Genomic DNA, 70,426 nt, shown 5'->3' on the forward strand with positions numbered 1-70,426 from the left:
ACATTGGCCAAATGGGACAGTCTCTATGTAAAAGAATAAATGGACACAAATCAGATATCAGGAATGGTAACATACAAAAGCCAGTAGGAGAACACTTCAATCTCCCTGGACATTCAATAACAGATTTAAATGGGAGTGGACCACATCCACCCTGATTGAACTGGCCTTGTCAGCACTGGTTCTCCACTTGTAAGGTAACTCCCTTCTCTTCATGGGCCAGTATATTTATGCCTGTATCTGTAATTTTCACTCCATGCATCTGAAGAAGTGGGTTTTTACCCACAAAAGCTTATGCCCAAATAAATCTGTTAGTCTTTAATTTGCCACCAGACTCCTCCTTTTGTTATTAAGGGCTGACTTCCAATGGAAACCATTCCCACAGTGCAGGCATTTATAGGCTCTCTCATCTGTGTGGATTCTTTGATGGCTATTAAGGTTTCTGCTATTAATGAAGCTTTTCCCACATGCTAAGCATTTATAAAGCCTCTCTCCTGTGTGGCTTGCCTGATGTGTAACAAGGCCTGATCTTGCTGTGTAACTTTTTCCACAGTCCAAGCACTTATGGGGTCTCTCTCCAGTGCAGATTCTCTGATGTGCAATAAGGGCTGGCTTCCATTGAAACATTTCCTGCACTTGAGGCATTGATAGGGTTTCTCTCCCGTGTGGCTTCTCTCATGGTTATTAAGGTCTGAGCAGTTATTGAAGCTTTCCCCATGGTCCAAGCATTGGAGGGGTTTCTCTCAACTATGAATTGTCTGATGTGTAACAAGGTATGATCTTAGAATGAATCCTTTCCCACATTCGAGGCATTGATAGGGTTTCTCTTTAGTGGACTTTGTCTGCTGGATTGTGGTTTCATTGGGACCCTTGTCTCCTCCCCCATATAGAATAGATCCATGCACTTTCTTCCTTGGGTGTTTCCCCAGCAGCCTCTCTGACTCGTGCCAGTTTTCCCCAGGCTTCTCCCTGTTCCAAGCACTGGGAAAAATTCCCTGAAGCTCTTCCCACAAAGGTTCCCAGTGATTCTACTTCCCTAGGAACTTCCTCATGATAGTTCTCCTCCTTGTTCTAACTCACTGCCTCATCACCTGCTGGGAGAGAGAGACAATCCAGACAGGAATCATTGTGCTGGGGAGAAAGAGGAATAGCACCAAAGGAAAACCGAACACACTATATTTGCACAGTCTGAGCAATTGGAATCTGATTACACTTCCCACCCAAAGACTCACAGAGGAGGAAAGATGGGAAGGAAACTCCTGCAGCTAACAGGCTGGGTGGAATGGTGTGAGCGATATCTGCTGAATACAACCCTGCCCTGGGTGAGATGAGGAAGAACTGAGGGTGCTTACTCACACCACATTTTTGGGATTCTCAACTTTTTCCTTCATTTCACCAGATGTCAGTTGTCACCTGTGCGGGTGCCTCTCGGGATCACTCTTTTCTTGCAGGCCTGGAGATTGGGCACCCATGGTTCTTCCCCTCGCTCCAGCCGGGCGATCAGGTCAGGTTTGGGAAGGGGAAATCCTGCACAGATGGTGAAATCAGACCAGATCAGGGTGCCTGAAGTAGTGGGAGAGTATCTGTCACAAAGGACATTCTGTGAGTTGAACCTGTCCTCTTGGTTTTTCTGGGGGATCATGGAATCCAAGAGGATGGGAACATGGTCATAGAGCCCCCCTGGGACAGGCAGATATTTGGGGAAGGGGAGAATTTTTACACCCTCACTAGGAGTTTGCAGGATTTGTGCACTCTGGGGGCCTTGCTGATGCACACACAGCTCTGGAGTTAAACCTCTGCCTATTTCTAAATCTGCAGAGCCCTCCCCATTGATGGAGCTATTCCCATGAAGGGAAGTGAAGAGGGATTTTTTGTGTGAATGGGAAACAATACATCTTCTCCTCCTTGAAAAGCTGGCGGGATGGGGATGAACTAGCATGTTCTTTAGGTTTTGACACCCATGTCCCACTGGAGAGGGTACTGGGATGCAGGTCTCTCACATGGCAGTTGTGCATTATTGAACCCATTCGCCTCTGATCTAACTGACCAGGGAACAACCTGACCAGATTAAGACATGCAGACCCCACGGCTTCTAATAACTGAGGGGACCGGAATCCCTTACCCAGCGAGGTCACCGTCTCATAATTCTCCTGCATGATGTCCCTGTAGAGGGCTTTCTGAGTGGGATCCAGCAGAGCCCCCTGCCCCTGGGTGAAATACACAGCCACCTCCTCGAAGGTCACCGGCATCTGAAACACCAAGAGTCTCCCCCACTCAGCACCTGCTGCCAAAGCCACAATCTCGCTATTCACAGGGGAGGAGGCCAGAAAAAACAGAATCCGTTCCCCACCCCCTGCTCAGAGCAGCCAGGAGGCTTTTGGGGGGAGAAGGTGAGAGCTCCTTGTCCTCCCCAGCACATGGAGCAGGGCAGGGTCTTCTCATTTCCCACATGCCTGCCAGACACAGGCTGATACGGGAAGCAGAGCTGTGAGCCAGCAATATGGACATGAATTCTGACAGCTTCTCTTCCTATTTCACAGCAGCCTCTGGCCAGTGGGGTCAGGCTCCAGCACTAGGAGTCTAGAAAATGTTCCCAGCCCTGAACAGGGGAGTTGTGTCCTATTTTACAAATTGGGGGAGACTTTCCCAAACTGCCAATGGGCCTGCTCAGAGAATCAGCAGGTTTATCACACCCTTTTCCCTTCCCTTCTTCTCCCACTACTTCCAGCAGCTCCCTGGAAATCTCCTACCTCCCCTAGCTCCACTACAGCCATTTCCCTTCCCCCTCCCCTGGGGGCCTTGAGCCAAATCCAGATGTTATTCTGCAGCCTCTCAGAAGATGCTTGAGTCCATTTATAATATAATAATAGGAGATATTCCTACCTCCTAGAACTGGAAGCGACCTTGAAAGGTCATCGAGTCCAGCCCCCTGCCTTCACTAGCAGGACCAAGTACTGATTTTTGCCCTGGATCCCTAAGTGGCTCCCCTCAAGGATTGAGCTCATAATGCTGGATTTAGCAGGCCAGTGCTCAAACCACTGAGCTCTCTCTCCCTCTTCATTTTACATCCCAATTTCCCCCTAGATCTTTCCCTACAGTTCAGCTGCTCTGGACTCTGCCATGTGTGGAAGAAACCCCATTCGTTTATTACCACCTAGGCCAGGCCCCTGCCAGCTGAACTAAGCCCACCGGGGCACTTTTCAATTCTTCACATGTAACAGCATCTCTGAGAAAAATGTTAGAAAAACAGCAGAATGAAAGGAGCCACTTTGGGGGATCCCCCCTGACATTGTTGTGTCACTCCCTCTAACTCTCCCCTTCCCACTTCCCCCTAAGTAGTGCGGTGCTCAGCAGAGTCAGCAACTGGCTTTTCCTCGCTCAGCTCCTCCCCTTGTTCCCAGGAGAGTCAGTCTGCCCAGGGTAGGGTGACCAGACAGCAAATGTGAAAAATCGGGATGGGGGTGGAGGATAATAGGAGCCTATATAAGAAAAAGTCCCAAAAATTGGGACTGTCCCTATAAAATCAGGACATCTGGTCACCCTAGCCCAGAGGGATGCAGGGCTGGGTGCTGGGAACCTCCCTCCCCACTTCTTGCTCCTGCTGCCCCTATTAGTATCACCCCGCCCCCTCCTGTCTCCTTCCCTCCCCGCTCTGCCTGGGAGAACTGCAGACTGCCCCACTGAAGTGTGTCACCGAGGGCAGCAGCTCTGGGACTTGCAGACACATGGGGAGCCCCCTCCCCATGTAGCTCAAACGCTCCAGCAGGTCCCTGAAAGGGGCCCTTTGTGCAAAGTCACTGTTGATACTGGGGGGACCCAACCAAGTCGGGAAGCAAATCCCATGACTCTGCCCCCGGCACCTGCAGCTGGAAAATGAAAAAGGAACAAATCAGAATGGTCTTTCCTGCTTTATTTACCTTGCACACCTGTCAGCGTGCCAAGGAGGTGAGAAACAGCTTCCATACCCACAACAATAGAAAACAGACCCACGGGTTTTGGGAACAGTATTTTTTTTTAATGACATTTAAATGGCAACAAAGTCGGGGAAGTAACACGTGAAATTAATTAGTGACAGTCTGACCTTCAGTGATGCTTTATAAATCTCTGTCCCTCTTGCCTTTCCTTTTCTTCTCCCTTCTCTGTCACTGTTCATTTTTATTCACCATTTTACTAGGCCTCATTTCCCATCCCTGTTTATTTCTGTGTCCCTTCCACTCTCCTCTGATCCCCATCACAGATCATTCCCTCACCTTTTACATTCTTTTCCCTGAGCTTATCCCTTCCCCTCTCACTGCCTCAGGCTGTTTCTCCTCTTCACAGTGTTTTCCCTTCATTATTTTCGTATCTATTTTTCACTCTTTCTCCAGGACTCAGTTTATTTGGTTTTACTTCATCTTTTCCTTTTGTTTCCTCCATTTCTACCCTGCCCCCAACTCTCTCGCAGGGTTGCTAATGCCAGAAGTTAAAAATCATGAGTCAGAACTGAAACGGACCCTCCTAAAAAATGGGGTTTCAAAAAAAAAAAAGGATCCTGGTTTATCTTGTGATTTTTGAAGACCCCCTGCCCATCCCCAGTGTGTGTCAATTTAGAGTGTTAGTAGGTGTCCTGTAGTTACAGGGGAAAGTGACTTTGGCCTTTGCAGCAGGAGCTCTGGCTGGGAGACCCCAATGAGATCTAATGACACAGATTGGTACAAATTGCTCCCTGTTCTGCAGCTTCCAAGTTCTCTCCAACCCCCTCAAACCCTGATTGATTCATTCTGTGTCCCTGCCACCTAATAATAATTGGAGATAGACCAATCTCCTAGAAGTGGAAGGGACCTTGAAAGGTCATTGAGTCCAGCCTCCTGCCTTCATTAGCAGGACCAAGTACTGATTTTGCCCTAGATCCCTATAGTGGCCCCTCTCAAGGGCTGAACTCATAACCCTGGCTTTATCAGGCCAATGCTCAAACCACTGAACTATCCTTCCCCCCTCCACTTCTGCCTGTCCCCAGCCCAGCTGTTTGTTCTGCCCCCTGCCCAGTCCCCATCTCTGCCCCTCAGGGCCCCTCTGCTCCTCCTGCAGCCCCAGGGGGTCTTCAACCCTTGGGGCTGCAGGGAGGAGGAAGGGCTTCCAGAGGTCATAGAGATGAGAAGTCAGAGGGTTGGGTAGACAGGAGTCCTCCAAGATCATACAGACAAGGGTGTCTGAGGCTACAGAGGCTGATCTCAGGGCCCACAAAGGGATATCACCCCCCCCCCCGCCACACCCATGTCTCAGGGACACAGTCTGAGCCGGGATCCCCGCCCCACCCAGAACCAGGGTCGGATTCTCCCCCCAGGGACGGAGCCCGGCGGGAAAGTGAAGATCGGGGCCTCATCACCAGCATCGATAAATGTCACCTGCCCCCAGTCACAGTCCAGACAAACCCGGATCCTGCTGGGGAACCAGCGCCGGGGCAGGGGGGTCACAGGGTCGGTGAGATGCCAGAACTGATACAGCCACCACTGCACAGCCCAGATCCCCCCCTCAGGGTTACGGCTGATCCATCCCTTCCTCCTCACAGACTCTCTGGCCACCCCCAAAGCCCAGTATCAGCCACCCCCGACCTCCACCTCCCAGCAATGTCTCCCCAAGGTGAATCCCTCACAGCCCAGCACACAGCGATCAGTGTCAAATCTCTCAGGGTTGTTGGGCAGGTCCTCATGTGTGTCTGCTCGTCTCACACGTTTCCTATCCTCAGACAGGATGAGTTGGGGATGAGCCGTGTCTGGATCCAGAGTCACATTCACTGGGGGAAGAGAGAATCAGAGTGTTAGGGGCAGAGCTCAGCCCTGGGGGAGGCTGGGACCATTTCTCTCACTCCCCAGTAGCCCTGTTCTGGGCACCTGAGATGGAGCAAAGATGTCACTGCAGTTCCAGACTCTGTTTCTCATTTGCTTACAGAAGCTTCAGCTTCCTGTTCCCTCTGCTGCGGCTGCTCCATTCCTAGCTGTTAGGATATAGATATTCAAGCCTGTCTGCAAAGGCCTATACTGTAAGAATTTAGGTGTATTCTTATCAGTAAGCTAGTTATAGAGGTATAGAAGAAAGAATCAAAATCACTGTCTGATGGTGTAAGGGCCTTCTCCTACTGTGACAGTTTGAGGCCTGGTTCTTTGGCTAAGCAGCAGAGGCAGACATAGGTTGGGAAGTGTATGGTCACATCCTCACATTCCAAACTAGTCACATTGAAATAAGGTGCTACTGGGCTATTAGGAATACAATTCTGTCCTGATATTCCTGTCACCTCCAGAGAAAGGGAAGAGCCTAGAAGATGTAAAAGGAAACTTCGGCTATGGCTACACTTACGGTTTGCAGCGCTGGTAGTTTGCAGCGCTGGTCATCCAGCTGTGCAGGGCCAGCGCTGCAGTGTGGCCACACTGACAGCTACCAGTGCTGCAGTGTGGCCACACTGGCAGCATTTCCAGCGCTGTACTGAGAGGTGCATTGTGGGCAGCTATCCCACAGAGCACCTCATCCCGTTTTGGCGCCGTTTTGGCGCTGAGTATTGTGGGAAGGGGAAGGAAGTGTGTGGGTCATTCCGCTTCCTGTTCCAACGCCCCGTGGTGCATCGCTTCACTTCCCAGCAGTCACAGTTTCGCTGTCCACGTTTCTTGCCATTGTGAGTTCAGCATGCTGTGAAATGGAGCCTGAGCTGCTGAGGAATTTGCTGCTGACTGTCGCCAGCACATCACGTTTGGCAGTTGAGCTATTCCTCCTTCAGCTCCAAAGTGACAGTGAGGAGTCCGATGATGATATGGATTTGCCTAAGCGGGTGACATGAAATTGCTTGTGGCGGTAACGGAAATGCTCAGCACCGTGGAACGCCGCTTTTGGGCTCGTGAGACAAGCAGTGAGTGGTGGGATCACATTGTCATGGAAGTCTGGGATGACGAGCAGTGGCTGCAGAAAAGCCACTTTCATGGGACTGTGTGCTGAGCTCGCCCCCACCCTGCGGCGCAAGGACACAAGATTGAGAGCTGCCCTGACGGTGGAAAAGCGGGTGGCTATTGCAATGTGGAAGCTGGCAACTCCAGACAGCTACCGGTCGGTCGGGAACCAGTTTGGGGTGGGAAAGTCGACCGTTGGAATCGTGTTGATGCAAGTTTGCAGGGCCATTAATCACATCCTGCTAAGGAGAACCGTGACTGTGGGGAACGTGCAGGACATTGTGGATGGCTTTTCAGAAATGGGTTTCCCTAACTGTGGAGGGGCAATAGATGGGACGCATATTCCTATTCTGGCACCACCCCACCTAGCCTACGAGTACATTAATTGCAAGGGGTATTTCTCTATGGTTCTCCAGGCGCTTGTGGATCACCGTGGGCGTTTCATTGATATTTACACAGGCTGGCCTGGAAAAGTGCATGATGCACGCATCTTTCGGAACAGTGGCCTGTTCAGGAAGATGCAGGAAGGTACATTTTTCCCAGACCGAAAGATCACAGTAAGGGACGTTGAAATGCCCATTGTGATCCTTGGGGACCCCGCTTACACATTAATGCCTTGGCTCATGAAACCATATACAGGGAAGCTGAACAGGAGCCAGGACCGTTTCAACTACAGGCTGAGCCGATGCCGAATGACTGTGGAGTGTGCTTTTGTCCGTTTAAAAGCTCGCTGGAGATGTCTGTATGGGAAGCTAGACTTGGGGGAAAGCAGCATCCCTGCGGTTATATCCGCGTGCTGTACCCTCCATAATATTTGTGAAGGGAAGGGTGAAGCATTCAGCCAGGCATGGACCAACGAGGTGCAAGTCCTGGAGGCTGAATTTGCACAGCCAGACAGCAGGGCTACTAGAGACGCCCACCACAGGGCAACAAGGATTAGGGATGCCTTGAGGGAGAAATTTGACGAGGCTGAAAGCCAACAGTAATGTTTTTTTGCCTTGACCAGGAGTGACGTGCACTGGTTACAGTGCTTTTAAGTGCCTGTGTTTTCCTTGATGTTTGTTACCTGTGTTTTCATTGGGGTTTGTTATCTTTCACTTTATGCAATAATAAAAACTGATTCATAATCAAAGAAATCATTTATTTAAAAAAAAGGAAGTACACGGGCAGGGGGGTTGGTTGTTGAACTGTACATTCATAGTTTTTCATATGTACTGCCAGGAGTGCTGTGCACCTCATGATTGTACTGTTGCATGGTGATGGGGGTTGAGTGCAGAGGGTAAGGGTCGTAGTTCTCTGGGCTCATAGGTGACCGTACAGGTGTCGGGGGCAGCTGGTGATGTTGTAGGTAACAACCTGGATGCTGGGGAACGGGACTTGGAGCTGACATTGGTGCATAGGGGAAAGAGGTTTGGGAGGGTGGGGGTTTGGCACGGTAGTGCTCTGCCTGCATTGCTACCATTGACTACATACAGTCTGTTTGGCGCGCAATGAGGTTTATAAGCTGCCTCGTGGTTTTCTTCAGCGTCAACGCCTTTCTCCTGCTTTCTGTTTGCCTCCAGTGATGCATCTTTTCTCTCCATTCCTGCGCATTTTTATTCTCTGTTGCACACTGGTTCATAACTGCCTTCACCAATTCTTCTTTGCTTTTGTTCGGTTTCCTTCTCAGGTTTTGAAGCTTTCTTTCAGTCACTGATAAGACCGGCCCAGGACTACTCAAGGTCACTGTAAAAATACAGCAAATGATACATTTTAAGAGAGCTTCCATTGTGTATAATCTGAAGTTATTTTAAAGTCTCACAAGCATTCCTCACACATTTCAGCAACTGCTAGAGAATTCACAGCCTCCCAGAAATGGTAATGGTAATTAACCCTGGGATTTCCTTCCGCGGTCTGCTCGAGCAGGGTGCTTCTTGCTTCATGGCTAGGCTGCCTGTTTCGGGGCTTTCTGTTAAACGCAGCAGTGCCATGTCCCTCAGGAAATAACCCTGGGGTTTCCTTCCGCGGTCTGCTCGAGCAGGGTGCTTCTTGCTTCATGGCTAGGCTGCTTGATGTTAAACGCAGCAGTGCCATGTCCCTCAGGAATTAACCCTGGGGTTTCCTTCCGCGGTCTGCTCGAGCAGGGTGCTGGGGCTTTGTTAAACGCAGCAGTGCCATGTCCCTCAGGAATTAACCCTGGGGTTTCCTTCCGCGGTCTGCTTGAGCAGGGTGCTGGGGCTTTGTTAAACGCAGCAGTGCCATGTCCCTCAGGAATTAACCCTGGAGTTTCCTTCCGCGGTCTGCTCGAGCAGGGTGCTGGGGCTTTGTTAAACGCAGCAGTGCCATGTCCCTCAGGAATTAACCCTGGGGTTTCCTTCCGCGGTCTGCTCGAGCAGGGTGCTTCTTGCTTCATGGCTAGGCTGCTTGATGTTAAACGCAGCAGTGCCATGTCCCTCAGGAATTAACCCTGTGGTTTCCTTCCGCGGTCTGCTCGAGCAGGGTGCTTCTTGCTTCATGGCTAGGCTGCTTGATGTTAAACGCAGCAGTGCCATGTCCCTCAGGAATTAACCCTGGGGTTTCCTTCCGCGGTCTGCTCGAGCAGGGTGCTGGGGCTTTGTTAAACGCAGCAGTGCCATGTCCCTCAGGAATTAACCCTGGGGTTTCCTTCCGCGGTCTGCTTGAGCAGGGTGCTGGGGCTTTGTTAAACGCAGCAGTGCCATGTCCCTCAGGAATTAACCCTGGGGTTTCCTTCCGCGGTCTGCTCGAGCAGGGTGCTTCTTGCTTCATGGCTAGGCTGCCTGTTTCGGGGCTTTGTTAACCCTGGGGTTCCTGGGGTTCCTGCCTGCCGCGCTATGCAGTTGGGGAAACCAGCACTGAAACACTCCCTCCATTTCCCACAGGAGTTAATACTTGAAGATATCTCCCTTCTGCGGGTTACCAAAGAAGCAAGGGAGGGTCTCCTACAACAATGCGGATTCCGCCCGGGTCCTTATGCAGCGTGCCTCTGTGCAAGCATGGTTCCCCCACCCCTCCTGGAACAGTGGCGCTGACGCGTTAGCCTGAATGGGACAGGGACCACAATGGCTCTCCCTTTAAACTTGGTCACGCGAATTGCCTATGCTCTTACAGAAACTTTTGAAGAGATTACAGAGGCAGATTACTGCGACGTGATAGACCACATCAATGGGATATTCCATGTCTAGGCATGCAGCCATACCATCCCCCCTACTCTCCCAAAACCTTTGCATTGCAATAAAAGCTGCTTACCTGGGACCTGCTCCTGTGATTCTTCTGCACCAAGTTCCAGAGGCTGCGACTGGCTAGCTTCCTCCTGGCTTGAGAAGAGCTCCTGACTGCATGCCTCCTCCGGGCTGGCTTCCCCCACCACAGTAGCCTCACTGTCTGCCTCCCCCTCCTCTACCGGCTCTGAACTGTCCATCGTGGTCCTTGGATTTACAGAGGGATCACCCCCATAAATCGCATCCAGCTCCTTGTAAAACCGGCAGGTCGTGGGGGCAGCGCCGGATCTGCGGTTTCCCTCGCGTGCTTTGCAATAGGCACTCCGCAGCTCCTTTACTTTTACCCTGCACTGCAGCGCGTCACGCTCATGGCCCCTTTCCAGCATAGCTCTCGATACCTGGGCAAAGGTATCATAATTCTTACGGCTAGAGCGCAGCTGTGCCTGCACAGCTTCCTCCCCCCAAACACTGATGAGGTCCATCAGCTCGCCATTGCTCCATGCTGGGGCTCGTTTGCCACGTGGAGGCATGGTCACCTGTAAAGATTCACTGATTGCATTCCATACCTGGCTGAGCAAACAGGAAGGGGATTTTTAAAATTCCCGGGGCATTTAAAGGGCGGGTCACCTGAGGCCAGGGAAGTAGAGTCTGACCTGATGAGCAGAGTGGCTGAACAGGCATTCTGGGATACATCCTTATACCCTGGAGGCCAATCACAGCGCTGGTGTGTGGCCACACTTGATGACCAGCGCTGCAGCACCAGCGCTGGAATCCTTATTCCCCATGCCGAGAGGGGTGTTCGGCCAGTGCTGCAGCCAGGGAGTTGCAGCGCTGGAAGTGCCTTGCAGGTGTGGCCACTTACTAATTGCAGCGCTGGTGGAGGCTTTCCAGCGCTGCAAATCGCCAGTGTAGCCATAGCCTTCATTTGATAGCGTCCTGTCTGGCAAGAACTCACTTTTCAATAGCTGGGATGTGAAATCCTCATTTCTGTATTGTTCTATCACTGTAGTCTCCACTTCCCTATTGTTTGTCCGTATAATCTCTGTCTGGTTCTGTGATTGTTTCTGTCTGCTGTATAATTAATTTTGTTGGGTGTAAACCAATTAAGGTGGTGGGATATAATTGGTTAAATAACCATGTTGCAGTATGTTAGGATTGGTTAGTTACATTTCAGTAAAATGATTGGTTAAGGTATAGCTAAGGAGAACTCAAGTTTTACTATATAGACTATATTCAGTCAGGAAGTAAGGGGAGGAATGGGAACAGGGACTGGGGATGGGGGAATTGGAATCATGTTTCGCTAAGGGTGGGGAATGGGAACGGGGACACAGGCAAGGCTCTATGGTTTCATGGCTGGGAAGGGGGTCACGGAGGAAGGAAATTGGAATCATGCTTGCTGGACGTTCACCCCAATAAACATTGAATTGTTTGCACCTGCAGACTTCGGGTACTGTTGCTCTCTGTTCACACGAGAAGGACCAGGGAAGTGAGAGGGTGAAGGAATAAGCCCCCTAACGCTAGCGGCAGAGACACAGCCAGGAAGGTATCAGAAGCTTTTCTTGATGTAAATGGGGGAATGGTCCCGCTATTGTGGGGAACTTTCCTGGCTTCTGCACTACCCTGGTGAAGTGGGCTAGCGAAAGGATCTGAGTCCTTGCTCCCACTTCCTTTACCCAGAGGCCTCCCTGCCCTCAAGGACTCCCCTTCCACTCTCCTGTCTGGCAGAGTCCTAGTAACCCCAACAAGGCTGGGCCCAGGATTCCTGGGGGGCTCAACCCCCAACCTTGCTGTGGTCACCCAGGACAGGGGCTAGGGTGTCCCCACTCTGGGGTACCCTCTATGCACTGGGCACCTCCCTGACCCACTGATCACATCATACAATTTAAAGCAAATACAAGTTATTTAATTAACACTTAATTTAAAAAAAGAATAAGGAAAAATGGGAAAGGTTAAAGGAAAACACATCACCCCGCTCTGTGGCAGGGAACATCACAAACAGTGTCTCTGGACATCAAGGCAGTTCACAGTCTGTTCCTTGTAGGTCCCAGGCCTCCTTCTCAGGCCCTGGCTGTGCTGCAGGGACACTGCGGGTTGGACACTTGCTCTGGCGGTGGCCACACACTCCCAGGCTCTAGGTGGCAGGACACTTCTCCCCAGTGTCACCCCCGGCCTGTCAGGGTTACGATCCCCCTCCAAGTCTGGCCTGCAAGACCTCTTGGCTGAGGCGTCTCCCTGTGCTGGGCCTACTGCCCAGGGTCCCCCTCGCTCTCCTTAGCTGCTCCCCGCTCCCAGCTCCGGACGGTTCCAGTTCCACTCTGCCTCAGCACGGCTGCTGCTGCTGCTGCTCTGCCTTCAGCTCCCTGGGCTGCTTCTCTGGCCTCTCTGGCTCTGGTTGCTGCAGCTCTGCTCCCAGGGCAGGGCTGCTCTCTCTGGGCTGTGCTCTGGCTTTTTGGGCTGCAGCTCTGCTCCCATCAGCTTAGCTTGGGCCCCTGCTCTCTCCTTAGCTTGGCCCCCCTCCATCTGACTCAGACAATTCCAGCTCACACAGAGGACGGGACCCCCCTGGCCTCCTGACTCCTTGATTAGCCTGCCCGCCCTGTCAATCAGGCTGACCTGGAGCATTGGCCTCTCCACATTGTTTCTGGAGACTGTCAGTCTCAGGCTCCTGATTTCCCATCGACCACTCCCTTTTTAGTGCTGGGAGCTAGCGACCAAACACCCACACTGAATGTTAGTAAGGGGGCAACAGTCCCCTTACACATTTTTACATTAAAGCCTCCAGGGGTGAAATTGGCTGGGTCCTTCCTGCTCTGCAAACAGCATGAGCCATTTTCAGGCAAGGAAACACCCCCTTGCTGCTGTAGGCGGGGCAGAGTGTGAATTCAGGAAATTGAAAAAAAGCCTGTTACAAACTGCCCAGAGGGAGCCATGGCTGCAGAGAACCCCGTGGAAAGGCTCCAGGAGGAAGCGACATGTCCCATCTGTCTGGAGTATTTCACAGAACCTGTCACTCTGGAGTGTGGGCACAATTTCTGCAGAGCCTGCATCAGCCAGTGCTGGGAGGGATCCGATACAGCCGCCTCCTGCCCTCAGTGCAGAGAAACTGTGCAACAGAGAAACCTCAGGCCCAACAGGCAGCTGGCAAATATCCTAGAACTCGTCAAGCGGTTGAGTTTACAAGCAGCAAAGGGAACAGGAGGGGACGGGGTGTGTGTGGAACACCAGGAGGCTCTGAAACTGTTTTGTGAAGAGGATCAAACCCCCATCTGTGTGGTGTGCGACAGATCCCGGGCTCACCGCGCTCACACGGTGGTTCCCATCCAGGAGGCTGCCCAGGAGTACAAGGTAGGGAACTGCTGTAAAATTTAATGGGTTAACTTTTGGGTTTTAATGACAGGCTAATTTCACTGAGAGTTCCCTGTCATGGGTGTGACTCATCATTCAGCTCTGTAAAGTCTTCATTGTACGGGAGATGCTATAAGAAAATTAATGGTCTGGCAGTGTGGCAACAGAGGTAAACTATCAAGTCTTGAAATCAGGATCTACCCCCCCACCCTTCCCCAAGGCCTCGCCAAATTCCCGCTCAATCCATAGCCCTCTCTCTCCATTGCTCACTTTCACCGGTAACGGGAAGGGAGTTGGAGTTTGGGTGGGGGTGCAGGCTGTGGGCAAGGGGTTCGCAGTGTGGGAGGGGGCTCTGGGCTGGGACAGAGTGTTGAGGTGCTGGAGTGGGTATGGGGGGCTGGCTCTGGGAGGAGGGTTAGGGCTGGGGCAGGGGGTTGGGGTACAGGAGCGGGTGTGGGGTCCTGGCTCCAGCTGGGCGGCACTGGCTTACCTCAGGCGACTCACGGTCCGTAGGGCTAAGGCAGGCTTCCTGCCTGCCCCAAATCCTGCACCACTCCCAAAAGGGGCCAATGTGCCCCTGGGGCCTGGGTGGGGAGGCGTGTGGCCCTGCATGCTGCCCCTCTCTGCAGGCACCACTCCCACAGCTCCCATTGGCCACAGTTCCTGATTTAGGGCCAATGGGAGCTGCGGAGGCGGTGTTTGCAGTCAGAAGCCATGTGCGGAGACCCATGCCCTCAGCCCAGGCTGTGGGGACATGCTGGCTGCTTCTGGGAGTGCCGTGCAGTTGGGGTAGGAGGGAGCCTGCATTAGCAGCAGCAGCCAACCCTGCAGTGCCTCTGGAGATCACAATCAACCGGGAGAGTCTCCAGGATCGACTAGTCGATAGGAATCGACCAATAGGTGACCACTGGTCTAGCTAGACAAATCTCCCCAGACCCAGTCCAAGACTCAAACCACTTTGCCATGCTGCCATCTTAGCATCAGCCCCACCCAGTGATGAAGTGTTGAAGTGTCTCCGTTAGGAGGGAGAGACGCCTTGATAAAGGTCCCAGGCCCACCCAGGGAGAGGAGGATTCTGAACTCCCATGTCGCTCCATGAGGGATTAATCTCAGATGCTGCCGGCCTGCACTAGAGGAGATCACTGGGCTAAACCCTGCATGGGACCCCGAGCACATTCAGTCAGCACACAAAAGGGCTCCAGACAGCTCAGGTCCATGCCAAGTACCACTGGGATTACACTGGATTGTAGCAAAACTAACCCCAGGCTGGAGCTGACCGGTGCCAGTCTGACCAGTTCTGTTGTGTATGTGGGCAAGGACCAGTCAGAGTGGTTCCATTAGTCCCACCAGGCAGCCTTTTGTAATCTCCCAGAATGCACTGCTTCCGGGATCTTTACCAGGCAATGGGACAGTGGGGTATCTGCCCACTGCAGCACTGGGGCAACCCCCAACCCTTCTTTACACAAATCTGCATCATGTCTAATTAGGATGGTCACCGAGGCATCCCCAGAACATAGGACATGCCCACGCCTGCCTTCATGGGCCCGTCCTCACCAGTATCACTCGCCCTGCGTGGGCCCCACCTCCGCTTTTTTCAGCGTGTCCCCACCTGCATCATTCTGCATGAAGGTGCCACCCTCAGCCATGCCCCCACTGTCATGGGTATCCTCCTGCAGCCTCAGTCACCTTCACCTTTTTCATCGGACAAACACACATCCAGTGCCAAGTCCCTACCAGACACGGATAGTGCTCCACAACACTGGGACTGTGCAGCTTCCAACCAGATGAATGGCCTCCCAACGTCTCATGGGGTTTGCCCTGGTGCTTAGACCAGCTCAGCCCAACCCCAGTGCAGTCCCCAGGGCTTCATGGCTGAAATCCCAGCCCCTATTTAAACCCTGGTGGCTTCTGGGATTTGTTTGGTTCGTTAAACCCTCTACAAAACAGCTTTATTTATTCACCCCCATGTGACTCCAGTGCCCTGTTATGCTCTGTACCACTAATCAGTTCACAAATACCAGTAAAGCTTGGTTATAATTGAGATCTCTCTCTAATTACTGAAAAGATTGAATCTGAATAGGTAACGAGTCCGAATGTGAAACGTTCCCAGTCTCCATCAATGAGGTTTCATCTCCTTGGTGGTCCTGATGTCACAAAGCGATTAGAACCACAGTCATCTTGGGTTTTGGGTGGGTGGAAAAACACCCACTTCCAAGCACCTCTCAACTGTCCAGATGAAACCTCCTAAATCATTTCTGTTTCTTCAGGAAAGAATCCAGGCCTATTTGAAGCCTCTGAGGAAAGAGAGAGAAAAGCTGCTGGGATTGAAAGCGATTGGAGAGGGGAATAGCCAGGAGTATCTGGTAGGTGCCTGTTGTTATGAACCGGCAGGGACTGGCAGCGGGAGGTCTGTTTGGAGGCAGACTCCTGTGTGGCCTTGGTGAATGTGGGCTTGTGTGTGTGTTTCTCCAGGATCATGGATTGCTGGGTTAGATTCATGTATAAACAAGCCCTAAGCTTCCATTTTCTTTCATGAGTTAATATCTAGCCTTTGGTGGCTTGCCCAGAAATCCTCCCCAAGTGAACTGAATGTCCCCGTGAAGTGCTGTCCGCTGTGTCTCGTCATTTTGTGCATTTTTTAAAATGTTTGTTTCTTTTAACTCCCCTGGCGTCTCTGTCAGTGTAGTGCTGAGTCCTGCCTCCTGCTGCTCTGGGTGTGAATTTCCAGAGACCATAAATAACAGAAGATGCTGACCATGACAGGCATGGAAACATCCCTTTCAGAAGGATACAGGGGCCAAAGGGGAAGGTGTGAGAGAATCCTCTGCCTAGTACACACAGTGTAGAGTCAAATGTCAGAAATATGAGTCAACAGTGTGATGCTGTTGCAAAAAAAGCAAATGTGATTTTGGGATGCATTAACAGGTGTGTTGTGCACAAGACACGAGAAGTCATTCTTCTGCTCTACTCTGGGCTGGTCAGGCCTCAGCTGGAGTATTGTGTCCAGTTCCGGGCACTGCATTTCAAGAAAGATGTGGAGAAATTGGAGAGGGTCCAGAGGAGAGCAACAAGAATTAAATTAATGGAGATATCCTGTCTTCTAGAATTGAAAGGTCATTGAGTCCAGCCCCCTGCCTTCACTAGCAGGACCAAGTACTGATTTTGCCCAAGATCTGTAAGTGGCCCTTGTAAGGACTAAACTCACAACCCTGGGTTTAGCAAGCCAATGCTCAAACCACTGAGCTGTCCCTCCCCCTATTTGTGAATGATTAAAGATCTAGAGACCATGACCTACGAAGGACGGCTGAAAAAATTGAGTTTGCTTAATTTGAAAAAGAGAAGACTGAGAAGGGACATAACAGCAGTTTTCAGGTATCTGAAAGGGTGTCATAAGGAGGTGGGAGAAAACTTGTTCACCTGAGCCTCTAAGGATAGAACGAGAAGCAATGGGCTTAAACTGCAGTAAGGGAGGTTTAGGTTGGGCATTAGGAAAAAGTTCCTAACTGTCAGGGTAGTTAAACAGTGGAATAAACTGCCTAGGGAGGTTGTGGAATCTCCATCTCTGGAGATATTTAAGAGTAGGTTAGATAAATGTCTATCCGGGATGCTCTAGACAGTATTTGGTCCTGCCATGAGGGCAGGGGACCTCTCGAGGTCCCTTCCAGTCCTAGAGTCTATGAAAAATCTTCGTATTTTAAAAGACCTTCTCTCTCCTGCACACTCAGCTCTCCATGAAAGGACCCCGGGCTCCATCTATGTCCCTGACCAGCCCTTCCCCTATTTTCATGCAGAAACAAACACAAACTGAGAGGCAGAAGATTGTGTCCGAATTTCAGCAACTGCAGCAGTTCCTGGAGGAACAAGAGCGACTCCTGCTGGCCCAGCTGGAGAAGCTGGATGAGGAGATTGTGAGAATCCAGAATGAAAATGTCAGTAAACTCTCCGAGCAGATTTCCCGTCTCAGTGAGCTGATCAGTGAGATGGAGGGGAAGTGTCAGAAGCCAGCGAGTGAATTCCTGCAGGTGAGGCTGAATGAGAAATGCAGATGGGTGCTCCAGGGTGCCCCGACGGCTGCCCTACCGATCAAGTCCTCCTCCTCCCTCTAGCACCATCTGGCTGCTGCGATCAGCTGTTCCACTGTGTGAAGGAGAGGCTGAGAGGGAGAGAGAAGAGCGGGGAGGGAGTGTGCTCACAAGAGGAGGCAGGGAAGAGGCAGGGTTGGGGTGAAGTGGGAGCAGGAAGAGTTGGGCTGGGGTGTGACATTGCAGGAAGGGTTGGGGCGTGGGGTTGAGCACCCCCAGGGACAAGTAGAAACTGGCAGTCATGATTAAAAACATGCCAGATCCCAACACAAGGAAGGGAGGGCTCTTGAATCCTAAGCACTGGAGTCCAGCAGTCGGAGACCTTGGTGTAACTCGGCGTGTGCATTGCTCACATGTGAGTAACTATTATTCTTTGCAGAGTCACAGACACAGAGATATGAGAGATGGAAAAGCCCAATTAGCTCAGGGAATCCATGACCCTGGGCCAGGGCAGGGCCTCTCTTCCTCATATTTGCAAAATCTCTTCCCTGGAATCCCATGTGTGTGTCAGAGGGGACTGAAATTATTTTGTCTCTCTCTTTTCTAGGATATTAGAAGCACCTTGAACAGGTACGTGTCTCTCTCTCACTCCCCCTCACACCTCACAATGCTGGGGAAGAGCTTGGTGGTGATGTTAGCACCACATCTCCTCAGGGCTCTACAGCAAAATGTGTGAGGAAGGTCACATGTTGGATACGAATCTCTCTGATCAACTTCATCCTGAGGTTCTCACCCTTGTATAGAAGACTCTGGTATTCTCCATTCAGTGGGAAAGACTAACCTCAAGTATTTCCTAGAGATGTCACCTCCTTGGGGGACTGGCTGCTTCAGGACTATGAAGATGGAACATGGGCCTGTCACTGCTTGGGCACTGGTCACTATTCAGCCCAGGGCAGCAGCGGTCAAGAATCTTTCCCACCTGAGGATTGTTTAGAGGCCTGTGTGGAATAAGCTGGGGAGAGGGGAGTTGGTGTCTCAGTTTAGTTCCCAGAGGGCAGATTTCTACAGCACTTCACCTGGGAACTTGCTGTTCCTCAGAGCATGGAGGCCTAGGAGTGAATTGGCCATGGAGACTCAATTCCCCTTTTGTCCCCAGAGCTGGTCTCTCCAGACCAGAGTTGAAGAATATTAAAGAGTCCTGTGAAGGGAAGGTTGTACGGCCCTGGGCTGTGTTGCACCTGCTCTCAGATTGGGAGAAGTTGAGGAATTCTAACTCCAGACATATTAGAGCAGCGACTTACTAGCTAGAATTTATAACAAGTCACACAATGAAATATAATCGTGGGAAATGGTTTCTCTCTAGGTGTGAGAAGGGGAAGATCCAGCAGCCAGAGGAGATTTCTCCTGAACTGGAAGAGCGAGTCAGTGGTTTCTCCCAGAAAACGATTGTGCTACTGGAGACTCTGGGGAAGTTCAAAGGTACCTAGAAGGGATCTGGGAATGGAAATTGGGATGAGCCTCTGAGACTGAGGGAGGAGAGTGTCTCTGGCCAATTGGGTCACAATTAGATGATGCTTCTATTTAATTGTTGGATGAGAATGTCACGCACTTGGGGTCCAAGTCACTCAGGTTGATATATTCAAGCCTTTATTTTTACTAAAAACATGCCTTCCCATGACAATTACTGTTAAAGAAAGAAAAGACTCAGACTCATAGACTTTAAGGCCAAAAGGGACCATCACGATCATCCAGTCTGACCTCCTGCACATTGCAGGCCACAGAATCTCACCCACCCACTCCTGCAATAGACCCCAACCTCTGTCCGAGTTACAAAGAATCCACCATTGAAATAGTTTAAATGTGCAAGTGACCTGTGCCCCATGCTGCAGAAGAAGGCAGAAAACCCCCCAGGCTCTCTGCCAATCTGACTTGGGGGGAAATTCCTTCCCGACCCCAGATATGATGGTCAGTTGGATACCGAGCATTTTGGCAAGACCCAACAGCCAGACACATAGCAAAGAACTCTCTATAGCTCAGAGCCCTCCCCATCTACTGCCCCATCACAAGCTATAGGGCACATTTCTCAAAGGCGGATGCAGCCCATCACTGTGCTCGGGTCCAGGGCCGGTGCAAGGATGTTTCGCGCCCTAGGCGAAACTTCCACCTTGCGTACCCCCCTCCCACCAAGGCAGCTCCCTCCCTCTGCCCTGAGGCGCCCCCCTTTGTGGCAGCTCCCCACGCTCCTCCCTGAGGCACCCCCCCACACCTCTGAGGCACCCCAGCTCACCCCTGCTCCGCGCACGAGCACGCTGTCGGTGCTTCACTTCTCCTGCCTCCCAGGCTTGCAGCGCCTAAGCTAATTGGTGCCACAAGCCTGGGAGGCGGGAGAAGTGAAGCAGCCACGGCGTGTTCGGGGAGGAGGCGGGGCAGGGGTGAGCTGGGACGGGGAGTTCCCCTGTGTGCCACTCCCCCCCCTTTCTGCAGGCGGCCCTCCCCGCGCTCCCCCTGCCCCAGCTCCCTCCGCCTAAATGCCAGCGGAGACCGGGGCGGCCAAAGATCCGGCTGCCGTGGTCGCTGTTGAAGAAAATGGCGCCCCCCAAATCCCAGTGCCCTAGGCGACCGCCTAGGTCGCCTAAATGGTTGCACCGGCCCTGCTCGGGTCCCATACGGCAGCTAGTCTCGGCCAAATAGACAATTGTAGGGAAGGAGAAAGCCCCGCAGGGCTGCCCAGAGGATTCAGGGGGCCTGGGGCAAAGCAATTTTGGGGGCCCCTTCCATTAAAAAAAATTGCAGTACTATAGAATACTATATTCTCATGGGGGCCCCTGCAGGGCCAGGGGCAAATTGCCCCACTTGCACCCCCGCGGCAGCCCTGAAGCCCCGCCCCCATGGTCGGGATCCTCCAGCACAGGAGCCTCTGGTGCCTCCTCCGCAGCACCTGCAGGCAGAAGGCGTGTTCCTGAGAGGGCTGGGAATGGGGTGGAGGTGGTGAGGGCGGGTGGAAGAGGGATGGGGATGGACGAGGGATAGAGGGAGGTGGGCAGTGTAAAGCTGGGCCTCTGAAACGCTTCTCCCTGGCCAAGACCCATGGGGGCCATTGTCATAGGGATGTAGCTCTGGCTGGCTTCAGAACTTCCTTATCCTCTCCCAAGTTCTGCACCGGCCCCTGCAGTCACTGAACAGCAGAGTCACCCCTCTCCTGCTGGTACAGGGGTGAATTTGTCCAATTGAGTCAACTTTCCCCCACCTCAATTTCTACATTTATAAAATTTGTATTTCTGCCTATGGAGGACAAGGCCCCGTCATGCTGCTTAGTGAAGACGCTGAATGAACAGACCCAATAACCTCTGTGACAGACCCAGACCAGTGGGGTACAGGAGCCTGGTAGAAGGAAAATATACTGGCCACGGGATGAATAGTTCCCTGAGTGACCAGACGAGGGGCTGCACTAGAGCAGTCAGGAACCTGCTAGAACCAATTAAGATAGGCAGGCTAATTAAGACACCTGGAGCTAGTTAAAACCATACTAGAATCAGTTATGGCAGGCAGACTAATCAGGACACCTGGTTTAGAAAGGAGCTCCCATCAGTTAGTGGAGGGTGAGCGAGGAGTGAGAAGGTGCTGCTGGAGGACTGAGGCGTACAAGCGTGATCAGGCTTCAGGAGGAAGATCCTGCAGTGAGGATAATGAAGGAGCTGGGGGGAGGCCATGGGGAAGTAGCCCTGAGAGTTGTAGCTGTAGCTGTCACGCATCTGATACAGGGGACATCGTAGACAGCTGCTCTCCAGAGAGCCCTGGGCTGGAACCCCGTGTAGAGGGTGGGCCCGGGTTCCCCACATCCCACCAACTCCTGATTGGACACAGGAGGAGTTGACCTGGTCTGTGACCAGCACCAGAGGGAAGGTCAAATTTGGAAAGGGATCTGGCCTGTCCCCGACTCACTAGGTGGGACACAGAGACTGCGGGGATTGTTCTCCATTTCTCCCATGCTGGCCAGTGATGGGATTAGCTGAGTGAACGGCAGGTTTGAGCCTCTTGCAGAAGTGGCCAAACTGAGGGCAACCGTGGACCTCTGAGTTGAGCAAATCCGTCAAAAAAGCGCAGGACCCACCAAGGCAGAAGAGGAACTTTTAGAGCCAGGATTTCACAAACTCTCAATATCCTGTTAGTGTCAAAGGGACCAAAGTGGGCAAAGTTACTTTCATTCCAAAGTCTTTGTAGGGTCTAGGTCTAGATTACGGCAAAAGGCAGTAAGTGAATGAGACAAACCAACTGGAGTTTGAAGGTTGGGAGGGGATGAGGAGGGGAAAAGTAAATCTCACTGACAGATTTTCTGTCCTGGGGTGTTTGTGAGGCTGCAAGGACGTTGGTTCCGTTGCTGGGAGATGCCTGAATGAGAGAGGAAAGAGATGGTTTCAGACCTATTTATATACAATATTTGAGTGTTTCATTGTCATAATTAAAAGACAGTTCTAGGAGTTGAGAGTGGGGACGCTGTTATAAATATGAAAGCCTGAAATCTCGTCTCCTTTTTCCTTCTCCCCTCCAGACACTTTGCCGTCTGCACTAGAGATGAAAAGAGGAGGATCCCTAGGAACATTCAGACAGGGTGAGATTGCAGCTGGAGATTGTTTTTAAATGATCAGAAAACGTCTTCATGAGATTGTAACTAAAGTTACCAACCAAACTGATAACGACCATGACACACACGGCCCTAACAACACCACACTGAACAGTGAGGAGCTCCCACGCTGAAGTCACACAAACACTCCTGACACCAACCTTAGTGCTGAGTTCATGCCCACTGTGCTGAACAGAAAAACTCTCCTTGAGCAGCCTGTGAACAGAGCTCTCTGCCCTGAGGGCTGACACATCCCTCTGCTCTACCCCAGTGCTGGGGGTCTCCCTCATCGTGATGCTACAACATCCTCCTTTCCTCTGGGCAGAGATGGGCTCTCCCATTGGAGCTGCTCACTGCTTCCTGGATTGAGGAGACGCTCTCCCTGTGAGGCTGTCAGCTCCTCCCTTCTCTCTGGGCTGGGGATGGGGCTACCCCACACAATGCCCGCTCCTACTCTCTGGTCATAAGCAGCTCTTTCCCAATGCTGCACCTTCCTCTCCGTTCCCTGGCCCGGGAGTGGAGGCCACCCCACCCAATGCCATTTCCTTCTCTCTTTTCTTAATTGGCTCTTCCTACTCTGGCCGAGGAGTGGAGGCTGCATTTAGGGAAGGGAGCTTAGCTCTGGGGTTCAAAGCTGGTACCTGTCTCCTCTGCTCCCTCCTCATTAAAACCTTCCTTGATGTGTCTCTGATGCTGGGAATGGAGCAGTCCCAGCAGAGGGAGCAGGGAGCTGAAGCCTCAGCAAGCACATGAAAAACTAATGAAGTGGGTCCCATTACACAGACTGAGGAACTGCAGTGACGTCCCTGCTCAGTCTCAGGTGCCCAGGGCAGAGGCAGCTCCCTGGGATCCAGGCCTGTCCCAGCCAGGATGGGGCTCCTGGGGAGTGTGAGAAATGGTCCCAGCCTCCTCTAAGGACAAACTCTGCCCCTAATGCTCTGATTTTCTCTCTGCCCAGCTAATGTGACTCTGGATCCAGACGCGGCTCATCCCCGACTCATCCTGTCTGAGGATCGGAAACATTTGAGATGGGGAGACACACGGCAGCGACTGCCCAACAACCCTGAGAGATTTGACACTGAGCCCTGTGTGCTGGGCTGTGAGGGATTCACCTCGGGGAGACATTGCTGGGAGGTGGAGGTGGAGGTGGGGGGTGGGCAATACTGGGCTGTGGGGGTGGCTAGAGCGTCTGTGAGGAGGAAGGGACAGATCAGCCTCAGCCCTGAGGGGGGGATCTGGGCGGTGGAGCGGTGGTGGGGTCAGTTCCAGGTTCTCACCTCCCCTGTGACCCCCCTGCCCCTGAGCCGGGCCCCCAGCAGGATCCGGGTTTGTCTGGACTGTGGCCGGGGGCAGGTGACATTTATCGATGCTGGTGACGAGGCCCCGATCTTCACTTTCCCGCCGGGCTCCATCCCTGGGGAGAGAATCCGACCCTGGTTCTGGGTGGTGGGATCCTGGCTCAGCCTGTGTCCCTGAGACACACAGGAGGCAGGAAGGAACCAGAAATCAGCCTCTCTACCCTCATGGACCCCAGTCTCTATGACCTTGGAGGACTCCTGTCTACCCAGAACCTGGCTCTTTTTCTCTATGACCTGTGGAAGCCCCTCCCCTTCCCTGCTAGGGTGACCAGATGTCCAGATTTTATAGGGACAGTCCCGATTTTTGGGTTGTTTTCTTATATAGGGTCCTATTACCCCCCACCCACCTCCCAATTTTTCACACTTCCTGTCTGGTCACCCTATTCCCTGCATTCCCAAGGAGAAGGGAAGAACCCTTGGGGCTGCAGGAGGGGCCCTGAGGCCACATGTGGGGGCTGGGCAGGGGGCAGAACTAACAGCCGGGCTGGGGACAGGTGCAGGTGGAGGTGACAGGGACACAGCGTGAATCAATCAGGGTTTGGGGGGTTGGGGAGAAGCAGCAGCAGGGAGCGGTTTGTACAGATCTGGGGGATTAGATCTCACTGGGGTCTCCCAGCCAGAGCTCCTGCCGCAGGGGCCCAAGTCACCTTCCCCTGTAACGACAGGACTGCTGGTAACCCTGTAACTGTCACAAAAAAGGCGGGGAGATGGGTGCATATTGACGAAAAAAATGATATCACCTTAAAAAAATCATCGTTGTGTGAGTCTAATGATTTTTTTTTCAACTCCTGAGGTTGGCAGCACTGGGAGAGTCAGGGACAGGGTGGCATTAACAAGAGGGAATTAGAAGAAGCAAGAAGAATAATGTAAATTTAAATCAAACAAGAATAAATAGAGAGTCAATGAGAAATGGTGGAGAACAGAAATGAGAAGAGTGAGAGGAAAATATCCCTGACAGGGGAACAAGCCGGGGCAGCAGGAGGGGAAGGGATAAAATCAGGGGAAAGAAGAGAGTGGCCCTGGGGGATGATCTGTGACAGGGAGGGAAGAAGGGTGGGAGAGAGACAGGAAAATAAACAGGGATCAGAAGTGAGGGTTAGAAAAACAAGTAGAAAAGAACAGTATGAAAGGAAAGGGAACATGACAGGGACAGAGATTTATTACAAGTTCCTGAAAGCGACACTGTAACTCATTAATTCCCTATATTAATTTCTGGACGACTGTCCTGTTGTGCCATTAAGAAAACTGTTCTCAGTGGTTGGGGAATCTCCTTTCCATGCTGTGGTTATTAAGGCAGCTTCTTGGCTCTGTTTACTCACCACCTTTAGTTACTGACTGTAAATAAAACATTACAAACAATTCTTTGTGTTTGTTCCACTTTACTGTCCCAGCTGCAGTTGTTGAGGGCAGAGTCCTGGGATTTGCTTGCTGACCTGCTTGTGTCCACACACTCCCATGGCGACAGGATATATTGTGACCCTGGGAGGAGAGTTTGGGTTTTACTGGGATGTGTCACTCTCCAGCCTATGCTCTGTCTCTGTCCTGTGCACATCCGTGTCAATCAGGAATTACTCAGCTGTGCTCTCTGGAGAGGAGACTGGCTGCACAGGGTGCGATCCATGACTTGGTGTTGCAGTGCTGAGCATCACAGGGCTTAATTTGTAGGTAACTAGAAAATCACAGTCTGCAACTCTGCAAAGCTGGGTTAGGGGCCTAAATGCCCTATACAATGCATGGCATCACAGGCACCTTACAGTGGGATTCACAAAAGCCAGCTCACTAGGCGGGGAGCCATCTAAGCTAGCCAATGGGAGAGGCGACAAGGGCGGGGGGGGAGTGTGCTAAGCCCTGCCCCCTCTCACAGACAGGTGCCTAAATCAGGGCTGCAGAGGGGCATCTATGTCTGCTTAGCAACCCATAGACGGGAACCCAGAGTAATTCTGAACATGGGTCCGTGTGTTCACACTGTCAGCTGCAAGCTCATGGAGGTGGCCACAGTTGCGGCACGTGCAGTGGCACTGGGAGAGGTGGATTATGGGCAGCTATCCCAGAGAGCACCTCTTCCCATTCTGGCGCCGTGTCTTGTGAGAAGGGGGCGGGGAGGTGCAGGGCATTCTGGGTCCTGTCCCAATGCATCGTGATGCATCGCTTCACATCCCAACAATCCCTGTGCTTCCATCCACATTTGGCGCCATCTTTCAATGGTTTTTGTACTGCACGCTCTGTCTTCCCTTTCGGTCTGCAGGAATGGATCCTGACCTTGTGAGGAATATCCTCGTGGGTCTTGCCAGCATGTCACGAATTGCAGTCGAGTTACTCCTTAAGCTACAAAGTGACAGGAGTCTGTTGATGATATCGACTTGAGTAACGCATACAACACGAGATTGATTGTGGCGTTCGCGGACATACTCACCACCGCGGAACGCCGCTTTTGGCCTCGGGAAACAAGCACTGAGTGGTGGGATCACATCGTCATGCAAGACTGGCATGACGAGCAGTGGCTGCAGAACCTTTGGATGAGAAAAGCCACTTTCATGGGACTGTGCAAGCTTGCCCCCATCCTGCTGCACAAGGACACAAGATTGAGAGTTGCCTTGCAGGTGGAGAAGCGGCTGGCTATTGCGATCTGGAAGCTAGCAACTCCAGACAGCTACCGATTGGTCACTAACAAGTTTGGACCATTGGAATCGTGTTGATGCACGTTTGCAGGGCCATTAATCGCATCCTGCTCCGAAGAACTGTGACTCTGGGTGATGTGCGTGACATTGTGGCTGGATCGGCAGAAATGGGTTTCCCTAACTCCGGAGGGGCGATAGATGGGACGCATATTCCAGTTCTGGCACCAGACCACCTACCCTCCGAGTACATCAGTTGGAAGGGGTATTTCTCTATGGTTCTCCAGGCACTTGTGGATCACCGGGGGTGTTTCATGGACATTAACGCAGGCTGGTCCAGAAAAGTGCATGTAGCATGCATTTTTCAGAACACAGGCCTGTTCAGGAAGCTGCAAGCCGGGACATTCTTCCTGGACCAGAAGATCACCGTAGGGGAAGTCGAAATGCCCACTGTGATCCTTGGAGACCCCCCTTACCCTTTAATGCCGTGGCTCATGAAACCCTACACAGGGAGCCTTGACAGCAGCAAGGAGCGATTCAACAACAGGCTGAGTCGGTGCAGAATGACGGTGGAGTGTGCTTTGGGCCATTTAAAGGGCCACTGGTCCTTTCAGTATCCCGCCACACCTGTACTTTTTGTTGTTCAGTAAGGGACTGCTGCATGACTTCAGGCAGCAGGTCCTCTTTGGCTCTTCACAGCCGCTTCCTGACTCTTTGTAGTCTTTTGTCTGGCTGCGATCTCAAGGTTGCATCTGTAAAGCCAAAATGCAACACTTAACAGAGGCAGCAATGTTCACACTAGACACAGCAATTATTTGGCCGTACTTAAAAACAAGTAAAGTGTACACAATAGCAGAAAGTGCTGGCTGCAAAACGAGCACACACAACCCACAGCAGTGGTGAGTAAGCACAGGGGCAAGGGGTCCTTTGGAGTTGGTTCTGTGCCTTGGGGAGAGCCAACAGCTGCAGGGGGCCCCTATACTGAACACTGTCCCCACATTTTCTACACAATGAGTTCATCTTGGGAGTTATCTCGCTGCTGAGGATGACCTGAGAAGAAAGGGAGAGTCTTCTACTACAATGTGAGTTCCGCCCTGGCCCTTATGCCACTTGCCGGTGTGCAGCAATGGTCCCCCCCCACGCCCCGCCCCTCACTGCACAGTTGCATGGACAGGTTAGCCTTACTGGGACAAGGAGCACAGTAGCTCTGCCGAGGAACATGCACAAGCGGATTGCCCAGCTTCTGCATCAGACCTTTGAAGAGATCACTGAGGACGATTACCATGATATGAGAGAGCACATCAGCACCCTGTTCTGCATCTAGGGATGCCCATGGATGCAGCCCTAATCCTCCTCACCCCAAGATCCTGCACCAAACAACTTCCTTCCCAAAATAAAAGCCGCTTACCTGGCACCTCCTCTGCTGTTTGTTCTTCCCCAAGCACCGTCCGCTGGGACTGGCTACCTTCCTCCTAGCTTGAAAACAGCTCCTGGCGGCATGCGTCTAGGGATGCTGGGCTGTCCTTTGGCTCTGGGACCCCCCCTCTTCAACACCCTCGCTCCCGCTTTCCTCTTCCTTGAATTCTGTGCTGCTACGGCCTCTGAGGTGTCCAAGGTGGTCTTCGGAGTGGAGGTGAGGTCACCCCCAAGTATGGTGTCCAGCTCTTTGTAGAAATGGCAGGTCACAGGGGCAGCACTGGAGCTGCAGTTTCCCTCCCACACTTTGCAGTAGGCACTCCGCAGCCCCTTCACTTTAACCCTGCACTGCATCCCGGTCATGGCCCCTTTCCATCATGGCCCTTGATATCTGCCCGAAGGTATCGTAATTCCTACGGCAGGAGCACAGCTGGGACTGGACAGCTTCCTCCCCTCAAACACTGATGAGGTCCAGCACCTCGCCATTGCTCCATAGTGGGGATCGCCTGGCGCGTGGAGGCATGGTCACCTGGAAAGATACACTGAGAGCACTCCACGCCTGCAGGAAGGGGAATTTCAAAATTCCCAGAGAATTTAAAGGGCAGGTCTGGCAGTTGGTCACCTGAGGGCAGGGCAGTAGAGTTCAAAGTGATGACCAGAGCGGCTAGAACAGGCATTGTGGGACACTTCTGGGGGCTGATCAGAGCGCAGTAATAGACCAGGGTGTCCACACTGGCACCACCTGTGGGAGGGAGGGTGATGCTAGCAAACCCAGCACCAGGTTATGCCAAGGCCCCCAGGTCTCACTGAGAAATGCCTGGCTGGAAACCAGTCTGGATCACCTGTGTGTTTGTGCTGTTAAAATAGGGATTTGATTTATAAAAAAGTCCTTAGCTTTTTGAAATGCTTGTGAGTTGGTGCCTGCATTAACTTAACTTATAATATCTGTATCCATGTTATAGGGTAATAGCTCAGTGTTTGCTCAGCCATTATTAATGTATTTGCTGTGAAACTATGAACCCAGTCAGGAGGGAAGGAAGCATCACCGAGTATAAAATACTAGATTACCACAAGAGGTGTCATCTCCTCTCCAACAAAAGAAGGCCCATACACATCAGACAAGTCATTATGGGACATCAGTGGATAAAACTGACAGGTTCCAGAGTAGCAGCCATGTTACTCTGTATCCGCAAAAAGAACAGGAGTATTTGTGGCACTTAGGAGTACTTAGGTGCCACAAGTACTCCTTGTTCTTTCCGTGGACAAAAGATTCTGTTGATTTCTCCCCACACACCCATGAAGAGGAGACATGCACAAGCACTCCTCCCATCAGCTTGAACTCTGAGCGGAAGTGATTGGGCCTCTGGAACAGGGTGCAACCTTAATATTGGGATGAGTTGGTGTAAGGGACCATCACAAAGGCAGGCTTGCCTGAGTGGCAGGATATATGACAGTCTGTGACTCCACGTTAAGGCTGTTATAGTGCTTGATGGGTTCACACTAGATACCTAGTGGGTGAAATCTAAATATAGAACATACAACCAGCATGGTGTTTGTGCCCTGGTTGGATACTCACATGCCTGAGCTACTCTAGACAGGGGGATTGAACCTGGGTCTCCTGCATGCTGGAGAGTGTGCTAACCACCAGGGGGACTTTAAAGTTGAAAGGAGAGTGACATCACCAACATCCTCTCCTCCTTCCTCCCCTCCCCCCAATTTTGTGCACAGTGAGGCAGGTGCCTACCTCATTCCAGCAAGAAACACCTTCGACACCTGAGCCACCTGACGTTAGGCGCTGGGTTCCTGTCTGTGAGTGGCTAAGCAGAGATAGACGGCCCTCTGTAGCCCAGATTGAAATACCTGTATGTGAGAGAGGGGCAGGGCTTAGGACACCCTCTCCCCTTCTCGGTCTTTCCCATTGGCTGGCTTAGATGGCTTCTGCCTACTGAGGTGGCTTTTGTGAATCGCATTGTAAGGTGCCTGTGTCGCCCATGCATTGTCTAGGGAGTTTAGGCCCCTGACTCAGCTCTGAGGATCACAGTGCTGCGGTTCCTGTGATTTTCTAGCTGCCTAAAAATTAAGCCCTGTGATGCTCAGCATTGCAACACCTGAGTCCCTGCATGGATCGTCCCCTGTGCAACCAGTCACCTCTCCACAGGGCACAGCTGAGCAATTCCTGATTGACATGGGTGTGCACAGGACAAGAGACAAAGAACAGGCTGGGTAGTGACACATCAAAGTAAACCCCAAACTCTCCTCCTAGAGGCGTAATATTCCCTCTGAGGGCTACCGGGATACAACCAAGTCAAGAAACAAATCCTATGACTCTGCTACTGCAGCTGGAATATTAAAGGGGAACAAACAGGAAGGAATGTGGGTCATGTTTTATTTACAGTAAGTAACTGGAATCTGGAAAGTAAAAGGAGCAGAGAAGGAGCTGTAATAACCGCAGCATGGCCAGGAGATCCCCAGCTGCTGAGAAGAGTTTTCTTAATGGCACTAAAATAGCACCAATGCCCAGGAATTAATATAGGGAATTAATGAGTTACAGTCTCTCTTTCAGTAACGTCATAAATCTCTCTGCCCTGCTCACGTTCACTTTCCTTCGCCTTTTTCTACTCTTCACTTTTCTAGCCCACATTTCCCTGGTTATTTTCCTGTGTCTCTTCCACTCTCCTCCCCTCCCTCTCCCCCTTTGGCATCTCCATTCATTCCCCCTGATTTTAATCCCTTCCCCTCTTGCTGTCCCCGGGCTGGTTCCCCTGCAGTGATATTTTCCCGTCACTCTTCTCATTTCTGTTTTGCACCATTGCTCCAGGACGCTCCCGTTATTCTAATTTTATTTTAATTCAAATTTTTCTTCCTGCTTCTTCTATTTCCTCTGGTTAAACCTGCCCTCTCCCTGCCTCCCCGAGTGCAATCATAAGAACATAAGAACAGTCGTACCAGGTCGGACCAAAGGTCCATCTAGCCCAGTATCCTGTCTACCAACAGTGGCCAATGCCAGGTGCCCCAGAGGGAGTGACAATGATCAAGTGATCTCTCTCCTGCCATCCATCTCCACCCTCTGACAAACAGAGGCTAGGGACACCATTCCTTACCCATCCTGGCTAATAGCCATTTATGGACTTAACCACCATGAGGAGTTTATTAAAAAAAACATGAGACTGACCCAATGATCATTTTTTAAGGTTATATCATGGTTTTTGGTTTAGCTCCACCCTTAGCCCATCACCTCCGGATTCCCCCCAAACCTCCCAACTCCTCATCAGACACAGGAGGAGTTGACCCAGACTGTGGGTCTGGGTCAACTGAAGATCACTGAGGTGAGCAGATCTGCCAATAAGTGCAGGGCCCACCAAGGTAGAGGAGGAACTTTGTCACAGTTCCTAATCGCATCTGTCTTAACTTTTCTTGTACCACTTGCGTATCTGGGGTTCCAAAAGGGGAGTGTCTAGGTATGATGCTAATGATTTCCCATACCCGGCTCACAGCTTACAGCTTGTAGCTGCCTTCCCCTCTCTCCAGCTCCAGAGACAAAGATAAACCAACCCCCGCCCCCCCACACACACACCCAGCAGGTTTTCCAATCTGAAAGGGTACAGTCCCCCTATTGGTTCCCCGGGTCAGGTGCCAGCTCAGATAAAAGCAGCAAAGAATTCTTTGCTGCTTTTACAGATCCAGACTAACACGGCTACCCCTCTGAAACTCAGGTAAAGCTTCTCTTAACCCTTTACAGGTCAGGCAATTAGGGGACAGTTGCTAAGGAGGATTCTATAGCTCCTGACTGGCTGGGTGTCCCTAAAAGGGAGCTACCTCCTTTATCACAGCCAGCGTTTGGGCCTTGCTGGGTTCTTCCATTGGCAGGAGAAATGGATGATAGGAGTTAGGTATTTCTGTGGTGCAATCTTCATTAGTTACACACAATGGCCACACATTCCTGTGCCCTGAACACGATAGAAACAAACAGCGGCCGGCAGTTTCCTTACTCAGAACTCCACATCGGCCTTTCCAGGGTACCCTGTCCCTGAAGCAAGCTCTGTTTCTGTTTCCTGCCAGGATCACACTCACGACTGCTTCTCTTGGCTTTCTACCTCACACACACCAAGCTGCCAGCCAACCCCTCAGCCCCTGTGTTTCCTGCTAGCTCCAGGGAAACTCCTCTTAGGCCTGCTCTACACAACACTTAGATCAACCTAGTGACACCATGGGCAGTGAAAAATTGTGTGCCCTGAGTGCCACGGCTAGATGGACCTAACCCCCAGTGCAGACAATGGAATTCTGACGGTGACCTGGCTACGGCCTCTCAGAAAGTGGGATTAACTAGAGCGATGGAAAAACCACTTCCATCAATGCAGGAGGCATCTACACTAGGGCACTTCAGCGACACAGCTGTAGCTCTGCTGAAGTAGCGACTGTAGCTATACCCATATTCTTCCTGAGGCCTGGTCTACACCTAAAACTTAGGCTGGCCTAAGTACAAGGCTCAGCACTGTGAAAACTTTCACACCCTGTGTGACGTAGCTAGACCAATCTAACCCCCGATGTAGATGCAGATAGGTCAGTGGAAGAATTCTAACAACTGCCTCTCCCAGAGATGTAGTGTAAACACACCCTTAGACTGTGATCCAGAAAAGCCAGCACTGTAGTGGGGAAACCACCTAAGCTAGCCAATGCGTGACGCCAATGAGAGGGGCAAGTGCTAAGGGCTCCCTGCACAGAGGGAGACACCTGCTTAGCTGCACACCCCATGGCTGGAGGAGGATGTGGGGGTGCTGTCACGTCACCTCCTTTATTGTAGTGCATCACCGGGATGACGAGAGTTACGGCTGAGACCAGCTTTCTGTGGGAGTGCACTAAGATCGACACCATCCCTCAGTTTGCCTGGATGTTTGGCATGCCCTGGCAGAGCAGGGTCGGGCCGGGGACCAAATTGGAGGCCAGTTGATGAAGGGTTCCCAAGATACGTCTCCCTGGTAAAAGTGGATGGCTTCTATCACCATTTGTGTTCGCTGATAGGGAAAAGCCCAGGGTGGAGCGTTTTGCTTCAATGTCTCTCTCACTGGAGGGTTACCCACAGAGAGTGTCTGGGACCAGGGTTGCCAAGTGTTGAACATAATTTTTATGGACAGTATAGAAAAAAATTACGGACGACCAAACTTTTTTACGCACACGTTCTTACGTACTATAAAGATGGCTCTAAAGGATAAAAGGGAACAATATTCCATGTTTTTATTCCTACATCACAACAGCAATGCTATTCTGCTAGTTGAACCTACTAATGAGCCACATCAGCATCCTCCAAGTTCTCCAGTTTGTGATCATACACAGACAGGCCTGTTCAGGAGCTGGCATCATCTCTTGTTGCTTTTCAAAAGCACCTGAGCCCATGAAGCAGTATGGTAGGTAGGACGGTCCCAGGGCGGGCAGGGAAACACCCAAGGTCCAACCGCTGCTGGGGTAGGGAGGGCCGGGCTGAACAGGGGTCGGGACGGGGTGGAACTGGCCACGCCAGCCGCTGCGTGAATTATTCAGCCGCTCTCCTGCCTCTCAGCTTTAGCTCTCAGCAACATCACACGAAACATACAGGAACCATGCTGCAGACGGACATCCAATCCACTATTGTTCCAACCAAGATTTACCTCGTGTTTGTAAAGAAATTCAGTCATGTTATTCAACATGACTTTGACACACCATTTCTGTTAGACACTGTTATATTTTGGGGGGCAGCCGGTTTAGGAAGAAATTACTTGAGGCCAGAGAGCCGACAACTAACAAAACTACCATTTTATTTACAGACACAGAGCTCACTTAGCCGGCCGAAGCTGGCCGAGCTATTCCCTAATAATTTAATTTAGTTGCCATAGGAACAAAAACCATGACAACCAAATACACAACATATTCCTCCCCCCCTAATAAGAGCATTTTCTAAATAAAACACACACTAGACTAGAGAAGGAGGGTAGACTGCCTCCATTCCCAGCTAAACCCTGGGGATTATTTTGCCCCATAACCGTGGGTTCGCCCTAGCTAAAGATCCAGCCAATGAGGAGGCCTTTTGTCTCTAGGTGGATTACGGCGAACTTCTGGTGTTGTTGCACCCAAAAGTACCATGGGCGCAAGGTCCGCAGCACGAACAGGTGAGGAGGTGGTATCAGCTCGTGCTGGGCAAAGGGGTATCTCAGCCGCCGGCAGTAATGGAGGAGAACAGTCAGGAACAGGTGATTTGTGATTTGGTGTCTTACCAGAAGAGGTGAAGTCAGACCCCTCAACTGCAGATGTGTTCTGAGGACTGGCATGACTTGGCAACAGCTGATCTACGTCGCCGCCAGGCAAGATTTTCTGCAGTTCGGACTGTGTAGGAAACAGGTCCTATTTGAGTGATGATTGTGGCCGGGGCCCATTTAGCTCTGGAAGTATAATTCTGAGCCAAAACTGGCTGTCCCGGGCTAAAGGTTCGGTCTTTTGCTCTGGGTGCCCGTCTGATGACTTGATATTGCTGTTGATGTTGCACAGTTTGTCGGGGTTCAGAAGGTTTTAGCAGATCAAAGCAAGTGCACAGCTGTCATCCCATCATTAGAAAGGCCGGGGATACCTGGGTCGTAGCATGAGGTGTGTTTCTGTAGGAAAGTAAGAAGGTATCCAGACGCTTTTGAATGGAGTGTTGTCCACTTGCTGATTTTAAAGCGTTTTTCATTGTAACAGGGTGTATTAGCAGGGAGTAGGTTTTAGCCCCTACAACACTTAAGAATATTGGCACCTTTTTTGCTTTTGTAATGTCATTTGCAATAACAAAAAGCTTAAAACGCTGAGTATACATATGCCACTGCTTTATATTTTTATTAAAAGGTTTCAGTGGCCTGGTTAGAGTAGCCATGATTTTTAGTTTTACTTTTACAGTTAGTGCAAACAAGCAGTATTTTTTTTGTTTGTTTTTTACCTTGACTTTTATTTTTTTTTATTACTGGAGCAGCACCAGCATCCCATCCTCATCGCCACTTGTTATATCCTTGGGGGCAGCCGATTTAGGAAGACATCACTTGAGGTCAGAGAGAAGACAGCTAACAAAACTACCATTTTATTTACAGACACAGAGCTCACTTAGCCGGCTGAAGCTGGCCGAGCTATCCCCTATTAATCTAACTCAGTTGCCATAGGAACAAAAACCATGACAACCAAATACACAACAGACACCAGTATAGCTTCAAACCCTAGACCAAGGCTGTGGCTACACTTAGCACTTCAAAGTGTAGTCAAAGCACCAGCGCTGGGAGAGAGCTCTCCCAGCGCTGTCCGTACTCCACCTCCCTGTGGGGAATAACGGACAGCGCTGGGAGCCGCGCTTCCAGCGCTGGTGCTTTGACCACACTGGCGCTTTGCAGCGCCGCAATTTGCAGCGCTGGAGAGGGTGTGTTTTCACACCCTGCTGCAGCGCTGCAAATTTGTAAGTGTAGCCAAGCCCCAAGGTAACTGCCCAGCACGGCTTCCCCGCCACAGCTGAATTCCTTCTCATTGTCCCTGATGCCGGCTTCCCAGACTACCCCAGGCCTCCTCAGTCTGTCCCCACATCCCCTCCTGCAGCTGCAATGGGCAAGTGGCCTGACAGGTCTCTGTTTATCCCACACCAGGTACCCTGCAGCCCCTAGTGCGAGCTCCCCGCACACCCGCTGCCCTCGGCTATTGGGCCCCAGCCCTCACCTGGGGGACAGGAGCTTGGTATCCCCGCAGTCCCTGGTCTCTCTGCTGGGACTGACAAACAGGGAGAAAATGGGGGCAGGGCCTTGCTGGGAGTGGTTGCATTACAGGGGCACCTGCCCCACTAGGGCCCAGGCTGAGCTCCCAGCACATTCCACAGGCCCCTGAGCCGCCATCAGATGGACTTTCAGCCTCCGTCCGTGTGGTGGTGGGGGAGGCACTGGGTTACTGCCCGGGGGAGCTGCTGGGGGAGGGAGGGAGGAAGGAGATTTACGGGCTCACAGACAATTTTAACAGTTCTAAAGCTTCAACTTTTTGAATCTCAGTGTCCAGTGTCATTAAATAGTTCTGGTCTGACCAAAATATTGTCTGATCCCCCCAAAATTTCCCACAACCGTGAAAATTTTAACTGGAATGAAATGCTTAAAACCCAGATTGTTGTGCAGCTGTGAAAGTTTAAATCAATAAATATAAAAATTGCTTAAAATAAAGATTATCTGTCAAAATTAGATATTATAGAAAAAAATTCTGCCCAGCCTGACTATCACTCCTGACGCACAGCTCCTGCTCCAGCTCAGGGGGCTGCCTCAGTGACCCTCCCCACCAGCACATGGACTGATTGCAGGACCGGATCCCTAGTGATACATTTTTACACTAAAGCCTCCAGAGGTGAAATCGGTTGGGTCCTTCCTGCTCTGCAAACAGCCTGAGTCATTTTCAGGCATGGAAACACCCCCTTGCTGCTGCAGGCGGGGCATAGTGTGAATTCAGGAAATTGAAACTAACCCTGATCCACTGTCCAGAGGGAGCCATGGCTGCAGAGAACCCCGTGGAAAGTCTCCAGGAGGAAGTGACATGTCCCGTCTGTCTGGAGCATTTCACAGAACCTGTCACTCTGGAGTGTGGGCACAATTTCTGCCGAGCCTGCATCAGCCAGTGCTGGGAGGGATCCGCTACAGCCGCCTCCTGCCCTCAGTGCAGAGAAACTGTGCAACAAAGAAACCTCAGGCCCAACAGGCAGCTGGCAAATGTCATAGAAATTGCCAGGCGGTTGAGTTTACAGGCAGCAAAGGGAACAGCAGGGGACGTGGTGTGCGGGGAGCACCAGGAGGCTCTGAAACTGTTCTGTGAGGAAGATCAAACCCCCATCTGTGTGGTGTGCGACAGATCCCGGGCTCACCGCGCTCACACGGTGGTTCCCATACAGGAGGCTGCCCAGGAGTACAAGGTAGGGAATTGCTGTCAAATTTAATGGGTTAACTTTCGGGTTTTAATGACAGGCTAATTTCACTGAGAGTTCCCTGTCACGGGTGTGACTCATCATTCAGCTCTGTAAAGTCTTCATTGTACAGGAGATGCTATAAGAAAATTAATGGTCTGGCAGTGTGGCAACAGAGGCAAACTATCAAGTCTTGAAATCAGGATCTGACCCCCTGCTCCGGGCCCAGAGGGGTTTGAAAGTGGCCTGGCAGGGCTTGAGAGCGGCGGTTCTCAAGACTGGGCTAATTGAGGAAGTGGCTGCAGGTGAGGCCACACCCCAAACTGAGCCACAGCTGGCCCCTATAAAAGGCCAGGGAAGCCAGAGGCAGGCAGTCTTTCTCTGTTGCTAGAGGGAGATGGGCCTGGCTGCCTAGGAGCTGAGACTGTATGCCTGAGTGGAGCAGGGCTGGGGAAAGGCTGAGGAGCTGGGGAGCTCTGGCCTGGAAAGCCCCAGGCTGCGGCCTAGCACAAGGCCAAAAGGTACTGGGGGTTGCAGGAGCAACCAAGGGGTAGGCAAAGGTAGCAGCAGGTCCAAACCCAACCTTGCCAATGATGAATAGGCTGATACTGCAGTCTGCCCCAGGGGGTGGGGCTAGACAGTGACTGACAGTAGCCACATACTGAGGCAAGGTAGGGATAGAGGATGGGGGTTCCCTGAGACAGAAGGGGAAGCCCAGAATAGAAAGGGGTTATTGCCAGGGGACAGCTCCCCCATGTAAAAGGGCACCGGGTCCAGGGAGAGGCATGGGGGCCTGAGGACAGGTGGCTCACCAGCCTGCAGAGTGCGCTCCAGGGTTGGAAAAGAGCTAATTCCCAGAGTCACCAGCAGGAGGTGCCGCAGGGGTGAGTCGACCCGTTTACACCCCCTTCCCCAAGGCCTCGCTGAATTCCCGCTCAATCCATAGCCCTCTCTCTCCATTGCTCACTTTCACTGGTAACGGGAAGGGAGTTGGGGTTTGGGTGGGGGTGCGGGCTGCAGGCTGTGGCCAAGGGGTTTGCAGTGTGGGAGGGGGCTCTGGGCTGGGACAGAGTGTTGGGGTGCTGGAGTGGGTATGGGGGGCTGGCTCTGGGAGGAGGGTTAGGGCTGGGGCAGGGGGGTTGGGGTACAGGAGGGGGTGTGGGGTGCTGGCTCCAGCTGGGCGGCACAGGCTTACCTCAGGCGACTCACGGTCCGTAGGGCTAAGGCAGGCTTCCTGCCTGCCCCAAATCCTGCACCACTCCTAAAAGGGGAAAATGTGCCCCTGGGGCCTGGGTGGGGGGGCACGTGGCCCTGCACACTGCCCCTCTCTGCAGGCACCACTCCCACAGCTCCCATTGGCCACAGTTCCTGATTTAGGGCCAATGGGAGCTGCAGAGGAGGTGCGGAGACCCATGCCTGCAGCCCAGGCTGTGGGGACATGCTGGCTGCTTCTGGGAGTGCCGTACAGTTGGGGCAGGCAGGGAGCCTGCATTAGCAGCAGCGGCCAACCCTGCTGTTCCGCTGGAGATCACAATCAGCTGGGAAAGTCTCCAGGATCGACTAGTCGATAGGAATCGACCAGTAGGTGACCACTGGTCTAGCTAGACAAATCTCCCCAGACCCAGTCCAAGACTCAAACCACTTTGCCATGCTGCCATCTTAGCATCAGCCCCACCCAGTGATGAAGTGTCTCTGGTAGGAGGGAGAGAGACGCCTTGATAAAGGTCCCAGGCCCACCAGGAAGAGGAGGATTCTGAACTCCCGTGTCGCTCCATGAGGGATTAATCTCAGATGCTGCCGGCCTGCACTAGAGGAGATCACTGGGCTAAACCCTGCATGGGAACCCGAGCACCTTCAGTCCGCACACAAAAGGGCTCCAGACAGCTCAGGTCAATGCCAAGTACCACTGGGATTACACTGGATTGTAGCAAAACTAACCCCAGGCTGGAGCTGACCAGTGCCAGTCTGACCTGCTCTGTTGTGTACATGGGCAAGGACCAGCCAGAGTGGTTCCATTAGTCCCACCAGGCAGCCTTTTGTAATCTCCCAGAATGCACTGCTTCCGGGATCTTTACCAGGCAATGGGACTGTGGGGTATCTGCCCAGGGGGCATTGCCATGAAAAGAGTTTAGGGCAGCACTGGGGCAAACCCCAACCCTTCTTTACACAAATCTGCATCATGTCTAATTAGGGAGGTCACCGAGGCATCCCCAGAACATAGGACATGCCCACACCTGCCTGCATGGGCCCGTCCTCACCCATATCACTCACCCTGCGTGGGCCCCACCAACGCTTTTTTCAGCGTGTCCCCACCTGCATCATTCTGCATGAAGGTGCCACCCCCAGCCACGCCCCCACTGTCACGGGTATCCTCCTGCAGCCTCAGTCTCCTCCACCTTTTTCATCGGACAAACACATATCCAGTGCCAAGTCCCTACCAGACATGGATAGTGCTTCACAACACTGGGACAGTGCAGCTTCCAACCAGACGAATGGCCTCCCGACGTCTCATGGGGTTTGCCCTGGTGCTTAGACCAGCTCAGCCCAACCCCAGTGCAGTCCTCAGGGCTGAAATCCCAGCCCATATTGAAACCCTGGTGGCTTCTGGAATTTGTATCACTTGGTTCGTTAAACCCTCTACAAAACAGCTTTATTGATTCACCCCCATGTGACTCCGGTGCCCTGTTAGGCTCTGTACCACTAATCAGTTCACAAATACCAGTAAAGCTTGGTTATAATTGAGATCTCTCTCTAATTACTAAAAAGACTGACTCTGAATAGGTAACGAGTCCGAATGTGAAACGTTCCCAGTCTCCATTAATGAGGTTTCATCTCCTTCGTGGTTCTGATGTCACAAAGCGATTAGAACCACAGTCATCTTGGGTTTCAGGTGGAAAAACACCCACTTCCAAGCACCTCTCAACTATCCAGATGAAACCTCCTAAATCATTTCTCTTTCTTCAGGAAAGAATCCAGGCCCATTTGAAGACTCTGAGGGAAGAGAGAGAAAAGCTGCTGGGATTGAAAGCGATTGGAGAGGGGAATAGCCAGGAGTATCTGGTAGGTGCCTGTTGTTATGAACCGGCTGGGACTGGAAGTGGGAGGTCTGTTTGGAGGCAGACTCCTGTGTGGCCTTGGTGAACCTGGGCTTGTGTGTTTTTCTCCAGGATCATGGATTGCTGGGTTAGCTTCATGTATAAACAAGCCCTAAGCTTCCATTTTCTTTCATAAGTTAATATCTAGCCTTTGGTGGCTTGCCCAGAAATCCTCCCCAAGTGAACTGAATGTCCCCGTGAAGTGCTGTCCGCTGTGTCTGGTCATTTTGTGCATTTTTAAAAATGTTTGTTTCTTTTAACTCCCCTGGCGTCTCTGTCAGTGTGGTGCTGAGCCCTGCCTCCTGCTGCTCTGGGTGTGAATTTCCAGAGACCATAAATAATAGAATATGCTGATCATGACAGGCATGGAAACATCCATTTCAGAGGGATACAGGGGCCAAAGGGGAAGGTGTGAGAGAATCCTCTGCCTAGTACACACAGTGTAGAGTCAAATGTCAGAAATATGAGTCAACAGTGTGATGCTGTTGCAAAAAAAGCAAACGTGATTCTGGGATGCATTAACAAGTGTGCTGTGCACAAGCCAGGAGAAGTCATTCTTCTGCTCTACTCTGCGCTGGTCAGGCCTCGGCTGGAGTATTGTGTCCAGTTCTGGGCACTGCATTTCAAGAAAGATGTGGAGAAATTGGAGAGGGTCCAGAGGAGAGCAACAAGAATTAAATTAATTGAGATATCCTATCTTCTAGAATTGAAAGGTCATTGATTCCAGCCCCCTGCTTTCACTAGCAGAACCAAGTATTGATTTTGCTTGAGATATGTAAGTGGCCCCCTCACGGGCTGAACTCACAACCCTGGGTTTAGCAGGCCAATGCTCAAACCACTGAGCTGTCCCTCTCCCTATTTGAAAATGATTAAAGGTCTAGAGAATGTGACCTATGAAGGAAGTCTGAAAGAATTGGGTTTGTTTAGTTTGGAAAAGAGAAGACTGAGAGGGGACATGATAGCAGTTTTCAGGTATCTAAAAGGGTGTCATAAGGAGGTGGGAGAAAACCTGTTCACTTTAGCCTCTAAGGATAGAAGGAGAAGCAATGGGCTTAAACTGCAGTAAGGGAGGTTTAGGATAAGGTTGGGCATTAGGAAAAAGTTCCTAACTGTCAGGGTAGTTAAACAGAGGAATAAACTGCCTAGGGAGGTTGTGGAATCTCCACCTCTGGAGATATTTAAGAGTAGGTTAGATAAATGTCTATCCGGGATGGTCTAGACAGTATTTGGTCCTGCCTTGAGGGCAGGGGACTGGACTCGATGACCTCTTGAGGTCTCTTCCAGTCCTAGAGTCTATGAAGCAGCAAAGAATCCTGTGGCACCTTATAGACTAACAGATGTTTTGCAGCATGAGCTTTCGTGGGTGAATACCCACTTCTTCAGATGCATTCACCCACGAAAGCTCATGCTGCAAAACATCTGTTAGTCTATAAGGTGCCACAGGATTCTTTGCTGCTTCTACAGAACCAGACTAACACGGCTACCCCTCTGAGAGTCTATGAAAAATCTTAGTATTTTAAAAGACATTCTCCCTCCTGCAAACTCAGCTCTCCATGAAAGGACTCCGGGCTCTATCTATGTTCCTGACCAGCCCTTCCCCTATTTTCATGCAGAAACAAACACAAACCGAGAGGCAGAAGATTGTGTCTGAATTTCAGGAACTGCGGGAGTTCCTGGAGGAACAAGAGCAACTCCTGCTGGCCCAGCTGGAGAAGCTGGATGAGGAGATTGTGAGGATCCAGAATGAAAATGTCAGTAAACTCTCCGAGCAGATTTCCCATCTCAGTGAGCTGATCAGTGAGATGGAGGGGAAGTGTCAGAAGCCAGCAAGTGAATTCCTGCAGGTGAGACTGAATGAGAAATGCAGATGGGTGCTCCAGAGTGCCCACAATGGCTGCACTGCCAATCAACTCCTTCTCCTCCCTCTAGCACCATCTGGCTGCTGTGATCAGCTGTTCCACTGTATGAAGAGGAGGCTGAGAGGGAGAGAGAAGAGCGGGGAGGGAGTGTGCTCACAAGAGGAGGCAGGGAAGAGGCAGGGTTGGGGTGAAGTGGGAGCAGGAAGACTTGGGCTGGGGTGTGACATTGCAGGAAGGGTTGGGGCGTGGGGTTGAGCACCCCCAGGGACAATTAGAAACTGGCAGTCATGATTAAAAACATGCCAGATCCCAACACAAGGAAGGGAGGACTCTTGAATTCTAAGCACTGGAGTCCAGCAGTCGGAGACCTTGGTGTAACTCGGCGTGTGCATTGCTCACATGTGAGTAACTATTATTCTTTGCAGAGTCACAGACACAGAGATATGAGAGATGGAAAAGCCCCATTGGCTCAGGGAATCCATGACCCTGGCCTAGGGCAGGGCCTCTCTTCCTCATATTTGCAAAATCTCTTCCCTGGAATCCCGTGTGTGTGTCAGAGGGGACTGAAATTATTTTGTCTCTCTCTTTTCTAGGATTTTAGAAGGACCTTGAGCAGGTACGTGGCTCTCGCTCCCCCTCACACCTCACAACGCTGGGAAAGAGCTTGGTGGTGATGTTAGCACCACATCTCCACAGGGCTCTACAGCAAAATGTGTGAGGAAGGTCACATGTTGGATACGAACCTCTCCGATCAACTTCATCCTGAGATTCTCACCCTTGAATAGAAGATTCTGGGATTCTCCATTCAGTGGGAAAGACTAACCTCAAGTATTTCCTAGACATGTCACCTCCTTGGGGGACTGGCTGCTTCAGGACTATGAGGATGGAATATGGGCCTGTCACTGCTGGGGCACTGGTCACTATTCAGCCCAGGGCAGCAGCGGTCAAGAGTCTTTCCCACCTGAGGATTGTTTAGAGGCCTGTGTGGAATAAGCTGGGGAGAGGGGAGTTGGTGTCTCAGTCCAGTTCCCAGAGGGCAGATTTCTACAGCACTTCACCTGGGAACTTGTTGTTCCTCAGAGCATGGAGGCCTAGGAGTGAATTGGCCATGGAGACTCAATTCCCCTTTTGTTCCCAGAGCTGGTCTCTCCAGACCAGAGTTGAAGAATATTAAAGAGTCCTGTGAAGGGAAGGTTGTACGGCCATGGGCTGTGTTGCACCTGCTCTCAGATTGGGAGAAGTTGAGGAATTCTAACTCCAGACATATTAGAGCAGCGACTTACTAGCCAGAATTTATAACAAGTCACACAATGAAATATAATCGTGGGAAATGGTTTCTCTCTAGGTGTGAGAAGGGGAAGTTCCAGCAGCCAGAGGAGATTTCTCCTGAACTGGAAAAGCGAGTCAGTGATTTCTCCCAGAAAATGACTGTGCTACTGGAGACTCTGGGGAAGTTCAAAGGTACCTAGAAGGGATCTGGGAATGGAAATTGGGATGAGCCTCCGAGACTGAGGGAGGAGAGTGGCTCTGGCCAATTAGGTCACAATTAGATGATGCTTCTATTTAATTGTTGGATGAGAATGTCACGCACTTGGGGTCCAAGTCACTCAGGTTGATATATTCAAGCCTTTATTTTTACTAAAAACATGCCTTCCCATGACAATTACTGTTAAAGAAAGAAATGACTCAGACTCATAGACTTTAAGGCCAAAAGGGACCATCACGATTATCCAGTCTGACCTCCTGCACATTGCAGGCCACAGAATCTCACCCACCCACTCCTGCAATAGAGCCCAACCTCTGTCCGAGTTACAAAGAATCCACCATTGAAATAGTTTAAATCTGCAAGTGACCTGTGCCCCACGCTACAGAAGGCAGAAAACCCCCCAGGTTCTCTGCCAATCTGACTTGGGGGGAAATTCCTTCCCAACCCCAGATATGATGGTCAGTTGGATACCGAGCATTTTGGCAAGACCCAACAGCCAGACACATAGCAAAGAACTCTCTATAGATCAGAGCCCTCCCCATCTAATGCCCCATCACAAGCTATAGGGCACATTTCTCAAAGGCGGATCCAGCCCATCACTGTGCTCGGGTCCAGGGGGGGTGCAAGGATGTTTCGCGCCCTAGGCGAAACTTCCACCTTGCGCGTCCCCCTCCCGCCAAGGCAGCTCCCTCCCTCTGCCCTGAGGCGCCCCCCTTGTGGCAGCTCCCCACGCTCCTCCCTGAGGCACCCCGCCCCACACCTCTGAGGCACCCCATCTCACCCCTGCTCCGCGCACGAGCACGCTGTCGGTGCTTCACTTCTCCCGCCTCCCAGGCTTGCAGCGCCTAAGCTAATTGGTGCCACAAGCCTGGGAGGCGGGAGAAGTGAAGCAGCCACAGAGTGTTCGGGGAGGAGGCGGGGCAGGGGTGAGCTGGGACGGGGAGTTTCCCTGTGTGCCGCTCCCCCCCTTTCTGCAGGCGGCCCTCCCCGCGCTCCCCCTGCCCCAGCTCCCTCCGCCTAAATGCCAGCAGAGACCGGGGCGGCCAAAGATCCGGCTGCCGTCGTCGCTGTTGAAGAAAATGGCGCCCCCCAAATCCCAGTGCCCTAGGTGACCGCCTAGGTCGCCTAAATGGTTGCACCGGCCCTGCTCGGGTCCCATACGGCAGCTAGTCTTGGCGAAATAGACAATTGTAGGGAAGGAGAAAGCCCTGCAGGGCTGCCCAGAGGATTCAGGGGGCCTGGGGCAAAGCAATTTTGGGGGCCCCTTCCATTAAAAAAAATTGCAATACTATAGAATACTATATTCTCATGGGAGCCCCTGCAGGGCCAGGGGCAAATTGCCCCACTTGCCCCACCCCGGCAGCCCTGAAGCCCCGCCCCCATGGTCAGGGATCCTCCAGCACAGGAGCCTCTGGTGCCTCCTCCGCAGCACCTGCAGGCAGAAGGCGTGTTCCTGAGAGGGCTGGGAATGGGGTGGGGGTGCTGAGGGCGGGTGGAAGAGGGATGGGGGTGGATGAGGGATAGAGGGAGGTGGGCAGTGTAAAGCTGGGCCTCTGAAACTCTTCTCCCTGGCCAAGACCCATGGGGGCCATTGTCATAGGAATGTAGCTCTGGCTGGCTTCAGAACTTCCTTATCCTCTCCCAAGTTCTGCACCGGCCCCTGCAGTCACTGAACAGCAGAGTCACCCCTCTCCTGCTGGTACAGGGGTGAATTTGTCCAATTGAGTCAACTTTCTCAATTTCTACCTTTATAAAATTTGTATTTCTGCCTATGGAGGACGAGGCCCCGTCATGCTGCTTAGTGAAGACGCTGAATGAACAGACCCAATAACCTCTGTGACAGACCCAGACCAGTGGGGTACAGGAGCCTGGTAGAAGGAAAATATACGGGATGGCCACGGGATGAATAGTTCCCTGAGTGACCAGAGGAGGGGCTGGACTAGAGCAGTCAGGAACCTGCTAGAACCAATTAAGACAGGCAGGCTAATTAAGACACCTGGAGCTAGTTAAAACCATACTAGAATCAGTTATGGGAGGCAGACTAATCAGGACACCTGGTTTAGAAAGGAGCTCCCATCAGTTAGTGGAGGGTGAGCGAGGAGTGAGAAGGTGCTGCTGGAGGACTGAGGCGTACAAGCGTGATCAGGCTTCAGGAGGAAGATCCTGCAGTGAGGATAATGAAGGAGCTGGGGGGAGGCCATGGGGAAGTAGCCCTGGGAGTTGTAGCTGTAGCTGTCATGCATCTGATACAGGGGACATCGCAGACAGCTGCTCTCCAGAGAGCCCTGGGCTGGAATCCACCCGGGTTCCCCGCATCCCACCAACTCCTGATTGGACACAGGAGGAGTTGACTTGGTCTGTGACCAACACCAGAGGGAAGGTCTAATTTGGAAAGGGATCTGGCCTGTCTCCGACTCACTAGGTGGGACACAGAGACTGCGGGGATTGTTCTCCATTTCTCCCATGCTGGCCAGTGATGGGGTTAGCTGAGTGAACGGCAGGTTTGAGCCTCTAGCAGAAGTGGCCAAACTGAGGGCTGCCGTGAACCTCTGAGGTGAGCAAATCCGCCAAAAAAGTGCAGGACCCACCATCAAGGCAGAGGAGGAACTTTTAGAGCCAGGATTTCACAAACTCTCAATATCCTGTTAGTGTCAAAGGGACCAAAGTGGGCCAAGTTACTTTCATTCCAAAGTCTTTGCAGGGTCTGGGTCTAGATTACGGCAAAGGGTAGTAAGTGAATGAGACAAACCAACTGGAGTTTGAAGGGAGGGAGGGGATGAGGAGGGGAAAGTAAATGTCTTACAGATTGTCTGTCCTGGGGTGTTTGTGAGGCTGCAAGGACGTTGGTTCCATTGCTGGGAGATGCCTGAATGAGAGAGGAAAGAGATGGTTTCAGACCTATTTATATAAAATATGTGAGTGTTTCTCGGTGTGTTTCTCTGTCATAATTAAAAGACAGTTCTAGGAGTTGAGAGTGGGGCCACACCATCAGGGGCTCGTTCACCTGCACATCTACCAGCGTGATATATGCCATCATGTGCCAGCAATGCCCCTCTGCCATGTACATTGGCCAAACCGGACAGTCTCTATGCAAAAGAATAAATGGACACAAATCTGACATCAGGAATCATAACATTCAAAAACCAGTGGGAGAACACTTCAGCCTCGCTAACCACTCAGTGACAGACTTGAAGGTGGCAATTTTCTCGGTGTGTTTCTCTGTCATAATTAAAAGACAGTTCTAGGAGCTGAGAGTGGGGACGCTGTTATAAATATGAAAGCCTGAAATCTTGTCTCCTTTTTCTTTCTCCCCTCCAGACACTCTGCTGTCTGCACTAGAGATGAAAAGAGGAGGATCCCTAGGAACATTCAGACAGGGTGAGATTGCAGCTGGAGATTGTTTTTAAATGATCAGAAAACGTCTTCATGAGATTGTAGCTAAAGTTACCAACCAAACCGATACCGACTATAACACACAGAGCCCTAACAACACCACACTGAACAGTGAGGAGCTCCCACGCTGAAGTCACACAAACACTCCTGTCACCAACCTTAGTGCTGAGTTCATGCCCACGCTGCTGAACAGAAAATCTCTCCCTGAGCAGCATGTGCACAGAGCTCTCTGTCCTGAGGGCTGACACATCCCTCTGCTCTACCCCAGTGCTGGGGGTCTCCCTCATCCTGCTTCTACAACATCCTGCCTTTCCTCTGGGCAGGGTTGGGCTCTCCCATTGGAGCTGCTCACTGCTTCCTGGATTGAGGAGACGCTCTCCCTGTGAGGCTGTCAGCTCCTCCCTTCTCTCTGGGCTGGGGATGGGGCTACCCCACACAATGCCCCCTCCTATTCTCTAGTCATAAGCAGCTCTTTCCCAATGCTGCACCTTCGTCTCCGTTCCCCGGCCCGGGAGTGTAGGCCACCCCACCCAATGCCATTTCCTTCTCTCTTTTCTTAATTGGCTCTTCCTTCTCTGGCCGAGGAGTGGAGGCTGCATTTAGGGGTGGGAGCTTAGCTCTGGGGTTCAAAGCTGGTACCTGCCTCCTCTGCTCCCTCCTCACCAAAAACTTCCTTGCTGTGTCTCTGATGCTGGGAATGGAGCAGCCCCAACAGAGGGAGCAGGGAGCTGAAGCCTCAGCAAGCACATGAAAAACTAATAAAGTGGGTCCCATTACACGGACTGAGGAACTGCAGTGACGTCCCTGCTCAGTCTCAGGTGCCCAGGCCAGAGGCAGCTCCCTGGGATCCAGGCCTGTCCCAGCCAGGATGGGGCTGCTGGGGAGTGTGAGAAATGGTCCCAGCCTCCCCTAAGGACGAACTCTGCCTCTAACGCTCTGATTCTCTCTCCCCAGCGAATGTGACTCTGGATCCAGACACGGCTCATCCCAACCTCATCCTGTCTGAGGATCGGAAACGTGTGAGATGGGAAGACACACGGCAGCGACTGCCCAACAACCCTGAGAGATTTGACACTGTGTTCTGTGTGCTGGGCTGTGAGGGATTCACCTCGGGGAGACATTGCTGGGAGGTGGAGGTGGGAAATGAGCGATGCTGGGCTGTGGGGGTGGCCAGAGAGTCTGTGGGGAGGAAGGGACAGATCAGCCGTAGCCCTGAGGAGGGGATCTGGGCTGTGGAGTGGCTGGATCAGCTCTGGGCTCTCACCTCCCCTGTGACCCCCCTGCCCCTGAGCCGGTTCCCCAGCAGGATCCGGGTTTGTCTGGACTGTGACCGGGGGCAGGTGACATTTATCAATGCTGGTGACGAGGCCCCGATCTTCACTTTCCCGCCAGGCTCCGTCCCTCGGGAGAGAATCCGACCCTGGCTCTGGGTGGTGTGGACATGGGGATCCCAGCTCAGCCTGTGTCCCTGAGACACGCAGCAGAGAAGGGAACCGGAAATCAGCCTCTCTACCCTCAGGGACTCCAGTCTCTATGACTTTGGAGGACTCCTGTCTACCCAGAACCTGGCTCCTTATCTCTATGACCTGTGGAAGTCCCTCCCCTTCCCTGCTAGGGTGACCAGATGTCCATTTTTTATAGGGACAGTCCCGATTTTGGGGTCTTTTTCTTATATAGGCTCCTATTACTCCCCCACCCGCTCCCAATTTTTCACACTTGCTGTCTGGTCACCCTATTCCCTGCATTCCCAGGGATGGGTCTGGGAGGAGGGAAGAAATCCTGGGGCTGCAGGAGGGGCCCTGAGGGGCAGATGTCGGAGCTGGGCAGGGGGCAGAACTGTTCTCAGTTCTCAGTGGTTGGGGAATCTCCTTTCCATGCTGTGGTTATTAAGGCAGCTTCTTGGCTCTGTTTACTCACCACCTTTAGTTACTGACTGTAAATAAAACATTACAAACAATTCTTTGTGTTTGTTCCACTTTACTGTCCCAGCTGCAGTTGTTGAGGGCAGAGTCCTGGGATTTGCTTTCTGACCTGCTTGTGTCCACACACTCCCATGGCGATAGGATATATTGTGACTCTAGGAGGAGAGTTTGGGTTTTACTGTGTGATGTGTCACTCTCCAGCCTGTGCTCTGTCTCTGTCCTGTGCACATCCACGTCGATCAGGAATTGCTCAGCTGTGCTCTGTGGCAAGGAGACTGGCTGCACAGGGTGCGATCCATAACTTGGTGTTGCAGTGCTGAGCATCACAGGGCTTAATTTGTAGGTAACTAGAAAATCACAGTCTGCAACTCTGCAAAGCTGGGTTAGGGGCCTAAATGCCCTATACAATGCCTGGGCATCACAGGCACCTTACAGTGGGATTCACAAAAGCCAGCTCACTAGGCGGGGAGCCATCTAAGCAAGCCAATGGGAGAGGCAAGAAACGGGGGGGAGGGCAGTGTGCTAAGCCCTGCGCCCTCTAAATCAGGGCTGCAGAGGGGCATCTTTGTCTGCTTAGCTACCCATAGATGGGAACCCAGAGCAATTCTGAACATGGGTCCGGGTCTTCACACTGTCAGCTGCAAGCTCACGGGGGTGGCCACAGTTGCGGCACTTGCAGTGGCATTGGGAGAGGTGGATTATGGGCAGCTATCCCAGAGAGCACCTCTTCCAATTCTGGTGCCGTGTCTTGTGAGAAAGGGGTGGGGAGGTGCAGGGCATTCTGGGTCCTGTCCCAATGCACCGTGATGCATCGCTTCGCATCCCAACAATCCCTGTGCTTCCATCCACATTTGGCACCATCTTTCAATGGTTTTTGTACTGTGCGCTCTGTCTTCCCGTTCGGTCTGCAGGAATGGATCCTGACCTTGTGAGAAATATGCTCATGGGTCTTGCCAGCATGTCACGAATTGCAGTCGAGTTACTCCTTAAGCTACAAAGTGACAGGAGTCTGTTGATGATATCGACTTGAGTAACGCATACAACACGAGATTGATTGTGGCGTTCGCGGACATACTCACCACCGTGGAACGCCGCTTTTGGCCTCGGGAAACAAGCACTGATTGGTGGGATCACATCGTCATGCAAGATTGGCATGACGAGCAGTGGCTGCAGAACCTTTCGATGAGGAAAGCCACTTTCATGGGACTTTGCCAAGCTTGCCCCCACCCTGCTGCACAAGGACACAAGATTGAGAGTTGCCTTGCAGGTGGAGAAGCGGCTGGCTATTGCGATCTGGAAGCTGACAACTCCAGACAGTTACCGATCAGTCACTAACAAGTTTGGACCATTAGAATTGTGTTGATGCAAGTTTGCAGGGCCATTAAACGCATCCTGCTCCGAAGAACTGTGACTCTGGGTGATGTGCGTGACATTGTGGCTGGCTCTGCAAAAATGGATTTCCCTAACTCCGGAGGGGTGATAGATGGGACGCATATTCCAGTTCTGGCACCAGACCACCTACCCTCCGAGCAGTGATTTCCCTACACCCCCCCCAGGGGGGGTGTACACCCCCCCTGAATTTTCCCAACACCCCCCCTAGTTTTGTGAGCTAGTTACATACCAATTTAGTGACTGTTTGGAAATCTGAATTTAAACTGAAACATTAATACTTCAAAAGCTTATACAGTGTATGATAAAATATGTGTATTTGAAAAAGTATAATAGATTTGAAAAGTATGAACATAGACTAGCTTCCTTGCTTCCTTATACAGCTGTTTTTTATGATGTCAGTGCATTCATTTTGGTGATGTTGGCCAACCTAATAATTTCAAATGATGATTTGTAAGCGAAGTCTAAATGAGTTCTCCCTGACAGCTAGTGATGAGCTGGGGCTAAGGCTTCAGGGTCAGATTATATTTACATTCAGACCTAATCTACCTAGGTATCCAGCAAACAGAGCTGTGTTGTCCAAGTGATAGATTTTGGCTGGGGTTGGGTTACAAACCACTTGAATGTGGGGGTAAGGTGGGATGGACTTTATCCCCTGAGCCCTGAAACAACCAAACTGAACTCTGCCCTGTGAGGGTCATCCTATCATCATTACCCAGTCCGCTCATTTATTCATGCCCACGACTATCCATAACCTGTTTGTATGAGTGATGTACCCTCACTGCTTGCTGGCTGTACCTTAAACTCACCCACCGTATACCCCGCATTGGGGACATGACAGACTGTGTATATGTATATGCCGTCCAATACCAAAACGCTAACATCCCCCTACAACCTGTATGTTACCCCCAATGACACAATAACTGACGCTTCAAACACTTTGTATTGTTTATTTTTAAATATTCTCTAATAAACTTTTAATTTGTTCTTATTGTATGAGTAAAGGGCAATAGAACTGTACTTAGCCTGTGATGATTTGAAGGCATCAAGAGAGAGGGTGGGGACCTGTCCCTCTCCACTGTTTAAAGACAGAGCTGATTAGGCTCCAATAGATAGTCTTTTGTTCTGTTAAGTGACCACTGCAGCCGAAATCACTGACAATCAGGTCTAAGTGCTTAGTCCTGTTGTGGGGACAGTGTTCCTGTGGGTACAGTGTTTTTGTGTAAGAGACAGCCCAGACTGCACTAGCAGCGAGGTTCCCACACTGAGAGCTCAGCTGAAATCACTGAGAGCTGGTGGAACCTCGAGAGACCAACTCACAGAGGTCACAGTGGTAGGTGACAGCAGAAGGTGACTGTGCAGGGCCATTGGCAACAGAGTGGTGGAGTGAACAGTGGCACAACGAACAGCCGTGGCCAGAGCAAACTGTGCCTTTTTGTCCCCCACCTGGAAGGTGTATTCACGTGAAAGCACCTCTGAACTCTGAGTCTCCACTGACCAAGGACAACACCGGTGAGTGGAGTGCAGTGGAGGGAAAAGTGAGGGGCATGTTAAATAAACATTTGTTTGCTGGACTATATTTTAGTCACTTTGCTCCAGAATGCTAGATTTGTGACTGGGAATGGAAACTTAAATAAATATGTTTCCCAGTAGGCCAAAATTTAAATAATGCAGTTTTTGCCAAGGTTGTTATCTCACATTGTTGCTATCTTGGAAGGTCATTATGTTGGGGAGTTTCTGTACTAAACATTTTTATTATAATTAATTTTTACATAAGAATGGTCATACTGGGTCAGACCCATGGTCCATATAGCCCAGTACCCTGTCTTACAACAGTGGTCAAGGCCAGGTGCTTCAGACGGAATGAATGGAACAGGGAATCATCAAGTGATCCATCTCCTGTTGCCCATTCCCAGCTTCTGGCAAACAGGCTAGGGACACTCAGAGCATGGTGTTGCATCCCTCTCATCCTGGCTAATAGCCACAGATGGACCTGTTCTCCAGGAATTTATCTAGTTCTTTTTTAAATCCTGTTATAGTTTTGGTCTTCACAGCATCCCCTGGCAAAGAGTTCCCTGGGTTGACTTTATATTGTGTGAAGAAATACTTCCTTTTCTTTTTTTAAAATCTGCTGCCTATTAATTTCATTGGGTGACTGCTAGCTCTTGTGTTATGTGAAGGATTAAATAAAATTTCCTTATTCACTTTCTTCGCACCAGTCAAGATTTTGTAGACCTCTATATCTACTCAGGACACTCCCTACACTAACACCAGAGCAAACCAACATACCCTTAGAGCCCCGACCAGGGTTATTCTACTACCCAAGATCCACAAACCCGGAAATCCTGGATGCCCCATCATCTCGGGCATTGGCACTCTCACTGAAGGACTGTCTGGATACGTGGACTCTCTACTCAGACCCTATGCCACCAGCACTCCCAGCTATCTCCGTGACACCACTGATTTCCTGAGGAAACTACAATGCATTGGTGACCTTCCAGAAAACACCATCCTAGCCACCATGGATGTAGAGGCTCTCTACACAAACATCCCACACACAGATGGAATACAAGCTGTCAGGAACAGTATCCCTGATCATGCCACAGCACAACTGGTTGCTGAGCTCTGTGCCTTTATCCTCACACACAACTATTTCAAATTTGATGACAATATATATCTCCAGATCAGTGGCACCGCTATGGGCACCCGCATGGCCCCACAATATGCCAATATTTTTATGGCCGACCTGGAACAACGCTTCCGCAGCTCCCGTCCACTCACGCCCCTTCTCTACCTACGGTACATTGATGACATCTTCATCATCTGGACCCATGGGAAGGAGACTCTGGAAAAATTCCACCAAGATTTCAACAGCTTCCACCCCACCATCAACCTCAGCCTGGACCAATCTACATGGGAGGTCCACTTTCTAGACACCATGGTGCAAATAAGTGATGGTCATGTTAACACCACCCTATACCGAAAACCTACCAACCGCTATGCCTACCTTCATACTTCCAGCTTCCATCCCGGGCACACCACAAGATTCATTGTCTACAGCCAAGCACTGAGGTACAACCGCATCTGCTCTAACCCCACAGACAGAGACCAACACCTACAAAATCTCCACCAAGCATTCTCACAACTACAGTACCCGCACGAGGAAATAAGGAAACAGATCAACAGAGCCAGACGTGTACCCAGAAGCCTCCTACTGCAAGACAAACCCAAGAAAGAAACCAACAGGACTCCACTGGCCATCACATACAGTCCCCAGCTAAAACCCCTCCAACGCATCATCAGGAATCTACAACTCATCCTGGACAATGATCCCACACTTTCACAGGCCTTGGGTGGCAGGACAGTCCTCGCCCACAGACAACCTGCCAACCTGAAGCATATTCTCACCAGTAACTGCACCTCGCACCATAGTAACTCTAGCTCAGGAACCAATCCATGCAACAAACCTCAATGCCAACTCTGCCCACATCTACACCAGTGACACCATCACAGGACCTAACCAGATCAGCCACACCATCACAGGTTCATTCACCTGCACGTCCACCAATGTAATAAACACCATCATATGCCAGCAATGCCCCTCTGCTATGTACATCGGCCAAACTGGACAGTCTCTAAGGAAAGGGATAAATGGACACAAATCAGACATTAGGAATGGCAATATACAAAAACCTGTAGGAGAACACTTCAACCTCCCTGGCCACACAATAGCAGATCTTAAGGTGGCCATCCTACAGCAAAAAAACTTCAGGACCAGACTTCAAAGAGAAACTGCTGAGCTTCAATTCATCTGCAAATTTGACACCATCAGCTCAGGATTAAACAAAGACTGTGAATGGCTTGCCAACTACAGAACCAGTTTCTCCTCCCTTGGTTTTCACACCTCTACTGCTAGAACAGGGCCTCATCTTCCCTGATTGAACTAACCTCGTTATCTCTAGCTTGCTTCTTGCTTTCATATATATATACCTGCCCCTGGAAATTTCCACTACTTGCATCCGAAGAAGTGGGTATTCACCCACAAAAGCTCATGCTGCAAAACGTCTGTTAGTCTATAAATTGCCACAGGATTCTTTGCTGCTTTTACAGATCCAGACTAACACGGCTACCCCTCTGATACTAGACCTCTATCATATCCCCATTAGTCATCTCTTTTCTAAGCTGAAAATTCCCAGTCACTTTAATCTCTCCTCCTGTTTCATACCCCTCATCATTTTAGTTGCCCATCTCTGTACCTTTTCCAATTCCAATATATATTTTTTAGGATGGGTGACCAGATCTACACACACTATTCAAGGTGTGCACGTACCATGAATTTATATAGAGGCAATATGATATTTTCTGTCTTATTATCTATCCCTTTCTTAATGATTCCCAACATTGTTTGCTTTTGTGACTGTTGCTGCACATGGAGTGGATGTTTTCAGAGATCTATCCACAATGACTCCAAGATCTCTTCCTTGAGTGTTAACAGCTAATTCAGATGCCATAATTTTGTATGTATAGTTGAGATTGCTTTCCAATGTGCATTACTTTGCATTTATCAACATTGAATTTAATTTGCCATTTTGTTGCCCAGTCACCCAGTTTTGTGAGATCCCTTTGTAGCTCTTCGCAGTCTGCCTGGGACTTAACTATCTTGAATAGTTTTGTATCATCTGCAAATTTTGCCACCTCACTGTTTACCCATTTTTCCAGATGAATATGTTGAATAGGACTGGTCCCAGTACTGACCCCTCAAGGATACCACTATTTATCTCTCTCCATTCTGAAAACTGATAATTTATTCCTACCCTTTGTTTCCCATCTTTTAAGCAGTTACTGATCCATGAGAGGATCTTCCCTCTTACCTCATGATGGCTTACTTTTCAAAAGTCAATTTAAATTAAATACAGTTTTTTAAAATTATATATATTTTTAGAAATCTAGATCTGTTATGTGTTATGGTGTAACTTGCATTATTCTTATGTTAAATTTGCATTATCCTAACAAAACATTTACTTTATTCACTTTCTTCACATCAGTCAAGATTTTATAGACCTTTAGCATATCCCCCCTTAGTCATCTCTTTTCTAAGCTGAAAATTCCCAGTCATTTTAATTTTTTCTCCTGTTTCATACCCCTAATCATTTTAGTTGCCCATCTCTGTACTTTTTGCATTTCCAGTATGTCTTTTTTGGGATGGGGTAACCAGATCTACACACAGTATTCAAGGTGTACATGTGCCATGGATTTATATAGAGGCAATATGATATTTTCTGTCTTATTATCTATCCCTTTCTTAAAAAAGCAAAGGTTTCAGAGTAGCAGCTGTGTTAGTCTGTATTGCAAAAAGAATATAAGCTTTCGTGGGCTACATCCGATGAAGTGGACTGTAGCCCACGAAAGCTTATGCTCAGATAAATGTGTTAGTCTCTAAGGTGCCACAAGTGCTCCTGTTCTTTTTAAAAAAGCAAACAGAATGTTGGGAATCACTGACTGCCACTGCACACTGAGTGGATGTTTTCAGAGAACTATCCACAATGACTGCAAGATCTTTCTTGAGTGTTAACAGCTAATTCAGACTCCTTCATTTTGTATGTATAGTTGAAATTGTTTTCCAGTGTACATTACTTTGCATTTATCAACATTAAATTTAATTTGCCATTTTGTTGCCCAGTCACCCAGTTTTGTGAGATCCCTTTGTAGCTCTTCGCAGTCTGCCTGGGACTTAACTATCTTGAATAGTTTTGTATCATCTGCAAATTTTGCCACCTCACTGTTAACCCATTTTTTCAGATCATTTATGAATATGTTGAATAGGACTGGTCCCAGTACTGACCCCTCAAGGATACCACTATTTATCTCTCTCCATTCTGAAAACTGATAATTTATTCCTACCCTTTGTTTCCCATCTTTTAAGCAGTTACTGATCCATGAGAGGATCTTCCCTCTTACCCCATGATGGCTTACTTTTCAAAAGTCAATTTAAATTAAATACATTTTTTTAAAATTATATATATTTTTTAGAAATCTAGACCTGTTATGTGTTTTGGTGTAACTTGCATTATTCTTATGTTAAATTTGCATAATCCTAACAAAACATTTACTTTATTCATCTCTCTTTTATATATCTCATTGGTCCTGACACCCCCCCTGTAAATTCGAACACCCCCCTAATTTCAATTCCTGGGGAAACCACTGCCTGGGTCCCCCCCTTACACAGCACTAGCCGCAGAAGAGTGTGGCCTGATACAAATGGTGGCTTGTCCCTGAGGCAAGGGGCTAGACTTTGGGGCTGCAGTTGGCCACGGTGGCAGGTGCTGACTGTGAGCTGCTGATAACCCCCTGGAAGGGGGGTGAGAATGGAGGAGTTGGCGCTGCTGGGAGCAGTGCTCTGAAGAGGACACCGTGGTTCAAGAGTGACGTGGGTTCAGAGAGACGGGGGAGGGAGGGAGAGGGCCGGCACAGGCAAGTCACCATGCGCAGAGGGCACTCCAGGCTGGACAGAGCTAATTCCCAGAGTGACCAGCAGGAGGCGCCACGGTGGAGAGCTTGGTACAGCTTAGAAAGCTGTTGGGACAGCGAACAGCATGAATGGGCCTTTGTCCTCCTTAGGCAGAAAGAGGAATAATAATAAAATCATTTTATCTATGTGGGAATTGAGACGGGGGGAAGGTTGGCTCCATGGGCCAGATTCACCCCTGTACCAGCAAAAGGAAAGAGGGGAGGGGCCATTTGTGACTATGCTGTTCAGTGGCTGCAGGGGCCGGTGCAGACCTTGGCTCAGGCTGAGGAAGTTCTGAACCAGCCAGAGCTACACCCCTGTGACAATGGCCCCCGTGTGTCTTGCCCAGCGTGCAGAGTGTCAGAGGCCCAGATTTACACTGCCCACCTCCCTCTGTCCCTCATCCACCCCCTCCCTCTTCCACCCCCCCTCACCACCCCCACCCCATTCCCAGCCCTCTCAGGAACCCGCCTTGTGCCTGAAGCTGCTGTGCAGGAGGCACAAGTGGCTCCTGTGCAGAAGGGATCCCTGACCATGGCGGTGGGGCTTTCCCCTTCCCTACTACAGCTCATTTGGTCCAGACTAGCTGCCGTACGGGACCAGAGCTCAGTGTTGAGCTGGGTCCAGATTAATAAACAGCTTTTAATTTAGGGTCTAGAGTTTGGGTGCCGTCCTTTAGGCACCTGGGCCTGGTTCTCACAGGGTTTGGGCACGTGTAGCTCCTACTGACTCCACCTAGCAGCTGTGGAGGCCAGGGGCAGCCCGTCCATATAGGCGAACTTGGCAGTCATCTAGGGTGCCAAGTTAAATGGGGTGCCAAATTTGAGGAAAAAAATCAAATTAAAAAAATGAAAAAAAAGAAAAAGGTGGAAAAAAATATAAATAAAATAATGGAGATGTCATTATTTCAACTCCCATGCACGTACGGCAGGAATATGAATTATAATTCATTTCTCTACATTTCTGAGAATTTATTAATATGTCAAATATTTTACTTACTGCAAAAATAAAGATTTTAGCAAAAAATAAATAAATTTGCGACATAGTGTCAAGATGACCCACTCTGCAATTTTGATAAGCAATAACTCAGCCACAGTGAAACATATCCTTCAGCGGCAACAGCTGCAATGCTAGTGACACCTAACTCAAATATATATCAAGGTCACATAGACAGATATTCATGTAGAGCGGAGATATTGTGATTGATACATGTCAAACAGTCATTTTAACACACGTCACAGGTAGATGGTTAAGAATCGAGCGAATACTGGGGAAAATTGTCTTTCTTGGTGCCAAAGAATAAAGAATAACGTCTTTCAGCATTATACATCCAAAATGTGAGTATCTTTAAGCGTTATTAAACCTTAGCGTTATTATCGGTCTGTATAATGATGAGTTTTTCTTTGTTATAACTGGTTCATGTGTAATAAATAAGGTTCATAAAAGAAAAGAAACAGTGTTAATGCTTAATAGACTACGAAAGTGATGACGTCACACTCCACGCGGGTAACCGTGAGGAAGGGGATTACTTTCCAAACAACCGGTGTCAGGTTATAACGTCGAAAAAGGTCATTTTGTTTCCGCTGTAACTAACTGTTTTAATAGGTAAGTGAGTGTATGTTACCTTTAAGCAGTGAAAAGATGTGTTGGGATGGCGGCAATGTGGTTTAAATCGCCAACCATGTGGTGTGTGTGGCAGCCATCCTTAACGCTATAATGCTTGCAGTCGGCAGCACAATATATGACAATATTCAAATGCCCCATGGCAGAAAGAGGAAAAAGAAAACCCTCAGGAACTGAGTATAGTAAACAAAAGGCTGAGAAGGAAAAGGAGCAAGCGAAACAGCAGGGATCCTTCCAGAAATATCTTCTCTTTAATCCAAATAAAGATGGACGCAGTTTACAGTATCCAGATAAAGGACTTTTACCCTGCTCCAGCCCCTCCCTGAAACCAATCTGCAGCCCGCAGCTCTCTGCCGTCCTCCAGGCACCTCCCCATGCCACCAAATAGTTAATTGGCAGCCCCACAGAACAGCTATACCTGGTGGGTGCTGAGCTCCCCCTATATTTGTTCTATGGGTGTTTGAGCTCTGGAGCACCCATGGGGTCAGCACCTCTGCTGCTTACAGTCATGGGACCGAGCAGTGACCAAGTATAAAAAGTGACTTCCAATGAGACTTAGCCACGTCCTGCTGTTAATGGGCAGGTCAGTAAGGCCAAAATTTACAGCAGTGGCCTAATTGTGGGTGTCTCGGTTTATCTTCTTGACATACAGGAGTTCAGGGCACGTGTTCCACCTGCATTCGCAGTTGCAGCTGGAGTCAGTGGGCGCTGCGGGTGCCCAGCCCCTTGGAGAACCAGCCCCTCAGCATCTACCCAAATTTGGACCCTAAATCAAAAGACATTCTTGACATTTGGACCCAGCCCATCATTGTGCTCTGGCTCCTGGTCCAGCCAGCACGGCTGTTTGTGCCTCCTCCCCAGCAGCTGCAGGCACAGGGAGTGCTCCTGGGAGGGGCGGGAGGCAGTGGGGGTGGAAAGGGATAGAGGGGTGAGGCCAGGGTGAAGCTGCACCTCTTTTACTCTGCACCCTGGCAAAGCCCCTTACCATTAAACCAGGGATGCAGTTCTGGCTGGAGCTCAGGACTAGCCTGGCTGCTGCTAAGGTCTGCACTGTCCCTTGCAGCCACTAAATAGGGGCCTGCTGAACCAGCCCTTTCCTTGCCTCAGTTTCCCCATCTATACAATGCCTGGGTGTTTGTTAGTATTACAATCTATGGAGGACGAGGGCCCCGTGGTGCTGAACTCTGAGCAGACGCTGAGGAAATAGACCCGAAAAGCTTACGATTCAGTGTCCCGATCCTGAAAGGTCTCAGCGTCCCAATGATGCCAAAGGGACCGAAATGGGTAAAATTACAGTCACTATTTACTGAGAAAGGGTCAGAGCACAAAAATGTCTCCCCCCAAGCTGTCTGACTGAATGTCTCTAAGTAACCAGTTGCACATGGTACATATGACAGCCAGGGGAGAGAAATGACAGGTACTATATGAACCATTCCAGTCTTTTTCCTTTCTGTAACCCTGTACCAAAACACAGAATCTGCTCCGCTCTGCAATGCTGAGTGAAGACCCAGGTACCTGAGGGAGCAGCAGGGGAAAGGTGTTTGAATGATGCCTGCAGATCTCAAGCCTTGCGGAGACCAGCAAAAGATCAGCACTTCCCTGCGCTGAGCCGCAACGTCTATTAACCATGTTGTTAAACCTCTGCAACACTGGACCCGGGTAACTAGCTGCATCTGCAGCAGCATCTCTGCCCAGCACGATTCCCTCACAACAGCTGAATTCCCTCTCCTTGTCCCCAATGGCGGCTTCCCAGACTGCCTCAGGCCTCCTCAGTCTGTCCCCACATCTCCTCCTGCAGCCACAACGGGCAAGTGGCCTGAGAGGTCTCTGTTTATCCCACACCAGGTCCCTGCAGCCCCTAGTGCGAGTTCCCCGCACACCCTCTGCCTTTGGCCGTTGGGCCTCAGCCCTCACCTGGGGGACAGGAGCTTGGTCTCCCTGCAGTCCCTGGTCTCTCTGCTGGGACTGACAAACAGGGAGAAAATGGGGGCAGGGCCTTGCTGGGTGTGGTTGTGTTACAGGGGCACCTGCCCCACTAGGGCCTAGGCTGAGATCCCAGCACATTCCACAGGCCCCAGAGCCAGGGCCGCACAGAGGATTCCGGGGGCCCGGGGTCTTCGGCGGCGGGGGGCCCCGCTTCGGCGGTAAGTCGGTGGCGGGGGGTCCTTCCGTTCCGGGACCCGCCGCCAAACCTCCCCAAAGACCCACGGCGGGGATCCCCCCGCCGCCGAAGGACCTGCCGCCAAAGTGCAGCCCCCACCGCGGGTCTTCGGGGCACTTCGGCGGCGGGTCCCGGAACGGAAGGACCCCCCCGCCGCCTAATTACCGCCTAATACCCGGCTGCACTCCGGCGGCGGGTCCCACTTCGGCAGTAATTCGGCGGCGGGGGGGTCCTTCTATTCCCGGAGAGGAAGGACCCCCCCGCCAACGAAGACCGGGAGCGAAGAAGCTCCGGGGGCCTGGGCCCCGCGAGAGTTTTCCGGGGGCCCCGGAGAGCGTGAAGGACCCTGCTCCAGGGGCCCTGAAAAACCCTCGTGGGGGCCCCTGCTAGGCCCGGGGCCTGGGGTAAATTGCCCCACTTGCCCCCCCCCCCTCTGGGCAGCCCTGCCCAGAGCTGCCATCAGATGGACTTTCAGCCTTGGTCCGTGTGGTGGGGGGGGAGGCACTGGGTTACTGCCCTGGGGGAGCTGCTGGGGGAGGGAGGAGATTTAGCTGCTCACAGACAATTTTAACAGTTCTAAAGCTTCAACTTTTTGAATCTCAGTGTCCAGTGTCATTAAATAGTTCTGGTCTGACCAAAATATTGTCTGATCCCCCCATAATTTCTCACAACTATGAAAATGTTAATTGGAATGAAATGCTTAAAAGCCAGATTGTTGTGCAGCTGTGAAAGTTTAAATCAATAAACATAAAAATTGCTTAAAATAAACATCATCTGTCAAAATTATATAGTATAGAAAAAAATTCTGCCCAGCCTGACTATCACTCCTAAGACACAGCTCCTGCTCCTGCAGGCTCATCCTCACAGGGGGCTGCCTCAGGGACCCTCCCCACCAGCACATGGGCTTATTGCAGGACCGGATCCCTAGTGCTACATTTTTACACTAAAGCCTCCAGGGGAGAAATTGGTTGGGTCCTTCCTGCTCTGCAAACAGCCTGAGCCATTCTCAGGAAAGGAAACACCCCCTTGCTGCTGCAGGCGGGGCATAGTTTGAATTCAGGAATTTGAAACAAAGCCTGTTACAAACTGCCCAGAGGGAGCCATGGCTGCAGAGAACCCCGTGGAAAGTCTCCAGGAGGAAGCGACATGTCCCGTCTGTCTGGAGTATTTCACAGAACCTGTCACTCTGGAGTGTGGGCACAATTTCTGCCGAGCCTGCATCAGCCAGTGCTGGGAGGGATCCGCTACAGCCGCCTCCTGCCCTCAGTGCAGAGAAACTGTGCAGCAGAGAAACCTCAGGCCCAACAGGCAGCTGGCAAATGTCCTAGAAATCGCCAAGCGGTTGAGTTTACAAGCAGCAAAGGGAGCAGGAGGGGACGGGGTGTGTGGGGAACACCAGGAGGCTCTGAAACTGTTCTGCGAGGAGGATCAAACCCCCATCTGTGTGGTGTGTGACAGATCCCGGGCTCACCGCGCTCACACAGTGGTTCCCATCCAGGAGGCTGCCCAGGAGTACAAGGTAGGGAATTGCTGTAAAATTTAATGGGTTAACTTTGGGGTTTTAATGACAGGCTAATTTCACTGAGAGTTCCTGTCACGGGTGTGACTCATCATTCAGCTCTGTAAAGTCTTCATTGTACGGGAGATGCTATAAGAAAACTAATGGTCCGGCAGTGCGGCAACAGAGGCAAACTATCAAGTCTTGAAATCAGGATCTACTCCCCCTTCCCCAAGGCCTCGCCGAATTCCTGCTCAATCCATAGCCCTCTCTCTCCATTGCTCACTTTCACCAGTAAGGGCAGGGAGTTGGGGTTTGGGTGGGGGTGCAGGCTCCGGGCTGTGGGCAAGGGGTTCGCAGTGTGGGAGGGGGCTCTGGGCTGGGACAGAGTGTTGGGGTGCTGGAGTGGGTACGGGGGGCTGGCTCTGGGAGGAGGGCTAGGGCTGGGGCAGGGGGTTGGGGTACAGGAGGAGGTGTGGGGTCCTGGCTCCAGCTGGGCGGCACTGGCTTACCTCAGGTGACTTACGGTCCGTAGGGCTAAGGCAGGCTTCCTGCCTGCCCCAACCCTACGCCACTCCCAAAAGGGGGCCAATGTGCCCCTGGGGCCCTTGTGGGGGGGCATGTGGCCCTGCACGCTGCCCCTCTCTGCAGGCACCACTCCCACAGGTCCCATTGGCCACAGTTCCTGATTTAGGGCCAATGGGAGCTGCGGAGGCGGTGGTTGCAGTCAGGAGCCATGTGCGGAGACCCATGCCCTGAGCCCAGGCTGTGGGGACATGCTGGCTGCTTCTGGGAGTGCCCTACAGTCGGAAAAGGCAGGGAGCCTGCATTAGCAGCAGCAGCCAACCCTGCTGTGCCAGTGGAGATCACAATCAACCGGGAGAGTCTCCAGGATCGACTAGTCGATAGGAATCGACCAGTAGGTGACCACTGGTCTAGCTAGACAAATCTCCCCAGACCCAGTCCAAGACTCAAACCACTTTGCCATTCTGCCATCTTAGCATCAGCCCCACCCAGTGATGAAGTGTCTCCGTTAGGAGGGAGAGATGCCTTGATAAAGGTCCCAGGCCCACCAGGGAGAGGAGGATTCTTACTGGGATTCTGAACTCCTGTGTTTCTCCATGAGGGGTTAAACTCAGATGCTGCCAGCCTGCACAAGAGGAGATCACTGGGCTAAACGCTGCGTGGGACCCTCAGCACCTTCAGTCCGCACACAAAAGGGCTCCAGACAGCTCAGCTCCATGCCAAGTACCACTGGGATTACACTGGATTGTAGCAAAACCAACCCCAGGCTGGAGCTGACCGGTGCCAGTCTGACCTGCTCTGTTGTGTACGTGGGCAAGGACCAGCCAGAGTGGTTCCATTAGTCCCACCAGGCAGCCTTTTGTAATCTCCCAGAATGCACTGCTTCCGGGATCTTTACCAGGGAATGGGACTGTGGGGTATCTGCCCAAGGGGCATTGTCATGAAAAGAGTTTAGGGCAGCACTGGGGCAACCCCCAACCCTTCTTTACACAAATCTGCATCATGTCTAATTAGGATGGTCACCGAGGCATCCCCAGAACATAGGACATGCCCTCGCCTGCCTTCATGGGCCCGTCCTCACCAGTATCACTCGCCCTGCGTGGGCCCCACCAACGCTTTTTCCAGCGTGTCCCCACCTGCATCATTCTGCATAAAGGTGCCACCCGCAGCCACGCCCCCACTGTCATGGGTATCCTCCTGCAGCCTCAGTCTCCTCCACCTTTTTCATCGGACAAACACACATCCAGTGCCAAGTCCCTACCAGACTCGGATAGTGCTCCACAACACTGGGACTGTGCAGCTTCCAACCAGATGAATGGCCTCCCGACATCTCATGGGGTTTGCCCTGGTGCTTAGACCAGCTCAGCCCAACCCCGGTGCAGTCCCCAGGGCTTCAGGGCTGAAATCCCAGCCCCTATTTAAACCCGTGTGGCTTCTGGGATTTGTATCACTTGGTTCGTTAAACCCTCTACAAAACAGCTTTATTGATTCACCCCCATGTAACTTTGGTGCCCTGTTAGGCTCTGTACCACTAATCAGTCCACAAATACCAGTAAATCTTGGTTATAATTGAGATCTCTCTCTAATTACTAAAAAGACTGAATCTGAATAGGTAACGAGTCCGAATGTGAAGCGTTCCCAGTCTCCATTAATGAGGTTTCATCTCCTTGGTGGTCCTGATGTCACAAAGCGATTAGAAGCACAGTCATCTTGGGTTTTGGGTGGAAAAACACCCACTTCCAAGCACCTCTCAACTAGCCAGATTAAACCTCCCAAATCATTTCTCTTTCTTCAGGAAAGAATCCAGGCCCATTTGAAGACTCTGAGGGAAGAGAGAGAAAAGCTGCTGGGATTGAAAACGATTGGAGAGGGGAATAGCCAGGAGTATCTGGTAGGTGCCTGTTGTTATGAACCTGCTGGGACTGGCAGCAGGAGGTCTGTTTGGAGGCAGACTCCTATGTGGCCTTGATGAATATGGGCTTGTGTGTGTTTCTCCAGGATCATGGATTACTGGGTTAGATTCATGTATAAACAAGCCCTAAGCTTCCATTTTCTTTCATGAGTTAATATCTAGCCTTTCGTGGCTTGCCCAGAAATCCTCCCCAAGTGAACTGAATGTCCCCGTGAAGTGCTGTCCGCTCTGTCTGGTCATTTTGTGCATTTTTTAAAATGTTTGTTTCTTTTAACTCTGTCAGTGTAGTGCTGAGTCCTGCCTCCTGCTGCTCTGGGTGTGAATTTCCAGAGACCATAAATAACAGAAGATGCTGACCATGACAGGCATGGAAACATCCATTTCAGAGGGATACAGGGGCCAAAGGGGAAGGTGTGAGAGAATCCTCTGCTTAGTACACACAGTGTAGAGTCAAATGTCAGAAATATGAGTCAACAGTGTGATGCTGTTGCAAAAAAAGGAAACGTGAATCTGGGATGCATTAACAGGTGTGTTGTGCACAAGAAACGAGAAGTCATTCTTCCACTCTACTCTGCGCTGGTCAGGCCTCAGCTGGAGTACTGTGTCCAGTTCCGGGCACTGCATTTCAAGAAAGATGTGGAGAAACTGGAGAGGGTCCAGAGGAGAGCAACAAGAATTACATTAAATAAATGGATATATCCTGTCTTCTAGATTTAAAAGGTCCTTGAGTCCAACCCCCTGCCTTCACTAGCAGGACCAAGTACTGCTTTTGCTTGAGATCTGTAAGTGGCCCCCTCAAGAACTGAATTCACAACCCTGGGTTTAGCAGGCTAATGCACAAACCACTGAGCTATCCCTCCCCCTGTTTAAGAATGATTAAAGGTCTAGAGAACATGACCTACGAAGGACGGCTGAAAGAATTGGGTTTGTTTAGTTTGGAAAAGAGAAGACTGAGAGGGGACATGATAGCAGTTTTCAGGTATCTAAAAGGGTGTCATAAGGAGGTGGGAGAAAACTTGTTCATCTTAGCCTCTAAGGATAGAAGGAGAAGCAATGGGCTTAAACTGCAGTAAGGGAGGTTTAGGTTGGGCATTAGGAAAAAGTTCCTAACTGTCAGGGTAGTTAAACAGTGGAATAAACTGCCTAGGCAGGTTGTGGAATCTCCATCTCTGGAGATATTTAAGAGTAGGTTAGATAAATGTCTATCCAGGATGGTCTAGACAGTATTTGGTCCTGCCATGAGGGCAGGGGACTGGACTAGATGACCTCTCGAGGTCCCTTCCAGTCCTAGAGTCTATGAAAAATCTTAGTATTTTAAAAGACCTTCTCTCTCCTGCACACTCAGCTCTCCATGAAAGGACCCCGGGCTCCATCTATGTCCCTGACCAGCCCTTCCCCTATTTTCATGCAGAAACAAACACAAACCGAGAGGCAGAAGGTTGTGTCCGAATTTCAGGAACTGCGGGAGTTCCTGGAGGAACAAGAGCGAATCCTGCTGTCCCAGCTGGAGAAGCTGGATGAGGAGATTGTGAGGATCCAGAATGAAAATGTCAGTAAACTCTCTGAGCAGATTTCCCATCTCAGTGAGCTGATCAGTGAGATGGAGGGGAAGTGTCAGAAGCCAGCAAGTGAATTCCTGCAGGTGAGACTGAATGAGAAACGCAGATGGGTGCTCCAGGGTGCCCCCAATGGCTGCTCTGCCAATCAACTCCTCCTCCTCCCTCTAGCACCATCTGGCTGCTGTGATCAGCTGTTCCACTGTGTGAAGGAGAGGCTGGGAGGGAGAGAGACGAGCGGGGAGGGAGTGTGCTCACAAGAGGAGGCAGGGAAGAGGCAGGGTTGGGGTGAAGTGGGAGCAGGAAGAGTTGGGCTGGGGTGTGACATTGCAGGAAGGGTTGTGACGTGGGGTTGAGCACCCCCAGGGACAATTAGAAACTGGCAGTCATGATTAAAAACATGCCAGATCCCAACACAAGGAAGGGAGGGCTCTTGAATCCTAAGCACTGGAGTCCAGCAGTCGGAGACCATGGTGTAACTCGGCGTGTGCATTGCTCACATGTGAGTAACTATTATTCTTTGCAGAGTCACAGACACAGAGATATGAGAGATGGAAAAGCCCCATTAGCTCAGGGAATCCATGACCCTGGGCCAGGGCAGGGCCTCTCTTCCTCATATTTGCAAAATCTCTTCCCTGGAATCCCCGGTGTGTGTGTGTGTCAGAGGGGACTGAAATTATTTTCTCTCTCTCTTTTCTAGGATATTAGAAGGACCTTGAGCAGGTACGTGTCTCTCTCTCACTCCCCCTCACACCTAACAATGCTGGGAAAGAGCTTGGTGGTGATGTTAGCACCACATCTCCTCAGGGCTGTACAGCAAAATGGGTGAGGAAGGTCAAATGTTGGATACGAATCTCTCTGATCAACTTCATCCTGAGGTTCTCACCCTTAAATAGAAGACTCTGGAATTCTCCATTCAGTGGGAAGGACTGACCTCAAGTATTTTGTAGAGATGTCACCTCCTTGGGGGACTGGCTGCCCCGGACTATGAGGATGGAATATGGGTCTGTCACTGCTTGGGCACTGGTCACTATTCAGCCCAGGGCAGCAGCGGTCAAGAGGCTTTCCCACCTGAGGACTGTTTGGAGGCCTGTGTGGAATGAGCTGGGGAGTTGGTGTCTCAGTCTAGTTCCTAGAGGGCAGATTTCTACAGCTCTTCACCTGGGAACCTCCTGACCCTCAGAGCGTGGAGGCCTAGGAGTGAATTGGCCATGGAGACTCAATTCTTTTTTTGTCCCCAGAGCTGGTCTCTCCAGACCAGAGTTGAAGAATACTAAAGAGACCTGTGAAGGGAAGGTTGTACGGCCATGCGCTGTGTTGCACCTGCTCTCAGATTGGGAGAAGTTGAGGAATTCTAACTCCAGACATATCAGAGCAGCGACTCACTAGCCAGAATTTATAACAAGTCACACAATGAAATATAATAGTGGGAAATGCTTTCTCTCTAGGTGTGAGAAGGGGAAGTTCCAGCAGCCAGAGGAGATTTCTCCTGAACTGGAAGAGCGAGTCAGTGATTTCTCCCACAAAACGATTGTGCTGTTGGAGACTATGGGGAAGTTCAAAGGTACCTAGAAGGGATCTGAATGGAAATTGGGATTAGTCTCTGAGACTGAGGGAGGAGAGTGGCTCTGGCCAATTGGGTCACAATTAGATGATGCTTCTATTTAATTGTTGGGTGAGAATGTCACGCACTTGGGGTCCAAGTCACTCAGGTTGATATATTCAAGCCTTTATTTTTACTAAAAACATGCCTTCCCATGACAATTACTGTTAAAGAAAGAAATGACTCAGACTCATAGACTTTAAGGCCAAAAGGGACCATCACGATCATCCAGTCTGACCTCCTGCACATTGCAGGCCACGGAATCTCACCCACCCACTCCTGCAATAGACCCCAACCTCTGGCCGAGTTACAAAGAATCCACCATTGAAATAGTTTAAATGTGCAAGTGACCTGTGCCCCATGCTGCAGAAGAAGGCAGAAAACCCCCCAGGCTCTCTGCCAATCTGACTTGGGGGGAAATTCCTTCCTGACCCCAGATATGATGGTCAGTTGAATACTGAGCATTTTGGCAAGACCCAACAGCCAGACACGTAGCAAAGAACTCACTACAGCTCAGAGCCCTCCCCGTCTACTGCCCCATCACAAACCGTGGGGCACATTTCTCAAAGGCGGATCCAGCCCATCACTGTGCTTGGGTCCAGGGCTGGTGCAAGGATGTTTCGCGCCCAAGGCGAAACTTCCACCTTGCGCCCACCCTCCCCCTGCGGCAGCTCCCTCCCTCTGCCCTGAGGTGCCCCCCTTGTGGCAGCTCCCCACCCTCCGCCCTGAGGCACCCCCCCACACCTCAGCTCACCCCTGCTCTGTGCATGAGCACGCTGTCAGTGCTTCCCTTCTCCCGCCTCCCAGGCTTGCAGCACCTAAGCTAATTGGTGCCGCAAGCCTGGGAGACGGGAAAAGTGAAGCAGCCACGGCATGTTTGGGGAGGAGAAGGGGCAGGGGTGAGCTGGGGCGGGGAGTTCCCCTGTGTACCGCTCCCCCCCCCTTGCTGCAGGCCGCCCTCCCCGCACTCCCCCTGCCCCAGCTCCCTCCGCCTAAATGCCAGCGGAGACCGGAGCGGCCAAAGGTCGCTGTTGAAGAAAATGGCGCCCCTCAAATCCCAGTGTCCTAGGTGACCGCCTAGGTCGCCTAAATGGTTGACCCGGGCCTTCTCAGGTCCCATACGGCAGCTAGTCTCGGCCAAATAGACAATTGTAGGGAAGGAGAAAGCCCCGCAGGGCTGCCCAGAGGATTCAGGGGGCCTGGGGCAAAGCAATTTTGGGGGCCCCTTCCATTAAAAAAAATTGCAGTACTATAGAATACTATATTCTCATGGGGGCCCCTGCAGGGCCAGGGGCAAATTGCCCCACTTGCCCCCCCCCCGCGGCAGCCCTGAAGCCCCGCCCCCATGGTCAGGGATCCCTCCAGCACAGGAGCCTCTGGTGCCTCCTCCGCAGCACCTGCAGGCAGAAGGCGTGTTCCGGAGAGGGCTGGGAACGGGGTGGGGGTGCTGAGGGCGGGTGGAAGAGGGATGGGGGTGGACGAGGGATGGAGGGAGGTGGGCAGTGTAAAGCTGGGCCTCTGAAACTCTTCTCCCTGGCCAAGACCCATGGGGGCCATTGTCATAGGGATGTAGCTCTGGCTGGCTTCAGAACTTCCTTATCCTCTGCCAAGTTTTGCACCGGCCCCTGCAGCCACTGAACAGCAGAGTCACCCCTCTCCTGCTGGTACAGGGGTGAATTTGTCCAATTGAGTCAACTTTCCCCCACCTCAATTTCTACATTTATAAAATTTGTATTTCTGCCTATGGAGGACAAGGCCCCGTCATGCTGCTTAGTGTAGAGACGCTGAATGAACAGACCCAATAACCTCTGTGACAGACCCAGACCAGTGGGGTACAGGAGCCTGGTAGAAGGAAAATATACGGGATGGCCACGGGATGAATAGTTCCCTGAGTGACCAGAGGAGGGGCTGCAGTAGAGCAGTCAGGAACCTGCTAGAACCAATTAAGACAGGCAGGCTAATTAAGACACCTGGAGCAGTTAAAACCATACTAGAATCAGTTATGGGAGGCAGACTAATCAGGACACCTGGTTTAGAAAGGAGCTCCCATCAGTTAGTGGAGGGTGAGCGAGGAGTGAGAAGGTGCTGCTGGAGGACTGAGGCGTACAAGCGTGATCAGGCTTCAGGAGGAAGATCCTGCAGTGAGGATAAAGAAGGAGCTGGGGGGAGGCCATGGGGAAGTAGCCCTGGGAGTTGTAGCTGTAGCTGTCACGCATCTGATACAGGGGACATCGTAGACAGCTGCTCTCCAGAGAGCCCTGGGCTGGAACCCCGTGTAGAGGGTGGGCCCGGGCAGTGATGAGCTGCCAAAATCTTAGGAACCGGTTCCCTACTGGGTCTTCGGCGGCGCGGCTCCGGCGGCTGAAGGACCCACCACCGAAGACCCGGTAGGGAACCGCCCAGTGAGTACACCCCCCACCCACGTCCTGCCCCCCCTCAGAAACCACAACCCATAACCCCCCCTGCCCTGCTCCTTGTCCCCTGACCACTCCTTCCCAAGACCCCCAACCCTAACTCCCCCCCAGGACCCCACCCCCTGCCAAACTTGCCCCGCTCCCTGTCCCCTGACTGCCCCGACTCCATCCACCACCATCCCAACAGACCCCAGGAACTCCCACGTGGCGCCTACCCAACCCCCCCTTCCCCATCCCCTGTCTGCCCCCCCCGAACCTCTGCCCGATCCAACCCCTCCTCCCCCGCCCCAGTCCCAGCCCTGGCCTCTTACCCCTGCCGGGGTCGGGGCCAGGGTCGGAGCCGGGAGGCCCAGACCCGGCCCAGACCCGGGCGGCCAGGAACCGCGCCGCCCGGCATGGACCCGGGCGGCCAGGAACCCGGCGGCCAAGAACCGCGCCGCCTGGCCCGGACCCCAGCAGCCCAGACCCGGGCAGGAACCGCGCCGCCCGGCCGGACCCGGGGAGGAGCCGTGCTGCCCGTTGAGGTCGCAGCTGGACCCTGGGGGGAGGAGCCCAGCCGCCCGACCCCAGAGTCTCGCTACGACCTCCGGAGCGGCGCACCACCTGGAGCCCTCCTCCCGCTGGCACCCCCTCCCCCAGGCCCCAGCTCACCTGGTGGAAGCGCTGCTTGCTTCTCAGCCCTCCCAGCTGATTCGCGGGAAGCTGGGGAGGGGGAGGAGACGCCGGAGGAGCTTCAGTAGAGAAGGCGGAGTGAGGTGAGCTGGGGCTGGGGGAAGGGTACACAGCTGCTAGAGCTTTAGTTAAATTTAAAAGCCCTTTTGGAACTAGTTGTCCCTCCAGGAACAACCAGTTCTAAAGGGGGCTTCTAAATTTAACAACCGGTTCGCGCGATCCGGTGCGAACCAGCTGCAGCTCACCACTGGGGTTCCCCGCATCCCACCAACTCCTGATTGGACACAGGAGGAGTTGACCTGGTCTGTGACCAACACCAGAGGGAAGGTCTAATTTGGAAAGGGATCTGGCCTGTCCCGGACTCACTAGGTGGGACACAGAGACTGCGGG

General features: G+C 51.4%; 2 protein-coding genes across 3 annotated transcripts in view; both read left to right on the forward strand.

Annotated features, from left to right (window-relative positions):
* The first annotated feature begins 12,841 nt into the window (after positions 1-12,841).
* On the forward strand, positions 12,842-48,181 carry LOC123345490 (zinc finger protein RFP-like). 2 transcript variants are annotated; one of them, XM_044982447.1, is made up of 7 exons: positions 12,842-13,474; positions 15,742-15,837; positions 17,266-17,496; positions 18,104-18,126; positions 42,720-42,835; positions 46,179-46,238; positions 47,208-48,179. In XM_044982447.1, the coding sequence occupies exons 1-7, from the start codon at positions 13,058-13,060 to the stop codon at positions 47,723-47,725; spliced, it is 1,461 nt and encodes a 486-aa protein (XP_044838382.1). In that variant the 5' UTR covers positions 12,842-13,057; the 3' UTR covers positions 47,726-48,179. The 2 variants fall into 2 exon arrangements, with proteins under 2 accessions (XP_044838382.1, XP_044838383.1); XM_044982448.1 differs by lacking the exons at positions 12,842-13,474; positions 15,742-15,837; positions 17,266-17,496; positions 18,104-18,126 and adding exons at positions 36,013-36,429; positions 39,385-39,480; positions 41,129-41,359; positions 41,968-41,990 and having other exon boundaries at positions 47,208-48,181.
* Positions 48,182-60,955: 12,774 nt separating this feature from the next.
* The window catches only part of LOC123345498 (zinc finger protein RFP-like), an 11,974-nt gene continuing 2,503 nt past the window's right edge, over positions 60,956-70,426 (forward strand). Inside the window, exons 1-5 of the mRNA XM_044982457.1 lie at positions 60,956-61,375; positions 63,675-63,770; positions 65,203-65,433; positions 66,048-66,070; positions 66,796-66,911. Coding sequence (XP_044838392.1) covers positions 60,959-61,375; positions 63,675-63,770; positions 65,203-65,433; positions 66,048-66,070; positions 66,796-66,911 — 883 coding nt within the window. The 5' untranslated portion in view covers positions 60,956-60,958. The remainder of the gene's footprint in view (positions 61,376-63,674; positions 63,771-65,202; positions 65,434-66,047; positions 66,071-66,795; positions 66,912-70,426) is intronic.

This window comes from Mauremys mutica, chromosome 12 (genome assembly GCF_020497125.1).
Source record: "Mauremys mutica isolate MM-2020 ecotype Southern chromosome 12, ASM2049712v1, whole genome shotgun sequence".
NCBI lineage: Eukaryota > Metazoa > Chordata > Testudines > Geoemydidae > Mauremys > Mauremys mutica.

Bases quoted from the DNA above. Each gene is read 5' to 3' on its own strand.
- LOC123345490 (XM_044982447.1), top strand. From the start codon at position 13,058: ATGGCTGCAGAGAACCCCGTGGAAAGGCTCCAGGAGGAAGCGACATGT. The intron at 15,838-17,265 runs GTAGGTGCCTGT...ATTTTCATGCAG, and splicing joins GGAATAGCCAGGAGTATCTG to AAACAAACACAAACTGAGAG. The intron at 46,239-47,207 runs GTGAGATTGCAG...CTCTCTCCCCAG, and splicing joins CCTAGGAACATTCAGACAGG to CGAATGTGACTCTGGATCCA.